The following is a 71,914-nucleotide window of genomic DNA, read 5'->3' as shown; positions in this document are numbered from 1 at the left end:
GGGCCACGGATTCTCCTTCTCGAATCATGAACATAGTGGCATCTTGCTTGGCGGACTCGTAAAGAGCTGATTGGATCAAATCGGTTCCCTCTTGGAGTACTACGATTCGATCCCACCACTCTTTAGCGGAGTCAATGTCATTGACTTGATCAAGGAGCTTGCGGTTGATGCCACTTCTAATCTTGTCACGTGCGGAGGCATTGAGTTGACGGTTGTAGAACTCGGTGGAGGTCAACCGAGCGGGATCTTGTGGCTTCCGGTATCCATCAACAATGATCTCCCATAGCTCCACACTGCAGCTGCGAATATGAGATTCCATAGAAGATTTCCAAAAAGGAAAGTGAGCTTCATCAAAATGGGAAACATTCCCACTATGGTTTATATGAGGCATGGGTGAAGTGTTTTTGGGAAAGTCATGATTGACTTGGTGGTAACCTTCCGGAGGAACCGAAATCCCACTAGAAATCCCACTAGTCAAGTTCTTAAGCATGGCAGTCATTTGTGCCATTTGGCTTTGGACTTCATCCTCCTTTTTCTTTTTCTCGGCATCATATGCCAAGAATCTGGATTTCATCTCCTTAACCAAAAGGTTAGAATCATCATCCAGACCCTCGAATAGTTTATCCATCTCACTCTTAAGGCTGTGAGGCCCTTAAAAAGAGTCCAGGCTCTGATACCAATTGAAAGTTCAGAGATGGTAAACCTAGAGGGGGGGTTGAATAGGTTTCTACATATTTTAATTCTTTCTTTGCAATATTAGGCTTTGCGGAATATAAAGGTATCCTAATGCAAACTAGGTGAGACAACCTATATGAGGATACAAGTAACTCAAGCGTGAAGGCTCTCACAGGCAGTTATAACACAAGTAAGGAGTTCGGTTAGAGATAACCGATAGCACGCGGAGACGAGGGTTTATTCCCGTGTTCCCTTCCTTTGCAAGAAGGTACGTCACGTTTGGAGGGGTGGAGGTCCCACGAAGGATTCCCCACGCCACGAAGGCTCACCCAATTCTCCGGAGCCTATCCCACGAAGGAATAGCTCACTCACTTGTGGTAGACTTTGAGGTAGCCTCCAAACCTTCACAATCTTGTCCGGAGAAAATCCACAGCCCGGATGCTTCCGGACTACTCTTGCCCACCTAGGGTTTCCAAGGAACCCTAGAGAGAAAGCTTCTTGATGAATACAAGGGAGAATGAGATTTGGCTTGGTAGAACAGTAGATCGGGTCCTCCTCTAACGTTTCCCTGGAGGGATTTGAGTTTGGGTGGAGAAGGAGGGAGATATGAGGCTTTTGGTGTTTCTTGCAATGGAGTATGAGAGAGAGAGAGCTCAAGAACAGCTTGTAGTGTAGTGCCTGCCTCTTCAGAGGTTAGAAGAAGGGGTATTTATAGTGTCACTTGAATTCTGGCCGTTGCTCACTTGCCACGTCATCATTTGCCCGAGAAACCCGGTCAACCGAGTGAGGGACCGGACCGGCCGACGCATGGCCCGGTCAGACCGGGCCAGGGACCGGACCAGCCCCAAACCGGATCTCGGCCGGGCGGGCTCTCGAAGCTTACTGGACACCTTCCGGCTGGCACTGGCATGGGGTCCGGTTGGGTGCCGGAGCTCCCGGTCCACCACCCGGTCGACCGGGCCAGTGACCGGGTCGGCCGGTTCGAAACCGGGCTGGTGACCGGACAGTTCTTTTGAGGTACTGGACTCCATCCGGCTGGCACCGGTCCTGGGGCCGGTCGGCGCCGGGCTGGTCTGACCGGGCCACAGACCGGCCAGGGCTGAAGACACCCTTGTTGATTTTTCGTCGAAGTGGAGGGTCTCCCATTGCCTTCTTGTTCCATTGATACACCATTATACCTCTTTGGCTAATACCTAGAGATCATCTTGTAGACATGTATTAGACCAAATACTCTAACACGGTGTCATAGTTACCAAAATAATGGATAAGGGTAAAATACCCTTACAGAAAGGTAAAGACTAACTATCACCATTAAGTCCATATGGAACATATTTTGGGTTTTCTTATATATGAAGATTCAGGTGGGGACTCCCCCCTCCCCGAGCATTAAAAAAACTATTACCACTCAGTAATATCACCACTTGGAAATGATGTTACGGTGTCATGACCGAGTTTTTTTACCTGCACGAAATGTGCTAAGTAGTTTTTTTCAATTATATTATGAACCACTATCTATCCATTTACATATTTGAGCCTTCCAATTGGCACTACTTAACCTTCATAGCTCGTCCTCTTATGGGGATCGGAAGCGACGTAGGTTTAATGCAACTGTTTGTTTTCTTGTATATGGAGGTCGTTGCTAATTGTTATCCAATTTTGTCTTCCTCAACTTCTTATATGTCCTCCTTGAAGATTCATAATACAACGACTGAAATCTTTTATTGATTAAGAGAATATTTTCTTTGTGAAAAAACAACTCCTTGGGTCATTCCTTAGTAGCTTTGCATTTATAGTGTCACTCTATGGACCATAGGGGTCTTGATATTGTTATTTTGAGCTATAGAATCAAGCGTTGCTTTTGAAACACCGACACAAATTCTACTACTTAGAAGATATTTCTTGAGCGTACTTAGTTTGGTCTTGTTATCATGGTGGACTGTCTCATGCTAGTTCTGGTCATGGATCATTTTGGAGGAGGGACATTATGAGTTGTGTGGATTCTTATCGGAGCATTACCACATGTTTTCGAGGAGATGAAGCCATAGTTCTTCTTTGGGGAAGATTTCAGGTCTCTACGTGAGGGCTAGGCTCTTAAGGCTAACCGTTTCCATCTATTGTTTTCTTTCTCTTTGGATCGGGATATCACAGTTAAAACTTCTTTGAACGCCAAAAAATTGCACGAGACTTTCATCTTACCATTGCATGGCTTGTCAACAAGTTCGAGAATAGTAGGACATTCAAGGTGTTAGGTATTATTTTGGAGGACCATTATATGCCTATTTTGGACTCCAGATCTTTCGAGTGGGGCAGCAAGTTGTACTCTTCAAATAAATATTGTAATTTCCTTTTATCTAGCCTTCAAAAGGTTTGTGGAACGATGTAAAAGTGTAGCCCCTCATGTTCCATAATTAGATGCTATTTTAATAATGGTTTGAAGAACTTGAATTCTTATGGTGCAAATGATCAAAAGCCATGTGCCAACGATGTAGATAATTCAATAGCTAAAATGGTGATGCAAATAGTCAAAGCCTGGAATACCAACTTATAATTACATTAATGCTCAAATGGGACCAAAACAATACTTTTACTGAGCATACTAAAACTCATGACTTTTTGACACCAAGCGGCCGTTCATAAAATATAATTACCCTTCTTTCAATATCTATAACTTGCATGACGGTGTGAAGAACATCAAAAACCAAGTCCCTAGGATCACACAGAGTTAAAATCATCATATTACCCATCATCGACGGTAAGGGAGGATATTAATTATGTTGAGTCATTAGAGATGATGGGAGTCAACCAAGCTATGGAAGAACATTATGAAGAAGAAGAGTATGAAGACATACCACTGTTTAGGTACTGACTTTGTTAGAATGCATGATACATGAGGAACCAATATCCCAAGATGACAATGACCCGATTACCAAGAGTTCATCAAAAGAGTAGCTATAAACTATGTGAATTAGAGTACGATTCCATCAAGATGATGGACAAAGTTGATTGTGGGTGTCATTTTAAATACTTTACCATGTAATCCTTTATTATTACCTTATTATTATATTTCTTTTATTTTAAAATTATAACATTACCTAAAATGTTACTCCCTTCATTCGAAAAATCAAGGCATGCAAAATTGGTCAAAAAGCAACATCTTCTAAGCTTGACCAATTTTATAGACAAAAGATAAACTGTACACGTGTAATATTAATTCAATAGGGATAGATCGACTATAAATATATTTTTGCATGGTGCATTTCTTCAATATTGTTGACGCTGATATTTTCTTGTATACAAATGATGAAACTTAGTAAGTTCGAGTTTTAACTAAATTTATGTATTAGTTTCTAGACAGGGTGTAGTAGTATGTGTTTCCTACTAAGTAGGCAATAAAAGCTCTTATAATGTTATACTAGACCATGAAAGCGCGCGTTGCCGCGCCCGTCCATATTTACAGAAAAGGCGCCTTTTGTGAAAAAATTAAAACCATATGAATGATTTGTCTACTTGGATTTAATTATTTTAGTTAAATTTTTCATATTGTTAGCTGAAGATAATGGCTTGTTATGAGTTTGGTTACCATCGAATAACTACTAATCCATTCTTGAAGTGGAAAAGAAATAAGATCGCAATGGCTATACAACTTGTATTATGTTGGTCAAATTAACAACCTAATAATACGCGTAGGCCTAACCCACCAGGACGAAGTGAGTACATACCTTTGATAAAATACAAAATCAATTTAGTAAACTTGGAAGGTGGAACTGTCCATGTTTTTGTATACAATAAGATTTGAGTATTTCTTACTGTTATGGGATTCAAGCAGCCTTTACTGTTACTCAACAATCATTACATAATCCACAAAGGGAAGAATAAAAACTGGATGATTAGCCAGCCAAAAGAAAAGATTAATAATGCACAGAAATTCAAGCAAGATTCTGAGTTACAATTTTTAGCTTCAGATCGGCAGTAAGTAATCTCTCAGGCTAGGGTGGAGAATTCTCGGTAAATCAAAGCCGCTGGTCCCAGATTTGCTTCTTCTATGCAATAAACTAATATCAATGCTGGAGTCAGAATGGATAATAAATTTCTGGCAACAAATACATCGTGCTAGCCATACACAATTGCTAGAATTTCTGAATCAGCACTTCCATGGTTCTCTTGTATGTCAAAAAGAGACTGAAGGATTCTCACTTGATAGAATCTAGGTACAAAGTTATACCACGTATTGGAGGTTTTATAGTATACCCCCTGAGGGAAAAACCAATAGAAGTTAAATAAATCATAAGCGTCAAAATGAGGCTCTGACATAAGAATGACGAATACAAGCACTGCAATCAATTCAGTAACATTTATTAAATTTCCATAGAGAAGCAATGCAAATAACTTCTACAACCTCTTGTCGTATATATTCTAACATCCATTTTCAAAAGATTTTTTCTCATTTACAGTATGCTCTCTTCAAGATTACTGTAACCACTTCATATAAAGAAACTTATTTAAGAATAATTTAAATTACTATCATTGAAAAGTTCAAGGGTAATCCTTCAGGACAGGGTATCAAAGTAGTGAATCTTTCATTGTCCTATGAAGTACCAAGAAGAATGTACAATTTCGAGCAGTCACATGTTTTCAAAAAGTTCACTTACTGATGAGGAGAAGACAGTTTGGATAACATGGAGTAAATCCCGGCATGCATGCAGCTGCAGATCAGTTGTATACCCCAAACCTTAGATAAAAGGGTTAAGTACAGAAATTTAGAAGCAGTCAAAGTATGAACTGGGAAATAGGCACTAATCAAGATGACAAAGAAATTGTTGTTTGTACACCTGCCTCACGTCCAGGACCCAGACAAAGATTAACACTTAAATGCAAGCCCTAGCTAAATGGGATTAGTGAACTAAGTGGGTTGATGTATTAATTTCCTACCAGGAATTGAGTCACTGTAGTACATAGATATGTAAACATGGAACAACACCAATAACAAAAGATATTAGATTCTAACATTAATAATAAATGAAAAAATGTGTTAACAAATATCAGTGAGATGGGTTTATAAGGCTTACATATCGAATAGAACAAGATATCGAATAGTTCTAAAAATATCACTCGACTGCATTAGCCTCAGAATATAAGTTCCCCTAGTTGTTTGTGTTATATAATCTATTGCTGATGAGTTTGGTATGGTTGCCTTACATATACTTTAATAAAGACCAGAACAAGATATCAAATAGTTCTAACTCTGGAAATATATGTTCCCCTAGTTGTTCACGTTATGTAATTTAACTGCCGATGAGTTTGGCATGGTTGCCTTACTTCAACTTTAATAAAGCGGGTTGTGTGCATTATTTTGATGTAGAGGCCGGGGATTCAACCTTCTTTTTGGGAAAAACACATAGAAAATATCAGCTAGCCCAGAATGTACCTGTGATGAATCAAATGGCATGGCGAATAGCAAGAACACATCTGCTAAGCCTAAACTCTTTGCATTCTCAGCATGTTGATAATTCATATCATTTAGTTTGTTTAGATGTCAGAGATAACTAAAATGGTAAAAAGAAAACTGTATTAAAGCAAACATTGTAAACGCAGAAATAAAGATCCACAATAAGACCATACGAAGCTAGCTTGTCAAAGTCAAACAATATTTTCTGAACCATTGCTATCAACAGGTTTATATGGGTGGTACTCTATGGAACACCTGCATACAGCGGTACTTGGATATTTGTTCGGCTGACAATTTAGAGAAAATTATTATAAGAAGCCATACAGATGTAGGAATTATAATGGCGAATTAGTACAAAAATCTTGAATGCACTGACCAATTAGAAGAGAAGGGCACGTGAATAAAACAGGATACGTAAGAACTTTCCTGCAATATAACATATATGCATAGGGTTACATCAGTTACACTTTTTTTTTTCTTTAAAGAGAACTTGACACGCAACATGTCAATAAGAAAATTTGGAATATCCCTACAGGAAATAGGTAGAGATCGAGAATCTCAAGTACCGGAAACAAACTATCACACCCATGGTGTGTAAATTCATTTGGTCTCAAATTGGGAAGACCTGACAACCAAAAACTGCATAGGAATCATATCAATAACAAGATCACATTTTGTTTATCCTACCCAGTCATTAATAATCACCGCGTAGATGTACAATTGAAAGCTCGGTTCATTGCATCCTTACTCAGCAGGACACTGTCATATGCATTATTCCAACTTGTGCAGCACCCTCGCATGAATCAGGATTCAGGAGTAGAATAAACTTTGTAATGTGTGGTATGATTCTGTTCCGTTGTGTATTAGGAACCAGATTGTACTAGATTCAGACCTGTCGTAATAAAATCGCAGCTATTCCTTCTCAAAAAAAAAAGGATTCAGGAGTAGCTCCTAAGAAAATCAATAAACCACAATGTTACTCGAAGAATCAGAGCTGGAGGCATAACTAAATCTAAATAACACCATCGAGATGCTCGATTGCCAAGCACAAAAATCTCATCGAGACTACGGCCGCAAGCACAAGAATGGGAGATCGGGAAGAACCTGACATCCGCATGCAGAAGCCGGTCGCAGTATTCACCGCGCCGGGGGCACCCTGTTCCGCTGACGTCATTACAGCCTTCTTCTCCGTCTCCATGGCAAACACGAGACCAATTGGTAAGAGCGAATAATCCGATGGGACCTGGTCGCTGCAGCGATATTAAGAGACATCCCAGCATTGGAACAAGGTAGTGCCATAGGGGAGCAGAGGAGCATTGTCACAATTCTTATTCAGGGTGTTGATCAGAAAATCACTCCGTGCAAGGAAACAAAGTAGTGAGATGGAATCAGCATTAACAAAAAAAGCATGATCTTCACCCTCTAATCCCTACAAAACCAGAATGATGCCCAGGGGAACATAAAGATAGTACAGAGTAGATCAAATTCGAATCCATGTTTTAAAATTACCAAGAAATATACCTTCATCAAGGACAAGACTCAAATCTGGAATATCCTCAATTCCTCATAGTGTACGTAGTAACAACTTAAAAAAAATGCAGAAATATAGAGAACACATCCCGTTCATGTTGAGAGTAAGGAGAAGGAAAATAGTTGGTTTCGTGGCTTGTACTTATGCAGACAACTGATAATAAAACCTCGCCTAGGTCGTGCACATAGAAGGATGTACTTAGATGGACATGTTTGATTAATTTTTGGAAAGTATGTAGTAGCAGACAGTATGAAGCTAGTTTAAAGGAGAAGGAACAAATAATCTCAAAAGAATATGTCAGCAAATGTACCTGTCCAGCAGCCATTGTGAAATAATAATAAATAAAGGTCACACTGGTGAGATGAATCCGGGAATAATAATTTGGAAAATAGGATGATGACAATCCCTGTAAATAGAAAGCAAGCAAGAATATGCTAGTTAGGTACGTAATTTTCGCTATAGTGTAACCAGATATGAAGAACATGATATCAGGAAAGAAGAAAGCCCAACCTAAGCAAGCAGCATCTCAGATTACTAATGGGACGTCCAATGTGAGATGGGTGTAGTGAGGAAAGACGTTAGCTGTGTCCACATATTTATACATGAAAGAGAAGGGAAAACTGAGAGTAACGCTCGAAATAATGGTTCCAAATTACCAGCGTCATGAATCGATCATTAAGGCGTTACCAGCGTCATGAATCCCTGATTACGGCGGCATGAGGTACAATTAACCCGTGTAAAAGGAGAACCGGTCTTCCGATCTGGATGGGCTTGGTGCCGTTTTTGCGATTCCGTTGATCGGAGCCCACTCGACGGCCTGAAGCGGGAGGCAAGGTTCGCCGGCGGTGAAGCCGGACGAGTAAAATAGTTGGTCAACGCTAATCTAAAATCCGGGTGAAATTAAACCGAAAAGTCGTTTAATTTGCGTATGAAATTAAAGCGCAAGATTGTCAATTTCGTACATACCTTCGCTCTTCAGGTAGCACGCGTCGCAGGCAGAGGAAGAACATAGGCGGAGGTGGAGGACAATTTGGGGGATGGAGAAGAAGAGGAGTACAGGAGCAGGGGAAGACTATTTTTTTTCTGCTTCAACCGGTATGTTCGAAGCCCAAATGCATAGGCCCATAAACCGTTTCGGGGCCCAAGTTTTGGGCTGGTACCTAACTAAATTTTGGGAGTAGCAGCCCCTATAACGAAAATGGGCCTCTACGACAACAGAGAGGCCTTTTTAACGGGAAGAGACGCAGGTTCGGGTACGAGAAGCTCGTTCGGATCACTCAGGACGATATGGTCCGTCAGATTCGCCGATCGGACGGCCAGCAAGCTCTAATCGCTGTGGAGGCGCCATACTGGTTCCATTATACTGTTAACTAATAAGTTACATTATAACTTGATTAAATATTTGGCTTACCTACAGGAGCGGTGTTTTGGCTCGTAGGAGCATATGCTGAAATGCATCTTAGACATATTTTGAAATGCTAAAAAAATTAAAACAAAAAAATCGCACGTACATCTTCACGTGCTATGTGCCCACAAAGTCGTTTCATGCAATATCGACTTGTCACGTGGCGTGTGTAAAAAATAAAAAATTGATGCTAAAAATAAGTCTTTTCACAAGATAAAATTTCTCTTTTTTACATAAACCACAATAAATATATTTTTTCACGAAACTTGACGAACGCATATATATTGTTAAGATGCACATGTAGAAAATTTTTCAAAAAAAAAATCGACACTTCAAAATATGTTTTTAGGTAGAGGGAGCATATACACCCAGAGCCAAATTGAATTTCCGGCTTAATTATTTACTAGCTTCTAAGATTAAGCAGTCGTTGCTTCCACATTTCAATGTGCTACCATAATCATTTACACTTTACACTATTGGTTTTTTTTTAGAACTTCCTGCATCTTTATTCATATCGAATCAAAATTTACAGGGATGTTAAGTCCATCAGGTGGAGCTAAGAACCAAACATGGCGACCTATTGAAAGGGATGTAGCAAAGTGAGCTAGCAAATGTGCATCCACATTTGATTTCCTATTCTCATGTCTAAAGGAAAATTCCCTTCTTAATCTCGCCTCATCTTTGATCTCTGCAATTACATGGCTGAAGATACCCATGTTCTGACCATATATAGCATTCACCACCTCCATACAGTCGGACGCGATACAACACTTCTGAATATTCATGTCCGAAACTAGCGCCAAACCTTCCCGGCAGGCCAGAGGTTGTAATACCATCGAAAACCGTGGTTGCCGCTCCCAGGAAAGTCCCCTGCTCTGAGCGATAGACCACTCCTACGGCGCCCTTATTTGATTGTTTAGCAACCGCGACATCGACGTTCATCTTGCAGCAGCCAGCCGGTGGGAGAATCCACCTTGCATGCGGACTGAGATCCAGTGCCCCGACTGAGGCAGGGCACGGATGAACAGTACCGTGCCCTGCTGCCTTTTCTGACCGTTGGATCGAGAATCGATGGCTGGATGAACATGAACAGGCACATGCTACAGGGGGCATCTACAGCAGTATATTCGCTACAGGCATCTTCCACAGTATCTACTACAGTACCATCCACAGTGCCTGCTACAGTGCGAAATCTGATCTATTCATTATCGATCCAACGGCCAAGGCAGCAGGGCACGGTACTGTTCATCCGTGCCCTGCCTCAGTCCGGGCACCGGATCTCAGTCCCTTGCATGCACGGCCGGACCCCTGCACTTGACCTTCGTCTCCAAAGGCTTCTTGGCGACTTCTAGGTCCCTTAAAAAAAATCAATGAACATTGTCGTCGACATCGGGCTCTGAAATATCTCCTCATGGATAGCCTTCCGTCGTGAATGCCAGATGGCCCACAACGTAACCAACATCTTCGTCAACTCCTCTTGTGGCCTCGACCTCATCATCTCAAACAAACCACTGTTTAGCTAGCCAACGTCTCCGATGACCGACTTATATGTTCGACGAACAGTGGATTCACCAAAGCCCAAACATAGCGAGCCATTGCACATTCCAAGAGAGAATGCCTCCAGGAGTCTTCTTGGCGACATAGCGAGCACACACACGACGGAGCCATCTGCCTATTGGCGGGAGATATCTATAATATCTAAATAGGAGCTACCCACTAAGTGATTTCCCTCAACATGCAAAGCATCCAACTCAGCAAGCTTGCCACATCATATTTCCAATAACAATTTTTATTCTGGTAAAAAGCTACAGTGTCGTTTGTTTGCGACCTTTACAGATCCCGTCGACCTTCAACAAATGGACTTTTTAATCTCTTCGATTCAATGTTTCCCCCAACGCTCCCACATGCCCACCCGGTGGCCATTCATTGGTTTTCCTTCATCTTCATCTTCTCCACTAATTTTAAAAGAAAACTGATGAATTTATTTCTCCCACTCTCCTTGCGTTGAGTTGTATATAACTCAGTTCTTTTCCATTCTTTACATCCATTTCCCAGACTCGCATGAAACGATCGTCCCTCTCCTCGCGGAAGTTCGGAAGTTCGCCGTCTCTGCACAGGAGACACTCGCATTGGGGCTGCGCCATCCTCGCCAGCCGCCCTTACCGCTGCCGCGAGCTATTCAGGCACCTCCAGATGCGTGGACCAACCTTGTGGCTGCCGCCTGATGCGATCTTAGACGCGAACAGAAGCACTGTTTGTGCTTACCTCCAATCGGAGCTTCCAGGAAGAAGCGTCTGAAGCAAAAGCTCCTCCGCTGCTTTGGACGGAACACGGATGAGTTTCTCCATCGTCTGAAGGCATGCAGTATTATTATTTTTCTGAAATCAAGCATGCAGTGTGTACATATCTCCAAATGTTCGATGAAATGTCTAAATCTGTCAGCATCGTTTTCAGGTTAGTTTTTTTTGTCCTAACGCTCAAGAAATTAGAGTGAAACTGAATGCATGTCTATTCCTGGGAAATTATGCATAAGGTTATTCTTATTTTTTTCTTTTTTGCAGGTTGCATGTTCTACACCATGTGTAGTGTCAGAGTCGTTTCGAAGCATGCAAATATATCTCAATCAAATAGTTCTCCCTTATTGCAGATTGTACACTACAAGACGTGAGGTGCCTCTGGTTATTCAGTTATATTTTTACACTTCGCGTACTTTGTTGCTAACTTTGCAAGTTTGTAGTTGATTTGGTTTACAAATTCTGCATATCCCTGTGTGCACCAGGCTCACTCAAGCTTCATTGACTGGCCAAAGAAGAAGAAATTGAAGACAAGCTTAGCCATTTTGCATTGTGTCTTTTGTTCTCCAGGGTTAATTTTCTAAAAGGACTGAAATACGTATGCTATATTACCATCAGGGAACACAAAGCGAAACACATTATGCTTGCTGGATTCGCCTTTCTTTTTTAATCCTACATCGAACAAGTTGAAACATGTCCTTCTGGGAGATCTCGCACACTCAACCAGCAGTACACATAGACGTCTCGCAAATTTGACCATATCCTCCTTCATTGGAATGGCGACACCATGTTCTACTCAGTTCGATCTCACACTCGAGAGTATACAAGTTGAACTCTTTCTTTCTCCAAGTGAAGTGTTATGCACCTTGGCTATATTTTAGTGTTTACTTATCATGCATTTTCTTTGAAGGGTTTCGCCAGGTTGCAGATTTTTGATTAAGCATGGATGTACCTTTCACTATTTTAGCTCTTAATTACGTTACCTGGTCTCAGAAGTAAGCAAAGGGATCCCTTAATGTCCAATGTCCATTATCACAGGAATTATATTTGATTATTTCACGAGTGTTGAATTTACCGTTGGTATCTTTTGCATACATGTGCTCAAAATTATTGTACCATGGAATTCTTAAAGGTTTCACTATTATGTTGAGCAAGTGAAAAATAGCTTAGCCATGAACAAATTAGGCAAGTGAAATTTATCCGTTGGCCCCGATAATTAGTCATTTGTACAAATAATTATATCATTTTAATACCATTGGCATATCTTTTTCTTAGAAATTCCATGTAATATGCCGCAGCAACGCGCGGGGTAGCATCTAGTTGACTAGTACATATCGGGCCTTTTAAGGCCGCTCATGGCACACAAATATTTTGAATTGTCATTGATGGAATCGTCCTATAATTCTCCATTATAGCTGCTCTTTTAAGCCCCCCCCCCCCCCCCCCCCGCCCCCATGGCAAATGGGAAGATCGGCAAACTCTATAAAACTGGAATAGGGTTTTGTGACCCATCAGTTTCGCGAGCATAGTCAGCATGAGCGGGAGGTGTATAAGAAAATGATTTTTATTTTATCTGAACGATTATAATATTTAATTTATCTGGACGATTCATTGATGAGAGCCATATGCAATCTGATTAATCTAATTTTGCTAAGAAAATATTGTTTAGTTATCGGGACGAAAGTAGCCACCCCGTAATTTACTGCTACGATTAGGATGATACTACAAAAACACACCCCGTGTCTCCGTAATTTACTGAATGTTACTTATGATACCATTTTTGTGTCCCGATGAAGCCAAGACAATAAGGTAACTAGGGATCAATTAATGGTAGAGAGAATGCGGCCATGAACTTGGAGAACAACAAATAGGAAGCATACCAAGTCAATATGAGCAACTACAATTTTTATTTCTTCATTTTGATATCCTCTTCATATAGAGTTTAGGTTCATAATGTGCTGGCACCTAGCAAGGCCTGACCAAGATGAGCGTCTTGCTTGCCCCCCTCCCCGCCTCCTTCACTTCTCTTGACATCTTCAGTTTCGTCAGTCATAGCATGCATGTATGACACACGGAGATAAAGGGAGACGTCCGAGGAGGGAAGTGCGCGGGATGCTAGTTGGCGGTTGGCAGTGAGGAGAGAGTAGGAGATGGCCTCGTGAAGAGTAAGAATGTCAATGGGCAGGGTATGGGCAGGGTAGAGCAATACCATACACATACCCGTATAGTCAATGGGTACAAACTTCTACCCATACCCATACCCATGGGTATAAAACTTTACCCATACCCATACCCGGCGGGTATCCGTACCCATTGGATACCCGGTGGGTAGGTTAAATTGTACGAAGGTCAATCACCATTTTACGTTCATCATTAACAAATTCGATTAAAAAAATTAATTATCTCAACTCAATAACATGTAGTTGAGTATATAACAATTAACATAATACAAAAATAATATTCTCATATTCTAACTCATAAGTCAACAAAAATAGATGTGTCACGTATGAATTTGATAATAAATGGGCAGGGTATGGGTATACCTGCGGATACGAGGCTATACCCATGCCCTGCTCATGACTTAACGGGCAGGGTATGGGTACTACCCATAGGCATAAAAGTGTACCCATACCCTGCCCATGCGGGTACCCGTACCCGTGGGTAAAATTGCCATCCTTAGTGAAGAGTGTCTATACGATGAAAATGAGATCTAAACTGATTGATCTGAACTCCTTTTCAGAAAGGAACCGCATATATTATGTTATGTTATGTCAATTAAAGTGATCAAGCTTTTCAGAAGGGAACTGCATATGTTATGTCATGTAAACCAAACAACCTGTATGACGGCAGGTATACTTCAAAATTCTCATGGCATGGAGATATCCATGTATATATACAAGTAAATTCATTTCCAACATGCTAGTAATTAACAGTAACTTGAAGACTTGAAGAACATGCAGCATGCCAGCATCTACAATTTTACTAGCTTTCCGGGTGTGATAGCCGTCGTTCTGGCGGGTCGAAGCACATCTTTCTACTTATGAACACATGTACCTAAATGCACATGAGCTAGCTAGCTGGCTGCACTAGCTCTCCTTCATCCTTTCTCTCTGCCACCACACCCTCCATGTGATGCCTCTGATCAGCCTGTTGTACATTTGTTCGTTCTCCCCAAGACCCATGCATCTACTACACATCCACCAATGTAAATTACCAAAGATAGGATCCACTTATGTGTTAACATGGGGGCCTTGCATGCACATATATGATACCAGCCTCAACATATGATTAGCTGTTGCTGGATCTGCCCAATTCCCCCCCCCCCCCCCCCCCCCCCAAAAAAAAAAGTGGTGATCTTTGAAAAGGTATGTTGTTAACCGAGGTTGTCAAGTTTTTTCTAACAAAGGAGCAGATGGATATTAAACATTCACCGGTTCAAATAAGATGATGCTATTAGACATTCACATGCATGCAAGATGGAACTCTAGAAGTCCTCTATCTACTATACTTCCTCCGTCCAGAAATAACTGATACGGATTATTTGTCTATATCAGAATGTATATCTAAATACTAAAACATGTGTAAATACATACAAATCTAGACAAAATCGAGTCACTTATTTGCACGGAGGGAGTAGTATTTTCCCGCCTTCAAACTCCTCACATGCATGCATTAATCAGGGACATGGAGCAATATAGTCAAACCCTAATAGACCCCCACACACCAAGTCAAAAAAGCCCACAAAAGGGGGTGTGATGAGTGAGTGAGTGTGAGGTGATGAAAAGGCACGCGTAAAAGAGCCAAACAGATGTGAGCTCATGTACCTTTTTCTGCTCATATCATCTCATAGCTTCTTAATGCCGGCTAGCCCTGTGATTCTACATGCATGAGGTAGTTAGTAGGAGTACTTGCCCTCATGCAGTCACCACTCACCATTATATAGCATGCCACTTCAAAAGCATCACTTAGCTAGCAACCTGACTGATATGCAGCTCCACTCTCCTTCTCGAGATCCCACCTTGGCCATCACCGTCAAATAATGCCTCCAGCTGAGTCCTGAGTAGCCAGTGCCCAGACTTAGACAAGTCACAAACAGTCTTTAGCCATGGATGCGAAGGGATCCGGCGTCATGGCAGGCGCCCAAGAAGGAGAGGAGACCAGGAACATCATGGCCGCCAACGCCGGCGCCATGACGCTGGTAAGGGAGTACCGGAGGGGAAACTGGACGCTCCCGGAGACGATGCTGCTGATCGAGGCCAAGAAGAGGGTGCACGACGACCGGCACCCGGCAGACCAGGGCCTGGCTCGCTGGCGGTGGGTGGAGGACTACTGCTGGCGCGCCGGTTGCCAGCGCAGCCAGAACCAGTGCAACGACCGCTGGGACAACCTCATGAGGGACTACAAGAAGGTGCGCGCGTACGAGCACGCTGGCGTGGCAGGGAGAGGCGGCGCCCCGAGCTACTGGGAGATGGCGAGGGCGGAGAGGAAGGAGAGGTGCCTCCCTTCCAACCTACTGCGCGAGATATACGAGGGCATGCGCGAGATCATCGAGAGCCGAAGGATGAGCTGCGGCGGCGCCGGCGTCCTGTTCTTGGGTGCACCGGCCACGACCAACACCAACCCGGTCGACATCCCCATGCAGGCCTCCCCGCTCGCCCAAGTCCTGCCCCGACCTTTAGGTACACCTCATTCTCTCGTTGTCACTGCGTTCTTGATCACGAGAGGTTTTGGGGAAACATTTGTCGTTCTGATGGAGACATGGTTGGTTTCTTTCTTGCCAAATCAAGACCAAGAAACGCACTGCACTTCCGAGTCGCCTGAGAGGAAGAGGCTACGACCGTCGCTGGACGGCCTGCCCGGGAGCAGCACGGCAGCAACAGCCTCAGGACACGGCGATCACCATCAAGAACCCCAGGGCGACCAGAGCTCCGACGACGAGGAGGAGGACGGCCTGAACGGGGCGATCGGCCGATGCGCGGCCATCCTGTCCGGGGCGCTGGAGAGCCGAGAGGCCGCGGAGGAGCGGCGGCACAGGGAGGTGATGGCGGTGGAGGAGCGCCGCAACCTCGCCCGGCAGACGCGGCGCGAGGCCGGCGAGCAGTGCATGGCCGGGTTGGCCGTCGCCGTGAGCCAGCTCGCCGGTTCCATGCTCGCGCTCGCCGCCAAGCGGAAGGGCCCCGCCGCGCCCAAGTGAGACAAATTACAAACCCCCATGCCAGGCCAATAATCCAGCGGGAACTCTGCACGATGATGCCGCCCCGCGCCGCGCGCGTGCAGTGATCGAGTGCGCAGCGCCATGCATGCACGGCTTGCTCGAGATCGGTGCGCGCTACGGTCGGCGAGCCCGAGACGCCTGAACCTTGCATGTGAATTGCATCTGTAGCGTACGTAGCGAGCAGCTTAGTACCAGACTACTTTGGTCATGAGCAAAGTAGTACTTAGTTTATTTGGATCTATGTATGCATGTCATGCATGATTTGCTTGTGTGATCGAGTGCTGCATGCATGAGGGATTTAACATCTGAAAATATCTGGACTGTCAATGTAAAGTGCATTCTTAATTTAGTGCAAGGATATTTGTGCTTATATCTAGCTTTCATCTAAAATATGCATCAATCGAATCGATACAGAGCTAAAGGTGATGGAAGCTTCTCTTTAAAAAATACAGTAGAAAATCATGACTACTTTGCAATGCCTGTGTTAACATTTTGAAAGGAAAATTATAACAGTAGAACGTTCAGATTTTATTCTCCTAGGGATTTTTTAGCGGATGTTAGATAGCAATTGCCATCAAAACAAGTTAAAATAATTTGACATGTGGCATTTTTTGGTTGGTCCAAAACTGTTTGCTCGGAGTCATCCGTTCAATATTGTCGTTCTTTTAAAAACTATTACCTCCATTCTAAAATATAACTCACACTTGATTTTTATTGATCAACAACTTACAACTTTGACTATTAACTGTACTTATAGTATGTCCATAAATTAGTATAAAATGTATAAAATCAAAGAAATTTGGAGACAGATCCAACCATAACATTTACTCATACTCAGTCCATATAATTTAATAATATTCGCAAATTAAACAACAACAAAAAAAAGTAGCGCCTTTTACAGTTTAATACTCATCACGCTAAGGGTCTATTCGGAACGGATGCTAGTGGGGGCACCGGTATTTAGCTCAAAGTTGAAATAAATACGGGTATACCCACTATTTTTACACTCAATCTAAGCATGGCCTAAATCTCACATTTAGGATACCTTTTTGCACTAAGTCCCGGCCATATGTTGAGTGGCGTACCGAAAGCACCATTTTCTAGAACAGGTCTAGCGACGTGTCTTACAAAGGAATGTACCCATGTTTGATTTTCATAATTTTATAGAATTTTTTACGATGGTTGTTTAATTTGTAGAGTTGATTCTCATAAGAATTTTTCCTAAGCAATCATTTACACTAGATATTATGGAAAATCTAACATCTATTCATACCTCTTTATAAAAATCATGTGCTTTTTCTGTGTTTGAATCAAATAAACTTTATTTCATATGCATTTCTATAGGATTATAGTGCGCATGCTATTGCAATTCTATTTTTTTTTCTGTCCCTACGATTTTCCCATTCTAAAAATCAAGCGGAGCTGTTGGTACCATATCACAACAAAAAGGTGCTTGCATGCATGTACGTGTTGTGCAGATCCAATCTAAAGCTGTAAGGGCATCTCCAACCAGGCTACCCAAACGGACAAACGGACATCAGATTGGTCCGTTTGGGTAAAATCTGCTCCCAACGGGCCGACCCAAAATAAAAACGGACAGCTGTGGTGTCCGGCACGACCCAAAGCCGGACCAAATTTGGAAGTAATTTGGGGCGAGCCGGACGCGTGCGGACGTCCATGGTCATCCGCGCGTGTCCTCCCAAACCCCACATGGCAGCGACACTAGTCAACACCACCCAGGCCCGCACATCATTCTCTCTCCTCTCTCCTTCTTTTTCTCTTCTGCCATGGATATGGCATCGCTCCCCACCGGAATAGGCTCGCCGGCCAACCGCCGCCGTCGAGCTCGCGTGGAGGATCCCATTGCTAAGCATGGCCCGTTTTTTTTCGTCCCTGCCGGAGGTCGCCGCGGCCGAAACGGTGATGAGCGGCGCCGCCGCGCTGTGGAGCTCCGCCGCCTGCTGCCTGCCCAGGCCGAGCCCCTCCCCGCACCGCCCGCCACGGCCGAGCCCCTCCCCGCACCGCCCGCCACGGCCGCGCCGCGCCGCCGTCGCCCGCCCACCACGGCCGCGCCCCGCGCCGCCCTCGCCCGCCCAGGCCGAGCCCCACGACGCCCGCCCAGTGCCCTGCCTCGCCGCGCGCCGCCCCGTCCCCTGCCTCGCCGCGCGCCGCCCCGGCCCCTGCAAGGCCGCCCCGCCGAGCGCCGCCCCACCACGCCCCGCGCCTCGCCTCGCGCGCCCAGGGCCGCGCCTCGCCTGGACGCCGGCCGCTGCAGCTGCAGCCTGGCGAGGCGGGGGCCGCGGGGAGGGCGAGGAGCTCGCATGCCGCACCTCGACGGCCGCGCCCGCGCCGCCATCGCCTTGTCGCCGCCCACGCCGCCCGCTCGGTCGCCGCCTCGTGCCGCACCCGCCTGTACGCTGCTCGATGTCGTGGTCCTGGAGCGCGGCGCGCGCGGTGGGTGGTGGAACAGGGCGCGCACGGTGGCCTTATCCGGCTTGGCGGTGGCGCCCATGCCCCGCTTGGCGGCGGCGGCCGCCTTATCCGGCCTTGGGGACCTTCATGGGCTCGTCCCCTTCGTCGTCGGAGGAGGAGGACACGAGCTCCGGCGGAGAGCTTGGGCTTGGGACGCGGGAAGGAGGGCGGCCGCTCACCGGCGTGGCGTGCCGAGCGCGGCCTCCGGCGTGGCGTGGCGCGGCGACCTCCGGCGTGCCGTGCCGAGCGCGGCCTCCGGCGTGGTAACTAGTACTACTAGGAAGAAGAAGCCGAAATAATTATTTGAGTCGGAGCGTTGGGCGTACTGTGCGATGCAAACGGATTCACGGACCGAAACGATGTCCGCGTGTCCGCGCGACGACCCAAACGACCTAAAACGGACGTCTGTTTGGGTCGCCCGGTTGGAGATGCCCTAAAAGCAGTGCGCGCAACCGTGATTCCAGCTTGTAGAAAATTTACCGTCGATCGAACACGGCGTGTAAACTCGAGTAAAGATCACGTACTACTGACAGCCACATCATTGTCCCATGTAAGATCTGTTGTAACTTAAGCATTTTTGTCCATGCAGGAGAAGAAAACCTCAACTGCTAATACAATTCACTAGCAGGCCTTCACATACGACTAAAGTAGTATTACATACGGTGAACTTATTTGTTACTATACAAGGTTGAGTGATGCTTCTCTAGAGTGCACACGGTTTATTAAACTATGTGTGATGCGTCTCCTATCGCACAAGTTTTGTATCCGCAAATCGTTTGCCATGTGAATATCCATCGTAAATCATCTGCGCTTTTGCTTATCGCAAATGACATGTGATATTTCGTCGTATGTGTTCTTTTCTTTTGGTACACTTTTTTTTGTTTAAACTGGCGGAATGTTATTGCTTATATAGCATACATTTTTACCTGCACAAATGATACAAGCATATGTATGCCCAACCGAACAATATATGTAAATACATTAGCAAATATCCATTATATTTGCCTGGACATCTGATAAATCATATGTATGCATACATTTACGACATAGCTTCAGTTTGGATCTATGCAAAGAAGAAAGATATACAAAAGAAGAGAATCTGTAGTTTACGTGGTTACGTCTTTGTCTTCGATATGATACTAAGTTCCTTCATTTTTCCTTAAGAAGACACGAAGCGAAATAAATCATGTCTTGGACAGGATCCAGTCATGCCTTCGCGAGGTTCTATTGAACCAAGTACTATGCATAATAAGGATTGCTTGTGCAAAGCACAATGTTCCATAGAATCCGTGTGGCACTAATATGGTGCACAAAGTTGGATAAAATAATCCTTTTGTGTTGTTGAATTTAATCATTGGCCACATACACCAAATCACACACTTATATCAACAGAGCATTCTTAAGGACGTAGCAACCGAATAGAGTATAACACGGATCTAGCTCACTGTATAATCCAATTTTACCACCAAAAGCACCGGTCCATAGAGTAGATCCTAGCTATAGATAGAAGGTAAACATGCAAAATCAGCATTCTTTGCTACTCCTACTGAATTTTGTCATTGGCTTCGTACACCAAATCACACACTTGTACTACCACATCATTCTAAAGGATGTAGCAACCGAATAGAGTAAAATATGACGAACTCACTATATTATCCAATCTTGCCACCAAAAACACCGGTGCTTAGAGTAGATCCGGAGTATAAATAGAAGGTAAACATGCAAAAGCTAACAATGTAAACATGTGGGAGGGAAGGCGTGCAGTCTCATGCCGTCGTGGCGACGGTGGAGGTCAAGGATGAGCTGGCTTGACCGGGGGTATCAGCGGCAAATCTGGCCTCCAAACGCGTGGATCGGCGCGAATCCGCGGCTAACATGGCGCATGGAAGTACATAGGCATTCCAGCTAGGAAGATCTTCGCCAGAAGCTTGCTTCTCCTCGCCGGTTAGGTGCTTTTTCGGGGACTAGGTCATCCTAGTGGTTCTAAAGAAGGGAGCGGTTCACGGTTGTGGTCTGGAGTGGAGTGATACTGGATATGGACAATTTTAGTCCTAATTTATGCAAGATAGTGGCAATGGCAGCTGTCTGACAAGATGGGCCTACATAACACATACATTTAGGCAGAACTGACTGTTTGCGTTGTAGGATGATTGCACACGGAAAAAGAAACAAAAATCATGGACGAAATACCTTACAGTATAATTCTTTGTACCTAGCTCTGTTTAGCTTATTTCTAGTTTTTATCCAACATTATGGTGTGTAAATTTATGCTACCTTCACGTACATAAATATGAAAAAGTGCTGAAGAAAATGATGCATATCAAACACGGTTATAAAATGGATAACAATGTGCAATGTACAATTTTGTGCTCACATTATGTATTACATAGCACTTAGCACACGATTTTTTTGTAAGAAAATCATGTGCGATGTAGAACGTAGTGCTTACCTTCTATATGACATAACACACAGTTATGTTGTGAGATGTACAATTTTGAGTTCTACATTACAACAAAGTAAAATATGCATACATTTAAAATGTAAAAACAATATTAATAATTCAGTTAAAATATATAACTTTATTACATTCAAGAATCGATGGTCCATTACATCATCTATACATTGAAGATTGGAAGGTACCCATATCTCTATTTCAATTTGTTGATTGATGGTTTAAGGAATCTTGCCGACCAATAATGCTATTGTAGCCTACTATCACAGCAAAGGGGGCCGAGGCTAGGGTTGGCATAACAAAACCTGGCTATCAATCGTCACGAACTTGGGGGGTTTGTTATGAAGTCAATTTTCTTAAGATTCTGCATGTGTTTGCGAGCCACAACATTTTCTATGGATGCAAAACGTTGACAAAATCAACCAGGCATTCATTCCGCGGTCCAATCTGCATTGCAACAGAAATGAAGAATATGCAGAAGACAGTCAATCGGCCAAACATCAATCAGATAAGCCTGCTGCCATGAATCATAAAATGAATTAAGGTAACCAGAGCCTCGAAAGAAGATATACAGTAAAACAGCTCGATCGATCATCTCGAAGCACCCCTGCCAAGGGGAAGCGACCAAAAGACCGGAGCCATCACTCGTCAGAGCGTCGTCAGGACAGGAGCACTATCAAGTTTTTTTGTCCAAGTTCGTTGGCCAGAAGCCGGAGGAAATTGTTGCTCCTACTACCGCTTTTACCAGCCAGTGGCAACAGGAGAAACCCCAGGGAGTGGCAGCGGCAGCATCGAGAAAATGTGAAGGGGAAAAGTTACCACACACACATGCTGCACAATGTGGTGCAGGGTGGTGGCATTGGCATCCATGCTGGGGAACCAGAAGCAGCTGCAGAGCAGGGAGAGAAAGAGATGCGGTGGTAGGAGTGAGCTGTTGATGACGATGATGCAATGCGAGAAGAGGACAGAGGAGTACTTGGGCTATGGCAGGCAGGCAGCCAAGGGAAGAGAGCCAGGCAGATGAAGACTGGAGAGTGGTCAAAGGAATCTGGCTCTGATCCCTACCTAGCTAGCTACGCTCTGGCTCAGCAGCAATGGCAAATGGCACGTCAAGCAGAGCGAGCTAGAGCTCGTCGTACGTCAAAGGCTGGTGCGCTAGCTGTGCTGCGCTCCCGTCCAAGCCCGCCCTACGTCCTCCTCCTCCTCTCTCTGTCTCTCTCTCTCGTCGAGAAAGTTTTGAACAGTTCAGGGGCGATCGAGTCCTAGCTTGACGTCGGCGGCAGCTTAGCGTTGGATGAACGGTGGCTCTCCGCCGCTGCGGTGGCCGGCGTGCCGTGGGCATCGGCGAGAACAGAGTCAAGGGCCTCACGGCGGCTCGAATCTTTGGCTTTTTTTTTTTCTGTTAACGTTGCCTGTGTAGCCGCGCATACCCGACCGACGATACCCAGCATGGAGTATTTGACGTGAAGTTTCACCATGGGTAATAATTGGTCGCACTAAAATTATGCTACCCGTACGGAACTGCAGCAGTAGTACCATAGCAGCAGTGTCCGTGATTGAGAACAAGCAAGTGCGTATATGGTTGGCCTATCTCAGAGCGCTCCACGATACATCCCTGGCGCGAGCAGGCTACGCAAGAAAATAAAGAAACGGGTAAAAGAAAAAAGAAAAACGCAACCTCCTCCTCAATAGGTCACGCACGCAACCGCCTCCTACCCAGCAGTTCCCCCAAATCTCGTTCCGAATAGGCAGGGCGCAGGTGGCGGCGATGGGGGTCGAAGCCTCGGAGGAGAAGGGAGATGCTGGCGGTGGAGGTCAAAGGAGAAGGGATCTGGGCGGCGCTCGCGAACGGAGGTTGGGGCAGGCACTGGTCGAGGTCGGAAAGATGGGAGATGGGGGAAGGCAGTGGTTGAGGTCGTAGATGGGTGGATGTGGGGGCATGCAGCGGTGGAGGTCGGAGGAGATATGAGGAGGGTGGCGCGGGATCGAGGAAGCTGTGGAGGAGGGCGGCAACAACGACGAGGAGGTGGGAAGAGAGCGGCGACGGCGGAGGTGAGTGGAGTAGACGAGTGGGAAAAATTTCTGCGGCTCCACCACTTTCTTTCCCCCGTTCATCACAGCGAGCAGAGGCGATGACTACAAGATTGGTCCGTCCTTTCACCTGCCATCGATCTACCATAATTTCTCAAGAATTTAAGGTACATGTTTCAATGTCTTCCAGTTCCAGTCCGTATCAAGGATGCTCTCTCCGTTTTGTTTTCCATGGAAATTTCGTAAGAATCTGTAGCATCTGGATATGCATAAACAACTGTATTGTACCTGGTTAATTATTTCTGTGTGTTGGTTTTGTTAGTGGATGGTTTATGGGGTTATGCAGTCAATTGAATCTTAGTAGAGCGAGCAGGCTAAGTTGCTTGACTTTGGAAGGATAGTGAGAGCACCTTCCAGTCATCACATGGAAACATGGTTGGGCACTTTGACTCAATAGCCATGACAATGGATGTGCAGCTTCAAGGCATGATATCTTTGTTTGCCCTCCATGTGCTTACTGTTTTTTCCTTCCGGCTGTTTGTTTAAGGTTCAGAAATGAAGGATGACATGTTCTTTTAAATCTTAGGCTAAGGACATGATCATAATGACAAAGAAGTCATGAAATTCATTTATTTCAGCGGTAAGAGAAGGATTCACGTGAGGAGACAAATAGTGGGTGTCGAGACCAGCAACCTTGCTGTCTCCACACCATCTCCAGGTATAGTGGTTCCTTACCAAAACGTTTTTGCTCTACTATTGTGGTGTATTATAAATAAATATTGTGAGTTAGGATGCACACTGATATATATTGTGATCCCTAATTTTTTTAATTTTGCTTTTACTGATTTGTTTTTATGGTTTAGGGTGCGCACCCACAACTCACCTTGGATTATTAAGGCGAGTTTCCCTCTCTGATGCATTTCCACTTTATGCTTTATGTTATTTCATAATGAATTTTGGGTTCATGCTTACGTTATAGCAATGGCACACCATTTTATCATGCAAATGAACAGGTTATACTATCCTATAGTATTACTGCCCCGTGATGATTAATTACGAGAACAACGATAAATATGATGCACCTGTTTTTTCTAATAATGATGGCTGTATATAGTTTCATGTTTTTTTTTGAAAGGAATACGGTAGGGGAAGCTCCTACAGTGTTTTTTTTAATAATAAGAACCCAATTCCGCGTCAGTGGAGACTTGAACCTGGGTGGCTGGGTTGTACATCCACTTCCCTAACCAAATGAGCTAGGCTCACTTCTTTTTCATGTTTTTTCTTGCTATGGTAAATTCTGGGCTGTGATTTCTTTGTCGCATGAAGACATTAGAAAATTCTGAAGCGCCTTTCCCTTTTGTCTTTGCAATAGTTTGTTGGACGCTCATGAGCGACAATGCTAGCGAGGCTGCTCAAGGAACATATTTGGTTGCTACGATTCATAAAATTTGATGGGTATATTAGGTTACACTTAGATTTGGATGTACTAATTTATCTTTTTTTGTTTATCTTTATTTACACTGGCTCATACAACTTTATGGATATGAAACTATTTACTCTTGTGTTACCTGATCTGAAAATCTTCCCTTGATATGCGGGTTTACTACTATTTTACATTCTGGGTTCATTCTGATCCAACCTAACTGACCAAATGGATTTGACGTGTTATTCATGTCAGGTTAGTGTGTGTCTTCATTTGTGGCAAACCACAAATAACCGAATTGTATAAATAGAGTCCTACCTGATAGCCTTATTTCTCATGTCGCTCAAGCTGCTGTTATTTTATTTTGGCTGCAGTAAAGTGTTCGTAATTTCCCCCACTATTATTTTTTTGCATTATCTACTAATAAATTTTCTTGTAGGATATTATTAAAAATAATCAATTTACAAATTGATTAGTGGTTTACTGCAAGGCAATAATCCCTAAACTGAAATCACCTTGGCTGCAAAGTTTAATAACTTTTCTTGTTATCTTCTTCACTAACAGGTGCTATAGGAGATAAGGAGTTTCTTATTTACTATTCTGGCATTCTGAGAAGTTGTTCCATGGGAAGAAGGAGCTCCAGTTTCATGATGCATACGAAGAGATTATCCACCAGGTATATTTCACTTGCGCGAGGAGCTCCATTTGATGAAACAGGTTAAGGCATCATCCACCATGTATATTTTGCTTCTGCATAAGCTTCAACCAGTTTTATCTACAATTGTCTTTATTTTTGTCTCCAATATATCTTATTTGCTGGCTACGAAGTACCAGTTGATATATCACTTGTATTACTTTCCGGATTGTCCGGCTGCCAAATCCACATTTCTCGCTCTACGGACATGCCAAGGCATCATCCGCCATGTATATTTTGCTTCTGCATAAGCTTCCATCAGTTTAATCTACATTGGTCTTCATTTTCTCACAAGATATTTTTCTCCCAACGTACACATTTCCTCTCCAATTTAGTTTATCTGTTGGTTACGAAGTACCAGCTGATATATCACTTGTATTATTACTTTCCAGATCATCTGACAGGCTGCCAAATCTACGCTTTTTTTTTTCTCTAGGGCGTCTGTTCAGCCACAATGGACTTTGATTGTTGAATACTCAAAAACTTCTTGCATTCATCAGAGCCAGCTCCAAAAAAGAGAGGTAATCACACATATCATACCTTGTCGATATCATTATTTTATGAAAACACATGAAAGTTAGTGGCATGGTTATTGAGTTGCTGTATAGTCGCGGTATAGTCGCTGTATAGTCACCGAGTCGTTTTCCAAAAATGGTGGCGACTCGCGACTATACATGTTTTTTGGTCGATTATACATGAGTCGCAGGGTTTGGCGACTCACTTTTGAGTCGCGACTCAAAAACCATGGTTAGTGGTAATGCTTGATGTGTGAGTGCATTTCCTAATACTTTTCATTGAATTAATCATTCTTTGATGTGCTTTATGCTATTTGGTTGTTCTTTCTCCAAACAAAATAGATAAAAAATGTCTATCTTGGAGGCACAGAGTTATTTGAGAATGTCTTTTTGGGAGCACCTATTTGGTGAAAAAGGTTTGTGGTTTGTTTCTCCACTCTTATATACAGTTTAATTCATCCTCCAAATAATTCGTCATGGCTCATTTGTACACACTACCATACTACTTTTAGTTTCTGAAAAAATACTCTCTTGTTGTTTAAATGCTTTAGTGATCATCTTAATATCAATTACTGCTGATAAGCTGCTGTGCAAATAATCAATAACTTCACCTGTTATGGTAAGTTCGCTGGTCCCAGATATTCCTAAAATGCTAAATCATTTGTTTGGTTGATGTAGATTTTAGTTTTTGTTTATTGTCCGTATTGATAATAGTAATAGAATTGTTGAACTTTCTTCCAAAACTAAATTATTATCTCTTCTGAAGTTCAAGGTTTACCGACGATGTCTCTTTTTGAAGTTACACCCGTGCATCTGGAGGTCTGCTCTTTCAGTATAATTGCTCAAGCTCTTCGCCAAGCATGTCTTGCTTTTGTAGCTATTTTCAATTTATGTTGCAAAATGCTGCAAAATGTAAACATGTACATATTCTTTTGTAATACGTTCTGGTTGCTTCGCGCTCCATAATTTCATGATATGTCTGTTCCAGAGATTATTTTGAGTTTTCTGTGAACCTAAGCACAGCGAGGGTTCGCAATTCAGCAATGGCCGGTAGTAAGATAAACATGAATACAAGCTGAGCAATTGATCCATATTTGCCACTAGGAAGCTAATCCATACTTGTCAATACGCGTTGTGATTGGATTGCACAACACCGGTGAGGAGGCGCCCCATGGGGCGCCCCAACCACTAGTAAGATGAAAAGTCGCGCTGTGTATACATTCACGGTACGTTTATGTGCACTAGTAAAAAATGAGAGTTCACTCGGTTTCCAAAATACCTAGAATAATTCTTTTGAGTCTATGTACTTCATTTTTAGAAGAGTTTGCCAAATTGGATCCTCAATTAGTAGCTTGAAAACGCATTTACCAACTAGGGCTATATGTTTAACCTCAAGGTCATGAATTTCCATCCCTCCATGATCTTTTGCTCTACAATCCACATTTCATTTGCTAGCCAACATTTCTTTTTTTCACTTTCTCATTGTTGAAAAATTTCTTGATCGAAAATAATTCAACCTATATAGACTTCTTTAGGTAGTTGGAAGAAAGAAGCCACATATACGTACCATATTACTTAGTACCGAATTTATTAAAACTATCTTCCACCAAGAGATAGTAACTTTCCTTTCCAACCACTAAATCTTTTTTACAGTTGGTAATCTACTTGTTTCCATTCAGTATTTGTAAGTCACATATAATTTATAGGAAATACCTAATAGAAAAATCGGCCTTTCCCGCAACCAAATAGTTTGTTATACATAGCGGCCTCGTCCCACGCCTCCCCGAAACAAGACAATTCACTCGTGTGGAACTTTATTTTGAGCCCCAAAAGCTGCCCGAAACCATCATGAAGTAGCCATCCAAGTTCGAACTAGAATTGACATTTTTCGTGAGGTAACACCGACCCTGTGGTTAGAAGGATAGGATCATGGTCTAAAAAGCCTGACAATGTGTTCAATGGCGTGTACAACGAACATCAAAATTTAGAGTTCCCAATAGATGTCCATACGTACGCTATCCAACTTCTCTTAAATTCAAGTTGTCGTTGATAATATTGAGTAAGAAAGACCAATGATTATCAAACCTACCCTTACTTTTGCAAACCTCACCAACTCACGAAGAAAGTCGGTTTTATGCTTTACTTGGGCCGCTCCATACACAACAACCAAAGTCCACATGAAGTTATCAACCTTGTTACAAATATGAAACTTGAATATGAAACTCACCAAACGAATAGGCTAATACATCCATGGATTCTGATTTGACCCCAAGTAGAGTGCCTCCCTGACCTTCCACGCGACAGGGATAGTGCCACTTGAAATCCACACCATTGGAGCAAATCATGCCTATCCGTTTCCCAACATTGGCATAAAATTTAAACTGTGACCCCAAACACAATAAGCAATGTGTAAATGTTTAGCCAAATCGACTGCAGCTGCACCACATTCGCCTGTGGACGAGGCGGGGGAGATCGGGACGCAGGCCTTGTTGGCGACAACATGGTTGGACTTGACGGCCAGCCGGACCCGCTGCAGAAGCATGCGCCGGCGATCCAGCATCAGAGCCGACGAGCGGCCCAGCAGCCCCCGCGCGCAGGCCAGACAAGCCGTGCCCTGCCGCGGACTGAGGCCTGGAGACGGGATCGGGCCCAGCAGCTGACGGGCTGGAATCCTCAAACAAATTTTCGTTTTTTTTTTGTTGCACCGGCGCTGACTCGACGATGAACTCTCCACTGAAACACCCGGTGGATCGAGGCAAACAAGTCACCGAGTTCACATGTACATAAGAGTCAATTGCCTGCGACATAGATACATCCCGCTTGAGACGTTTGACCACCTGTTTTGTTCCGAAAAATCGACAATACCATTCTTATCATCAATGGGTGTGTCTATGTCTCAGTTGACTGAGATTTTCTTAAGTCTCAGTCAACTCAGAAAAGTGCAACTGCAGTTCAAAGAAAAGTGCAACTCAGTCCAGTTGCACATTTCTGGCAGAAAAGTGCAATTGCACATTTTTAACAGAAAAGTGCAACTCAAGTACTTTCTTGCAAGTGACTTAGACTTAAGAAATTCTCAGTTGACTGAGACATAGCAAAACCGATCATCAATTGGTGGCACGAAGTAATCATCTTCTCAGAAATCCAGTGGTTTAGACTCTCCTACAAACATTTTGTTACAAAATAGCAAATATGTATTTTTTTTCCGAAATGGAGTAAACCCCGGCCTCAATATATGTAAATGAAAACTTCAGAAAATAGTGTGAAGTGCAATTTGTATGTCTAATATCTGAAATTCTTAACTAAAGTTACAGTGGAGGAATACACTCTCATATGAGTTTCTTATTATAGGCGAGGGGTCTTTGACGAAAGAAGATGACTACTTTTGAGGTTTTTCATTTTATTTCCATTGAGGCTATAGTTGGCAAGAGAATAGATGTTGGCCAATGGTCTATCATGGGGTAGGGATGCACGGTGATGTAAAGTAATATATGGAGCAGCGAGAGTGGCAAATGGAGGCCAGAATTCTAAAAAGAACTCTTATTTAAAAGAAAATCAGAATCCATATTTACAAATTTTTCAAAAATCTCATATTTTTTTAGATGTAGTCAATGATGTATCGGACAAACATGCAATATCTAGATGCAAAATCGTCCGTATTGTGGGTTACACAGAAATTGATAAAATCTACCAAATTTAAAGTTTTGAAATGAGTACTATTCACTAAACTTAGATGCAAACTTTTATCATTTTTGTGTAGCATAAAATATAAAATATTCCGCGTTAATATTTTGCACGCTAGTGGTGCAAATAAAGTCCTAGATATAGTCAATGACCTATACGGTCACGTGAATTGCCGTGCTACAACTATCTTATTTTCTTAAATCGCCTTACAGTCGCCCCATGCCTACCATGTTTTCTACAAACAAATACTCCATTATTCGCCGTCTCATAAATTCGGAAATAAACCACATGTTTACCGTGTTGTAGAAAAAATAGTTTATTATTCGCCGCCTCTTTTATCATGCTGATCACCCCATGATTGGGAAAAAAACCTCTATTATTCGTGGCTTATTTTATTTGGGAGAAATATTTACCTTTTTTCCGTTGCCTTTTGATCGTCACGTGGCATCAGAAAAAATGCTCCACTATTCGTCGCATCCTTTATTCGTGAAAAATCCCATGTCTACCGTGACCTCATAAAAATGCTCCATTATTCATCACATATCTTATTCGCTAAAATATTATTATCTTCTTTTGTTGATTGCCTCACTATCGGGGCTACAGTGCTTCGATGCAGTGGTTTCGAACCACAGTACTTTGAAGCGGCGTTTCTTCAATATTTCGATCTGGAAAAAATGTTGAACCATTTGCCAATGGTGGCTTTTGTAGTACTTTAGAAATAAATTGCTAGATCGTTCATCCCATCTTTTACCCAATAAAAATAATACTACCTACTTTGTGAATTAGTTTACCATTTTTTGCCTCTTTTATTTGTGAAAAATATTGATACATTATTTTATTGATCACCTAACGATAGCCCTACGGTCGTGGCGTGTCGCTGCGCTACGCCTTCCTAGTGTTTAATAAACACAGATATGTGTGTCTTTTTATCAATTCCCATTGTTCGTTTTTTTGTAAAGGTTACTAAAATATGACCATATGCTTCCTACGAGGAAAAAAGACTAGTCAACACGAGATGTACAATGATATTGTAATGTTAAAATTGCACGAATTATCTTTCTTACAACGTGGGCGGGTTCATAATGACACAAAATCTTAGGATATACCTGTCCGCTAAAAAATGCAAGGCACACTTTTTCAAAATTTTGCTATGGTCAACGATGTATCTAATGTGCAATGGTTGATAAGACCGTATTATCTTAATTCTGTCACGTAATTTAGATATAACAATAAAATATGATGTATAATGGATTCTTTTTAGTCTTATCTTTAATAATGAGACATTCTAAATATGTGGTGAGAGAGATTATGCTAAGAGATGATCTCTTAGCTAAGAGAAGGCAAAAAAATTCATCTTTCTTTTTTCCTTCACCTTAGCGTTTATCATACGTAACACTGCTATGATATCACCATTGTGCGTACCCTAACTAGTATATGTGAGTTATGAGATACTAAATTGATACCACACTTTTCTCGTAAAAAGAAATTGATACCACTTGAAAGCACTTTCATTACAAATCAATTTTGTATAACAAAATCGACAATTTCACATGTTGTTGAACAAAAATAAATTTTGGAAAGCGATAGCGTGAATACTTCTGGACAGACACAAACATGGAAACAATGTACTATTGTTTTTGAACTGCCGGCCGTTTCCAGTGTTATAAAAATCTTTGCCGACATAGGCGGCCGTTTGCTTAGAGGGTAAGTTGTCTAATTATACAGCTCCACAAGGGTTTGAGTGAAAAACGGTTTCGATAAGCCCAAAAATAAAGAGAAACATATTTCACAACGCGGAAGCTACCAACCAATTCCCCAATTCGCTTCTTTGCGTGCGGTTTGATCTCGTCCACGGTTCCGCGAAAAATCGGTCGTCGAATCTGATGGCGGCTACCTCCGGGAACAAGATCCGCAACGCCAAACTGGTGCGAATTCCGATCCCGAGTATTCAACTGCAGTTATTGATCGAATCGTCGGGACTGGATCTTGATCGCTAGTATTTGGCTGATTTGGGCTATCTCGTGGGAGTGGTCCCGAACTCCCGATCGTGTATTTTTCTTGAATCTTCTTGATGGTTGAGTGAATTATGATGCGAGCAGTCGATGACGGCGCTCTTGTCATGACCGCTACTGATATTTGCTGGGGAATTCTTCATTATATGTTCTGCGCCAGTTCTTTTAATGTCTATGCTAGCGGCGAGGTGTTAGTGTCTTACTCCGTCCGCGAACAAGTGTACATCTAGGAAATATGAGACAACTTAGTTCTTTCTCATCTTTTATGAGTCTCCACTATTAATTAAAGGAGAGGAATGATGATTGGTTATTGAGGTGGAGGAGAAGAATGAGGATTGGGGGATGGAGTTGGGAGTGATTACTAGGAGCTAATTACATTAATTAACTGCATTGGTTGTATAGATGTACACTTTTTTTTGGACAAATTTTGAACCTAGAAGTGCACTTATTTAAGGACGGAGGGAGTAAATACTAACTCCCGTCTTCGGATGTTCGAATACTATTTTTCGTGGACTTAAACATTTCACAACGATGATGATTTTGAGCTCGTAAATAGTTCCTAGTCCATATCTAAAATTCCATTTGATGACCAGTTTTACGGTGAACTCCTAATTTATGTCGTAAGTACTATGAAATTCAGTGTGAGCCATATTAATTTTGCGTTGTTAGAGTAGTATCTGCTTCGCAATTAATTATGGAATTCAGCAGAACCTCTGCTAATGTTTGATTGTGATTGGATTGGCAGGTTCTTCTTGGTGATGTGGGTGCTGGAAAATCCAGCTTGGTGCTTCGGTTTGTAAAAGGACAATTTGTTGAATTCCAAGCAAGTGTTCTTACTTACTCCTTTTGTGAAATTTATATATCTGCAAGTCACGTTCTGAAAATGGTAATTATATCGGTCTATCTATCTGCAGGAATCGACAATTGGAGCGGCTTTCTTCTCACAAACCTTGGCGGTTAATGACGAGACTGTGAAGTTCGAAATTTGGGATACTGCTGGGCAGGAGAGGTATCATAGCTTGGCTCCCATGTACTACAGGGGTGCTGCCGCCGCCATAGTTGTCTATGATATCTCGAATCAGGTTAGTGAAATGGAATTGGTTTGTATGTGCCTGTGATGAAATAACAGGTCCTGATGATATTTTCCCTAGTTCATGGCCTGCATGTTCTCTATTTTCGCCAATGAACAATGTTTATGACTCATAACATAGTATGCTACTAAGTTGTGAATTCAATTGCAGAAATAAGAGGGAACCAAGAGTAACTGTACTGAACCTAATAAAGTTGAGTTGGGAAAATAGTTTTCAGTTGACGTGATTTTGCTCTCAGTTCCCCTTCTAAATTTTGTGGGATGAGGAGATATAGGAAAAATCTGCCAACTTGGTTTCTTCAGTTGCTAAACTGTTTTGAAAGAAAGCGAGATCGTGGAGTCATGGAAGAGAGCGAGGAGGCATTCCTTAAGTAGACCTGCACCTCCTTACCGTTTAATGCAAAAGAGTGGTAGCCACTTACAAACTGCAGGGTAGCGTAATTTGCTATGATTTTGGATGAATGCCACCATAAATGCAGTTAGCAAAACTTGGTGATGGCTAAATTCTTTGTGTACTTGCACAGCAATGTAACACTGGCTCTGGCTTCCTTCCATTCTCTGGAAAGTGTCGAGCTCTTAACACACTTAGTGCTAGCGATGTAACTCATTACTAGTGATGCCTTGGATGGTATATTTCTTTTATGGCACATGAGATCCATAATACATAATTGACAGATATTGATAATATTTAGTGCACAACTAATATACACATTCCTCCAGATAGTTCTGCACTATGGATGCATGTTTATGTCTAGCTTGTTTGCTATAGTACTGTTTCAACCATTTCTGTTAATTGACATGGCTCTTATGTCCACATATGCACTGTGTTTACTGCTCATGCGTACATGTCCTAATGCCATTATGTTGTTGAAATAGGGCTACCTTTCCAAGTAGTATAGCTATCATTAAGTGCAACTACGATAGGGGGATGCCCCAATTAGGATTTCCTGTAACTTCATCATTTCTACCTTCAGGCATCCTTCACCCGTGCAAAGAAATGGGTTCAAGAACTTCAAGCCCAAGGTACTCCCCTTTATGATTGAAGACATGCCATCTATGTCTGATGGTTAATCATGTCCGTTCTGCTTTCTTTCATTATATGACTAATTAGCTCCTCAAACAGTTGGCTTGTATGAAATCCATCTTTTAGTTTTTTTTATGGGACGAATAAAATATTCTGAATCAGTTTAGGTTTACGTGCCATTGTTATTCATTTATTCAGTTAAGCTATGCCTTGTTTAATCGTCAATGCATTGTTTTGTTTATACTTCTATTTTGCCTATGAAGATCTCTTTTCTTAAATTGTTGTAATTTTCCATTTATTCCCGCATTTGACTTACTTACTCATTTCACATTTGTTCTTCTAGATCTTTTTGGAAATATTTTTGATCATGAATTGGATTAATTGTTATGTAAATATTAATAATTAAAAAATTGATCTACTTGAAGGTTATGTAGCTTGTTGATATAGGTGTAGCTAATTTATCCTTTATCTTGATGCAGGAAACCAGAATACAGTAGTGGCTCTTGCTGGCAACAAAGCGGATTTGGTAGAGACTAGGCAGGTGCAGATAGAGGTATGAAATTCATCTTCTCCTGATTGTTGTCTACCATCCCCCTTCAGTATTGTTTGCATGCATTTCTATTTATTATGTCTATGATGCGCTGTTCCACTTTATCAAGGTATAATTTGTTGCCTTCCAAAACTGATATGGTGTAGTGAACTAGTCATTCAAGTCCTCTGCCTTTTGAGACTATAGTAGTACTATCAGCATTACACCGTACCATTCTTGTTGCTATTTATCTGGGGTGCAAAAGACAGCAAATCACTCAGTGAGCAGATTAAACACACCTTGTATTTTAATCTGTTTAATTGGTAACTTCTACAAGGAACCAATGTGTAAAAAATACTTAAATGATATCAACATTCACTTTGTATTTAGTTTAAAGACTTCCTAGTGTGGAACATCCTGCTGAACCTGTCTGCTTTCTTTGATGAAGATGGTATTACCATCAGTCTTTTATGCTTTGCCATTGCTTTAGTTATGAGGAATCTTACACATTAGCCAATATCATCAGAAGTAATGGATTTATTTTTGCTGCAGCATCTGTTTATATAGTTTCAGAAATTGCAGATGATAAGATAATATTTACTACTGTCAGCAGATTCATGATATCTGTATTCCTGTGGCTTCACGGAAATATTATGGTCGTAAATTTGGTGGCTGTCCTGCCATTTCAAACTTGACATACAATTCGCCAACTCTTTTTACAATACAAGGCACACACATGTGAATTTATTCATGTTCCTTTTTTCCCTTTATCACATCTCTTGCATGTGTAAGCAACACTCTCATTGACTATCCCAAGGTATATATAGCAAGGGTAGCCTGGTTATTTTCTCTTTTTTTCTTCCATGATCTGTATAGCCTTCTTAATTCATGCACTCAGAGAATGCACTGCTTTTATGGGTGTTTTTATCAGCTGAGGTATTTGTAACCCTTTGCAAAATATCTATGCCTGACATGAGGTTCGTTTTCTGCAGGAAGCCAAGACATATGCGCAGGAGAACGGCCTCTTCTTCATGGAAACATCTGCTAAAACTGCAACCAATGTGAATGACATATTTTATGAGATTGGTGAGTTGACTTTCATCCTGTTTGTTGGGCGGATTGTTTCTGGAAATATGTGCACAACTCATTGGTTTGCTGCACCCTCTAAGCTGTAGTACAATCCACAATTGCTTTGCTGCACCATTTCTCCATAGACACTATCTTTTTTTCCCCTTGTCACTGAAGCTATGATAGATGCTAACATCGTATCCATCCAATTGCAGCAAAGAGATTGCTTCAAGGGCAGGCGGCTCAGAACCCGCAGGCAGGGATGATTCTCTCCCAGAGACCCAACGAGAGAGTGGTTAGCGCGTCTTCATGCTGCTCCTGAAGAATAGTCGTGGCTACCTCCAGTATGAGATCCTAGGAGAAGAATTCGACAAACTATCCTGAAAGCGCGTCTCGATCGCTTTCATTCTCGCATTTGTCATGTAAATGCCCATACTAGAATACCATTGCAGACTTGCAAATGAAATAGTTGTCCAAGTGTTGATTGAATGGTTGTGCCCCCAGCAATTGATGGTCTCCAAGTTTGAGTTTTCAGATGCGCGTGCTCACAGAGTGCGTAACATGTTAGTGAACATAGCAAACATAGCAATTAGCTACGTCATGCGTGCAGGAATTCCACAGCAAGCAGTTTAAATCTCGTCGGAAACTGAAATTTGGCACACTTGTCGCTACTGCAGCTGAAATTATTTACATATGATGTTTTGTTACTTCCTCTGTTCCAAACCCAAAATTAAGGCGGCTAGTCAGAAGTTAAACCATATTAAGTTTGACCAAATATAAAGGAAAAGGACGTACCCAGTGCTGAAAGCTCCCTCATTAGGGAAGGTGTTAGTGGCAAGCCTTACCTTCACGAAGTGCAATGTGAGGAGACCGCGACTCGAACCTGGGACCTCTCGGTCACAGGCGGTGAGGCTCTATCTAAGTTTGACCAAATATATTTAGGAAAAATATCAACATCCACATTATTAGATAGACATATTGAGAAAATATATTTTATGAAGAATATATTGATATAGATTTAGTATTCTAGATGTTCATTTTTTTATCATGAATCTATTGATATAAATTTAGTATTTTAGATGTTCATTATTTTTTATAAACCTGGTCAAATTTAGAAGATGTTGACTTTGGACTGAACTTATATGCCTTGCATTTTGGGACAAAAGGAGTAGTTCTCAAACCTTAGCGAAAGCCAACATTATAATTACAGAAAAAAACTGCCATAACCGTCCATGTCTGATAAGCTATTTAAAAACTAACCAAACTTTAGGCCAAATGCCAAATATAACCAAATTCGGCCAGTAACCAGCAGTGTAATTTTAAGTGAAATGCTATCACAATGGGTACACAGGACCCATGTTTACATGTCTCAGGAATAACAACAGCTAACGTGAAAGTTAGATAGTCGAAATGTCGAATTAGCATTGGAAGTCGTACTATTGGATAAGAGAGATGCAATAAGATTTTCTTCTGCTATACACACTGCATCTGCAGGACAGGAAAAGGAACAGCGTGCTGGAACTTCAGTACATGCCAAACTGGCCAGCAAATTCCTGCCCACTAAAAAATAGTATGATTTGGCCTAATCTAACTTGATTGCTACTAGTAGTATTTTACATATTCACTTCCCTACTTAGGCTGATATATATATTCATAACTTTACACCTCAAGGTCATACGCAGCGCTGCAGGAACACCAAGGTCCGTCAAGAGTTATATCCAGAGCATAATTGCTCATGACCATTTCGACAGTGTTTTCTTCACCCCTTTCAAAATCTTCGAAAACCACACGGCGTTCATGACAAAAAGCACCGATGGCACAGTCAATACCAGGTAATAACCGAACAAATGCATCTGCACTACCTGTGACGAAATTGAAAAGGAAGGACAGTAAAATCGTGTCAGATACCATATTCATGTGCACTAAGGAGAAGAGAAATGATGTATTTACAATGTCGATATAAGTACCTGACTGTAGTGAAGATAGATGTGGTAAAAGACATATAGGAACAAAAATATCCTTGCCACCTGAAGGAAGAAATAGACCAATGATATGATCAAAAGGGATGCTTTCTACCAAACAGCATAGTCGACTAAATAATGCTTTAGAAAGAGCAGCATCCCACTAGTATGGCAACCAAGTGGATGAAGTCACTTTACTAGACTTCCTTTATCAATCAATACTGCATATAATTAATTTAACTTACCAGCCATACAACAAATATCATAATACCATTAACCAGGTAGGCGCTCGACTTCTTAAGTCCAGCAGTGTCAAGGAACCTTAAAATAAAGCAGAACAATACATTCTAATCAATTATAAAGGAGACCATGAAATAACCTCATAATTGTTTTTTATTCAACTGCTTACCATCTCATGTTGATTTCAGGGGTGGTTGATTCTGAAATAAGAATCATGTATGTGTAAAACTGCCCCTCCCCTGACAACATTGTGTAAGCTATTGCAACTAGAGAAATGGTATGGTGGAGTACCTGAAATGGCAACACACAACCATAAGCAAATGCAAGCCACTCACCAGTTGGCAACTTTCTAGACTGTTGCCAAATTATGGCGTTTGAACTTATTAAACCAAATTAGAATGAAATTAAATATAGTTCACTAGCAATTTTCTCTTCACATATATGCAGAAGTTGGGCACCTACATATTCCATTCCACCAAGGGAAGGATAAGCCCAGAAGATCATAGCAAGATCAGTGATGAAATAACCCACAGAGACCTGTAAAAAAAAAAACTGTCAATTATACGGCCAGAACACACATGTGAGCTGAACAATGAAACAGAAGTCCAGCACGAAAAGAAGACATTTTAGTCACTGATTGTAATAATGTTGTAGAGTTATGCAGTACCCCTAATGCAGAAGTGGAGATGATCGAACTACGGAATGTAATAGGACCCTTGATGCGGTCAGAGAAAAGATCTGTAGTCACGACAAGATATAATGATATAGCCGTGATAAAGATCGCATGTGCACTGGACATACCCCTGAAAACAGGTATAATTGGTTGTCAGTTTGCCACTATGAAATTTATGAAAAGAGAAAAACAATGAGTGGAGCAATATAGATACACAAGCTAGCTCAAAGAGTGACCTGTTGTTCCATTCAATACGCTGTATCTTTGTCAAAGAAGAATAGCCCTTGAAGTAAAATGAGCTCAGTACCCTTGTGAGATCATAAGTCTACAGGATAAAACCACACAGTTTATCAGGACAAAACTAGAAATATGCTCATGGATAATGACGAACTGGTCGTCAAAAGTGGTTGATGCTTGTACAAATTGATAGACAGAAGCCAGCAAATACTGATGCAAAATCGTGCCATGTTAAGAAGTTTTGAGAAGATTGTTTAGATGGAAATCTGGTTGAAGGCTGAAGTCATAACTCATAACTCAAACGCCGAATTTGTCTTGTTCGGTTTCCTTAAAACTAACACAGGGAACACAAGCTCATTCAACTTGAGATCAATCATTGTTTGAGACAAAACTGTTTTGTATTTAATGGTGTCCAACTTCAGGAGACTTGCTTAAACAGACACTTGAAAAAACTTTTCCCAATTGTAAAACTGCACTGATATCTATATATGTCTATACATTCAACCGTACATTAACCAAACCATGGCACTCTAAAAAAAGGAAGTAGTAAGAATTAATTCTTGTATGCACGGCTAATCTGTGTTTCTGTTAACATATAGATACCTAGTCCCCCTATTTATGGATGTTCGCCATAAGTAGTGGATGTTCTAGTAGTGTTATCCATTCCTTGGGGGTGTAGTGTAGAAACTAGTAACATAAAACAGTCCTCATGAATCAGAAATGCAGATCACCGGTGTGCGATCATCCATCCATCCTAACATAGGGATGAAAAGTGGGGATAAAATTACCATCTTGCACAAGACAACGCCAATGAGCACCGAGGTGTAGGGGACGAGCGGATCGGCCAGCAGGTAGTCCCTCATCATGGCCTGAGCCTGGTACGTGTAGGCCGTCATCGTCATCCTTGCCGACCAGGAAGAATGCCTGCAGTAGAGAACAACTGGTGAGATGAAGCTACTACTACATTGAAAGAACATCCCAAGAAACACAAAGGGATCTCGAATGCAGGGGGTCAAGCATGCAAAATGGCTCTGCTATGATCATCGCACAAAGCAAGATATCCCCGTTGGTGCTTCCGCTGAGCCACACTAGAAGTATCGGCCAATCTGATTCAACATAGTCCTAAGAAATCGACGGTGATCGCAGCAAATGATAACTAATCAAGAGCACACGGTTTGTCTCCCCTCTGCGAGGGGGCGCATTGACAAGCTGAATACTAGTAGCACGATAAATCAACGGGGCGGGGCGGCGCGGGGCGGGGCGGCATAACCGGATCTCCATTAGCGGGAGCAGTCAAGCGAAGTAAGACTACAAGATTGGCTGCACGGAGATAATGTAGCTGCGCGCTGGCAGATGGCCAAAAAAGGTACCTGCCGCATCAATCAAAGGAAGAACAAAAAAGGAAACAAAAGCGGCACCTTGGAGACCCCCACCCCAAGAACGAGAAATCCCGGACCCAAAGCAGCCGGCGGAAACCAAATCGCGTCGCACCAGCCCGCCCCGGTCCGAGGGAGGCGGCGGAGCCACGAGATCCGGGCGACGCGAGCAGAGTCAATCCCAAACATAGGAAGCAAGTAATGATCCGCACGCACCTCGAGGAGCTAGCTAGCTAGGCCGAGCAGCCGCCGCCGCCGCCGCAGGAGGTAGGGGAGGGAGGGGGAGCGCTACAGGGGGACGGGGAGCTTGCCCGCCGGCTCCATTGCTTTGTTTACTTTCTTTTGTGGTGCGTAGTTGCGGTGGCGCTGTTGTGGGCTGGCGGTGAGCACCAAGGCAGGCAGCGACTAGTAGCGCAGCAGTTGGAATGGGGGAGAATCGTTGAAGAAGGAAAAGCTGGGTGGCACCACCATACCGCGTCGTGCTGCGGTTGCCACATTTGTAACAACCGCATTCAATTCAGTACTGGGTTGGAGCGACAAGCCATCGTGTCGTCCAGTAGTTTAGCGGGCGAGCCGAGATTAAGCTGGCTTGTGTGGGGTAAGTAAGATTAGGAAAATATCTGCCTAATCATTGCGTGTGTGTGACACGCCGGAAAGTCTGGTTGTCATTGGGAGGGGTACAAGGGTCATTTTGCGTGACGGTGGGTAGCAGCTGTGAGAAGTGTTTCAGCCAGCTGATTTTGCACTGGTTGTGGTTGACCGGACTTCGATGCTGGTGGCGTGGTTAGTAAGAGAATCTCGTGTCCTGTAAACTCACTAAAACCGTTAAACTCCCCCCAAAAAAATACTGTCTAAAAACGTGCTCTCGCCAGTGGCGGACCCCAGAAAATGTATGAGTGGGAGCAAATCAAATGAGTAGGGCATTTCTTGTATAAATTTTAAATATCAGCAGAAATTTCAGTCAAATAGGAACAAAAATTATAGGAATTCGAAATTTTGAGTGGGGGCGCATGGCTGCATCTGGGTCCACCCCTGGCTCTCGCGGAGTCACGTTACTCCGTATTTCAAACCAACATAGTTCAAAACCCAGGTTTGACACATGCGTGTTGCATGAAGACGAAATATTCTTCCGTGGGAGGCACCGTTCCCATCAACAGCGAGAGGCATATGGTCAATCTCAAGACCCAATCCGCTAGCTCAATCTCTCGGAGGTGCTCATAGAGGTATGCCATTGACAACATGATCAACATATGTCATTGACAATGCTATTTGGTGGGCATGTGGTAAATAATGGATGTTCAGAGAAAAGCATGGCAAATGATAAATTATCCACACCGCCCTTGTACGTCTCCTGGAAAAGGAGCAGTCGGGTTGGACCAGCCAGACCCTACCCCGGTCGTGAAGCCTCCCGGGAACGGCCACACAACCTCCCCGCCCCCATCGCCGCCGTCTATGTCCTCGTCTCCTCCATCCAGCAATCGTCCTAGTCCTCAGCCGCCACCCTCTCCCTGTCCTTCCCACTAGGGGCGAAGCTATTCAATGCTACCCCTGATGCACATGCATCAGGGTCAAAATAGTTTTTTTACTAGTGATTAGATAATGTATATGACATATTGTGGTGACCCGGCATACCACTGCATGGTGTAGTATGCAAGTCTGATATAACACCAATGAAACACCGTTCCACTAGTATTATATCGCTCAGAGTGGTACAACAGAAACATATGCGGGTCCAAGGCATGTCTATAGAATAACACACAGACTCTGTTACATAAGATCATCACAGCCTCCTACTTTACAATGAGGTAAAACTGCAAATAAACTCCAGAAGAACGACTCATAGTCTAATCCTATCACGAACTCTATTTGTAGAGTATTTATCTAGCTACATAGGCTATGAGAAGATTCTAGCTAAATAGGAGCTAGGTGTAGGAAGATAGTTCCTTTCTATTGCTAATCTAGGTTTTCTCCTTGTTGGATGTGGTATCGGACTCTTCTGACAGGTCATGTCCCGTGAAGTAGTTGTTGACTCCTCGGCCTTCGAGTTGCACTGTAGATCCTCCTTTGGTGCCTCCATATCTAAGCAGGGGATTTAAGAGTGGAATGAGTACGAGCGTACTCAACAAGTTCATTATAGGAAAGAGGTGTTTAATGCACTAGCTACGGCATTAGACCAGAAAGTCTAATACCAATGCAGGTTTTCATAATCATTTCTTCAAAAGGTTGCTTTTATTCAGAAGAACTATGTCCGTCAGCCTTCACCGGTTGACTAGAACTTCATGGAGTTCCTTTCCGGCTGCGTTCGCAGTTCCATATCCCGGAACAGGGAGTGACTGGTCACGATTCATTACACTCTGCAGAGGTGTGTTGCTTTACCCATAAGAGATCTTAACCTTGGTGCCAACCGCACAATTGTTCCCGTCCACACTTCCTTTGGTCTGAGGCCCGGTATAAGGTCCTAGTCAATCATGTTCCTCCGCTACCTCGAACACCCACCCTTTGTTGCATACCCTGACCCTGGGTCCTCGTCGGTCCCATTATTCCCACTCACGGGTGGACCCCGACCACGACAACAGTTTGGGATCGAACCAAACTCCTTCGCCGGTAGCTGCAACCCATCATAGACCGCAATAACCGTGGGGAACTTAAGGCTTCCCCAGCCCACCGCTTGCTCCTCGGGCGACAAGTGTCTACGGACAATGCCGTGGGGACTTAAGGCTTCCCCAGCCCACCGCTTGCCCCCGACAGATAACAAGTGTCTACGGTAAAGCGCGTCCGTTGATGAACGAGAGGTGGAAACACTTTTGACTACTCCGTCCCACTCCAGATCTTATGGTTAACACGGGTATTACGGCACAAGAATCACTGGACGATATTTGTTGTTTAATCCTAGATGGATATAAACCCTTGCAATGGAACCTCCACCATATCAACACAATCCATGGTTCCATTGCCCACCACTAAGTCATATTCATAGTTATGAAAATAGTGGTTTTGCTTTTTATGCAATAGTGATAAACATAGTACTTTGCAAGTAATTTGATAAAAATACTCAAATGCCATGAGCAAGCGATGAACTTGCCTTTCTTGACTGCAAGATTATGCAGACAAGGTCTTCGATACGCAATAACTCCAAATTCTGAAATAGTATCATCGTCCGGTAAGGACGATGTTTAAAAGATTGGCAAGAATGCAATAATGCATAAGTATGAGATGCAATCGCTCTAAGCGTGACCTAACCCCGAAGATTTAGGATTAGTGAGTTGTAATTATTAGTTTCGAGTGTGTTGCACTTTTAGAGTGATTCACAAACAAGGTTCTTATTCAGGTGTGATTACTTGGTATCATAAACAGGTGATATAATACAACATAATAATCAATTGAGCACACAAGGAATTATAATTGGCATAATGTTTATATGTAAAGAACAGTTGTCAGTTTTAGTACTATATGGCATGGTTAATGATTACTTGTTATATTCTTCAAAAGAATAACTTTTGAAGAACATGTTATTTTAATAAAGAACAAGTATGACAATTGGGTTGGTGGGTTTCTAGAGTTTATTATGGTTCTAAATAGTTTCGGGAGTAAGTATTAGATGGATCACAACAGAGTTGGATTCATCAGCTACTAGGGATTATATGGTTTTAGTGAAGCACATCGAAGCAATTTATTATACATAGGTGTTATCAAGGTTGGTATACCTTGTTGGTGATAGCTGGCTAGGGTTTATAGGTCATATTAGGTAGGGTTGATGAGCACTCTCTATTTATTTCAAAAGAATAACTTTTGAGGAATATACTTCTTAAATAATAAGAAGTACATCAATTAGGGTTGAGGTGGTCTAGGTTTTATTGTTGGTTCTATTAAGTAAGGAATAATTGGCTCCTAAATAGGATGGTTGATAAGTATCCAACACTGGTAGGGTTTAGTGGAATATGGTTAGGTAATGCTCAAGATTTGGCATAGTTGTTCCTGAGGTTCATCACATTTGTGTGATGCTAAGCATGGATAACTAAGTTTGGTGTTTCCGAAGATAGGAACCAGGGTTGGTCTTATTTGATTAGCTAATCATGAGCACATATAATACCAATGTATTAGAGATGGGTCTCTATTATTTTATGAAGACTTGGCAATTGTTTAGTTGCTACTATGGAGCTATGAATGAAATCAAGTATCATGATCACATGTTCTAACCTAGGTTTTAGGTTTAGAAGCAATTTAGGGTTTACATGTAATAATGGAGCTAGGGTTCCTAATGATATTAGGGTTTTAGGAATCACATGAAATGATGAGGTTATCACTTTATTTATAATGGAACTAGGGTTTCCTAATTACCCTATAATTCTTTGATTAATAACTTCATTAATAAAGTTGAAGTTATAATAACTTTGAAATTTAATAATATTGGATTTGGTATTGTATTATTTTTAAAGAATTAGTAATTAAGGTAATTATTATTTAGGGTTTAAATCCTTCTAATAAGGATTTAACAAATTAACAAGTAAAGAAAATTAGTTTTAATGTTTTCTTTATTTACTCAATAGTTTTTTATTTAATTTGGAGAATTTTTCCTCATTATTGAATTTTAATTCAATTAAGAATATAAGGAAATGCTTAAATAACAATTATTAAACAATTAATTTTTTATTAAAAATAAAAATTTCATATTATATTTTTATTGGATAGAGTTTATTTTTATAAGAATTTTGATATCTCATTTATATTTTTCTGAGTTATAATGAATTTTATATAAATCTGTAAAGTTGCAGTAATTGTTGAATTTGAATTAATATTGAAACTACTAAACGCACCGGGCTAGATCTACCCGCAGAGACACTGACCAGTGGGCCAGAGGTCCACGTCAGACGCCACATATGCGTGGACTGGGTCAAAATTGCCAACGTGGCCAGGAGAGCTGCCGGTCGGCGGCCAGTTGCCCACGATGGCGGCGTTACAGGGTTCCCGCGGGGTCACGCAGGTGCGCACTGGAACAAGCACTCCGAGGCAAGCGTAATGGTGGCGGCGCCGCTCCGGTATGGTCACCGGAGCGTGACCGGCGGCGAGGCACCGCGGCGGCGGGGACAGGGTCACGGTGCGGCGGCGCTACGGTGGGCTAGGGAGCAAGGCGAGCATGCCAGGGGGTTCAGCAGCTCACCAGGAGGACGTAGGGCAAGACGGCGAGGTCGATGGTGGCTTGTACCGCCGGATTTGATGACGCCGGTGTCGGAGAAGACGAGGTCGTCGGCGACGATTCTGAGCGCGGCTGCTCGATTCCTTTTGCAGGATGAACAAGTCCATGTCGGTGGTCACGATGGCGTCCACGGCGAGGCTGGGGATGGTCTCTATCGACGGCGAGGATGAACGGCCGGTGACTAGGGTTTCGGTATCGGGAAGAAAATCAAGCAGAGAGGAAAAGGATTCGGGCCAGTGTTCGTCGTGTTTCTTTTTATACGGCGTTGGAGCATGCCTCGTCACGCCGTCGAGCCAGGGGAGGCCGCCAGTGAGAGGGGAAAAGGGAGCACGCCGTCATGCTGTCCAGCATGCGTGCTGGAGAGGATGAGGACGACCTCCTCATCGATATTTTGGACAAAAGGGTACGGGCTGGCACTGGGCTGCGGTTTGGGCCGAGTTGGTGGACTCTGTTTGGGCCGATTCTTTGAGCTCTTCTGCGAGTAAGGTCCGGTAAGCCTCTCCTCCTTTTCTCCTTTCTGTTTTTATTTTCTGTTTTCAATTTCCTTTATTGAATTCTGTTTTGAATCTAATTTGATTTCAAAATTATCTTGCAGGTTTCTTACTATGTCGATTCAATTAAAAGGTAGTGTGATGTATTACACCACATTCCAATATGAAGCAAGTATTTTATATTTGATTACATTTCATGCTTGTTGGCTTATACAAAATAAATAGGCATGAGTTTATATTCTCATTTTTTTAATTTTCTTTTTCCTTGTGAATCAATTATTTGGATTATTATAGTTGATACTTTCAACTCAAAGTATTTTAAAGGTTGTATTAAGACTTGGTTTCAATTTAGGGAATTGGTCACTTGCGCATGATTTTATGTGAGCACCAATGTATTAGGGTTTTATAGCATCTGTGATAAACCCCTTGTTAAGGTTAATACTTATCATTATCTTTGAAAGTATTTATGTAGGTATTGTTTCAATCATGGTTGATCTTGGTTACAAAGATAAATGATTGATTACTACACATATGTTTTTTTTAATTATGGAATGTAGCACAAAGTTTTTCTTATGTTCAAGAATTGAAGCATAAGATTTGATTAATGTGCAATACTCGGGTTCTATTGCCATTTACCTAATGGCATATGGTTTGGAATCTCAATTATAGCCTGGTTTATATTATGATCACCATAGTGATACATAAACTAGGGTTGAGGTTTAATTCTAGGTTGTGATATGAGATGACACCATATTGTATTTGCTAGGGTTTAATCTCCTCTAACCAAAATAAGATGGTTACTTACTTTAATTATTATTGTTCTCATTTAGTTGTTAAGGATCTAAGAATTGATTCTATCTTATTCCTATGGATTTCTTTTATTTCCTTAATCTATTATTAAAGTAACTAAAGTAGCTATGGTTCTTTTTATAGTTAACTTTGGTTAAAATGATGAATGGTTTCTCACTATATAAAGTATGGAGTTTGACTCTAAAGTTTTCTTAGGTTCTTTAATTGATGAATGAATGAAATATAGATGTGCTAGGATTCTACTTATGATCACCAAATGGTTCACAAGTTAGGGTTGGGATAGAAGCCTAGGGTTGCTTACCAGTTACCTCCCTATGATTTCATGTGATGAATAATATCTACTTATCCTTTTAGGGTTTAACTTATCCTCACATATCACCAAAGCATGATCCTGGATTAGGCATGATCAACTTGTTCTTAATATCTCTACCTCAAGTTCTTAGGGTTTATGATCATCACTCAATTTATAATGATCAAGGTTTGGCTTCCTAAGGTATCTCTCATTAAATGGGTTTCTCACTTCCATGATCTAGCATTGTCTTGATGAACTAAGGTATAGCACTTCTATTTTATTTGCTAGGATGGGCTATTATGGTGGCCTCTATAGTTTATATCCCAGGAGAATGTCTGAGATATTACTTAGAGTTCTTTCCAAGGTATGATGATATAATCCTCTGGATATATGGATAGTTCTCTCCCTCCAATTTCAAGTGTTGCCTCAATTAACTTGAGTGTAGCACCAAAGCTTGAGCTCTCTTTCATAGGAATAGTTATTCTAGGTTTTATGGTGTACTCACAAGATCTCTTTAGGTATCTAGGCTAAAACTCCACTTGGCTATCTTGGTTGAATTAATCTCCTCCTTACTTTATCAATTCATGGATATTGTTTGATTCCATGCGATATTAGGTTATCTCACCACTCCAAGGGGAAATGGTTTACAACCTAATACTTTAGTTCAAAGGTTGTCCTTTATTCTTAAATAGGTAAAGCTTGGATTAGTATGAATGGTCTCTCTCATTTGGGATGGACTTGAATAATATCCTGGGTTTCTTCTTTAAAGATGATTCTTTAAATGCATGGATGTATATCCAAGGTTTAGCTCAAGGTTTGTTCTTGCTTCTCTAATAATTATTATAGAACTCTCACCTCTCTAGGTTTGATGTATAAAAATATGGAATAGGGAAGGATATACATTTCTAGAGTTGATCTCCTTGTTATGTTTCCAAGAATGGAGTAAAATGAATACCATGAGGTTCATGGTAGGATCAAGGATTAGTTTAAGACGTGGAGAAGATAAGTCTAGCATGGTTTCTTCATTTTATTGTTACTTGATTTACCATTGAATATATGTTCATATGTTATGGCAAATAATACCATGTTATGATCTTTAATAAGATCAAGTAATGGATCCTTGATGAATATGTAATTGTGTTGATTTTAATTCCATTTGATCTAACCCTTTAGATCAAATCATCTCTACTCAAAACAAGGTTTTAGCAAAGTCACATTGAGGTTTATAGCACTTGACTTGATGATCTACTTCATTTCCACCAAGGTCAAGTGAAACTTCAGTTACTGTGACTGTTTTACTTTAAAGCGCGAAAATTCCCCAGATTTTCTATGCATGAATGCAATGCACACATCTGTTTCCTCCATTTTTGTAACCCCAATACCTGGGATATTACAGTCTCTACCCCTTAAACTAAACTTCATCCTCGAAGTTTGATCTCTCTCACGTTTCAGATTGTGGATCTGACTTGTGCAGACTATATCTTTTCTCGAACTCTGTATGATCTCTCTTGATATAATTGTATATATCCCTTGTCCAGATTCTTCCTGGAATCCATGAGTGTCTATCTCTGAACCATGGCTTTTTACGTCAATTCCATGATTTCTTTCAATACTATAATCTTGTTCCTTTCTCATTGAAGATGCAATGATTGAGACTCCTTCTGGTACTGACAGTCCTAACTGAAGACTAATTGGATAACATACCCTTAATTGGTAACTGATGGCGTGTAACTCACACGTTCGTTGGGAACCCCAAGAGGAAGGTATGATCCGCACAGCAGCAAGATTTCCCTCAGAAAGAAACCATGGTTTATCGAACCAGGAGGAGCCAAGAAGCACGTTGAAGGTTGATGGCGGCGGGATGTAGTGCGGCGCAACACCAGGGATTCCGGCGCCAACGTGGAACCTGCACAACACAACCAAAGTACTTTGCCCCAACGAAACAGTGAGGTTGTCAATCTCACCGGCTTGCTGTAACAAAGGATTAACCGTATTGTGTGGAAGATGATTGTTTGCAGAAAACAGTAGAACCGTATTGCAGTAGATTGTATTTCAGTAAAGAGAATTGGACCGGGGTCCACAGTTCACTAGAGGTGTCTCTCGAAGGTTTTCCGTATCGTGGCTCTCGGTACTGGGGGTTTCGTCACGGAGGCTTTAAGTAGGCGGAAGGGCAAGTCAGGAGGGGGCACAGGGGCCCCACACCATAGGCCGGCGCGGCCAGTGGGGGGCCGCCCCGCCCTAGGGTTGGGGCACCCTGTGGCCCCACTTCGTTTCGTCTTCGGACTTCTGGAAGCTTCGTGGAAAAATAGGCCCCGGGCGTTGATTTCGTCCAATTCCGAGAATATTTCCTTACTAGGATTTCTGAAACCAAAAACAATGAGAAAACAGCAAGCGGCACTTCGGCATCTTGTTAATAGGTTAGTTCCAGAAAATGCACGAATATGACATAAAGTGTGCATAAAACATGTAGATAACATCAATAATGTGGCATGGAACATAAGAAATTATCGATACGTTGGAGACGTATCAGCATCCCCAAGCTTAGTTCTGCTCGTCCCGAGCAGGTAAAACGATAACACAGATAATTTCTGGAGTGACATGCCATCATAATCTTGATCATACTATTTGTAAAGCATATGTAGTGAATGCAGCGATCAAAACAATGTATATGACATGAGTAAACAAGTGAATCATAAAGCAAAGACTTTTCATGAATAGCACTTCAAGACAAGCATCAATAAGTCTTGCATAAGAGTTAACTCATAAAGCAATAATTCAAAGTAAAGGCATTGAAGCAACACAAAAGAAGATTAAGTTTCAGCGGTTGCTTTCAACTTGTAACATGTATATCTCATGGATATTGTCAACATAGAGTAATATAATAAGTGCAATAAGCAAGTATGTAGGAATCAATGCACAGTTCACAGAAGTGTTTGCTTCTTGAGGTGGAGAGAAATAGGTGAACTGACTCAACATTGAAAGTAAAAGAATGGTCCTCCATAGAGGAAAAGCATCGATTGCTATATTTGTGCTAGAGCTTTGATTTTGAAAACATGAAACAATTTTGTCAACGGTAGTAATAAAGCATATGTATCATGTAAATTATATCTTATAAGTTGCAAGCCTCATGCATAGTGTACTAATAGTGCCCGCACCTTGTCCTAATTAGCTTGGACTACCGGATCATCACAATGCACATGTTTTAACCAAGTGTCACAAAGGGGTACCTCTATGCCGCCTGTACAAAGGTCTAAGGAGAAAGCTCGCATTGGATTTATCGCTATTGATTATTCTTCAACTTAGACATCCATACCGGGACAACATAGACAACAGATAATGGACTCCTCTTTTATGCATAAGCATGTAACAACAATTAATAATTTTCTCATTTGAGATTGAGGATATATGTCCAAAACTGAAACTTCCACCATGGATCATGGCTTTAGTTAGCGGCCCAATGTTCTTCTCTAACAATATGCATGCTTAACCATAAGGTGGTAGATCGCTCTTACTTCAGACAAGACGGACATGCATAGCAACTCACATGAAATTCAACAATGAATAATTGATGGCGTCCCCAGTAAACATGGTTATCGCACAACAAGCAACTTATTAAGAGATAAAGTGCATAATTACATATTCGATACCACAATAGTTTTTAAGCTATTTGTCCCATGAGCTATATATTGCAAAGGTGAATGATGGAATTTTAAAGGTAGCACTCAAGCAATTTACTTTGGAATGGCGGAAACTACCATGTAGTAGGTAGGTATGGTGGACACAAATGGCATAGTGGTTGGCTCAAGTATTTTGGATGCATGAGAAGTATTCCCTCTCGATACAAGGTTTAGGCTAGCAAGGCTTATTTGAAACAAACACAAGGATGAACCGGTGCAGCAAAACTCACATAAAAGACATATTGAAAACATTATAAGACTCTACACCGTCTTCCTTGTTGTTCAAACTCAATACTAGAAATTATCTAGACCTTAGAGAAACCAAATATGCAAACCAAATTATAGCATGCTCTATGTATTTCTTCATTAATGGGTGCAAAGCATATGATGCAAGAGCTTAATCATGAGCACAACAATTGCCAAGTATCACATTACCCAAGACATTTATAGCAATTACTACATGTATCATTTTCCAATTCCAACCATATAACAATTTAACGAAGGAGAAACTTCGCCATGAATACTATGAGTAGAAACTAAGGACATACTTGTCCATATGCTACAGCGGAGCGTGTCTCTCTCCCATAAAGTGAATGCTAGGATCCATTTTATTCAAACAAAACAAAAAACAAAAAAAACCGACGCTCCAAGCAAAGCACATAAGATGTGATGGAATAAAAATATAGTTTCAGGGGAGGAACCTGATAATGTTGTCGATGAAGAAGGGGATGCCTTGGGCATCCCCAAGCTTAGACGCTTGAGTCTTCTTGATATATGCAGGGGTGAACCACCGGGGCATCCCCAAGCTTAGAGCTTTCACTCTTCTTGATCATGTTGCATCATACTCCTCTCTTGATCCTTGAAAACTTCCTCCACACCAAACTCGAAACAACTCATTAGAGGGTTAGTGCACAATAAAAATTAACATATTCAGAGGTGACACAATCATTCTTAACACTTCTGGACATTGCATAAAGCTACTGGACATTAATGGATCAAAGAAATTCATCCAACATAGCAAAAGAGGCAATGCGAAATAAAAGGCAGAATCTGTCAAAACAGAACAGTTCGTATTGACGAATTTTAAAATGGCACCAGACTTGCTCAAATGAAAATGCTCAAATTGAATGAAAGTTGCGTACATATCTGAGGATCATGCACGTAAATTGGCTTAATTTTCTGAGCTACCTACAGGGAGGTGGACCCAGATTCGTGACAGCAAAGAAATCTGGAACTGCGCAGTAATCCAAATCTAGTACTTACTTTACTATCAAAGACTTTACTTGGCACAACAAAACACAAAACTAAGATAAGGAGAGGTTGCTACAGTAATAAACAACTTCCAAGACACAAAATAAAAACAAAGTACTGTAGGTAAAAACATGGGTTGTCTCCCATAAGCGCTTTTCTTTAACGCCTTTCAGTTAGGCGCAGAAAGTGTGCATCAAGTATTATCGAGAGACGAAGTGTCAACATCATAATTTGTTCTCATAATAGAATCAAAAGGTAACTTCATTCTCTTTCTAGGGAAGTGTTCCATACCTTTCTTGAGAGGAAATTGATATTTTATATTACCTTCCTTCATATCAATGATAGCACCAACAGTTCGAAGAAAAGGTCTTCCCAATATAATGGGACAAGATGCATTGCATTCAATATCCAAGACAACAAAATCAACGGGGACAAGGTTATTGTTAACGGTAATGCGAACATTATCAACTTTCCCCAAAGGTTTCTTTGTAGAATGATCAGCAAGATTAACATCCAAATAACAATTTTTCAGCGGTGGCAAGTCAAGCATATTATAAATTTTCTTAGGCATAACGGAAATACTTGCACCAAGATCACATAAAGCATTACAATCAAAATCTTTAACCTTCATCTTAATGATGGGCTCCCAACCATCCTCTAGCTTTTTAGGAATAGAGGCTTCGCGCTCTAGTTTCTCTTCTCTAGCTTTTATGAGAGCATTTGTAATATGATGTGTGAAAGCCAAATTTATAGCACTAGCATTAGGACTTTTAGCAAGTTTTTGCAAGAACTTTATAACTTCAGAGATGTGGCAATCATCAAAATTCAAACCATTATAATCTAAAGCAATGGGATCATCATCCCCAATGTTGGAAAAAATTTCAGCGACTTTATCACAAGCAGTTTAATGATTTTAGCGATTTCGAGGCAGTTTCTCGCGCTTTGCATTAGAAGTGGAAACATTGCTAATACCAATTCTTTTATTATTATTAGTAGGAGGTGCAGCAACATGTGTAGCATTAGCATTACAAGTGGTGGTAATAGTCCAAACTTTAGCTATATTCTTCTCTTTAGCTAGTTTTTCATTTTCTTCTCTATCCCACCTAGCACGCAGTTCAGCCATTAATCTTATATTCTCATTAATTCTAACTTTGATGGCATTTGCTGTAGTAGTAATTTTGTCATCTAAATCCTCAGGTTTAGCAGCCATTTTATTAATTAAAGAAGATTGTGATGCGAACATGTATGAGATTCGGGTTTGACATTAGCAAGTTTAGTTTGCAACCCCGAGATCTCCCTATTCAGATTTTCAAGTTGATTCCCTATATTCTTCAACAAGGTAGATTGCTCATTCATAGTTTTAGTAAACAATTTATTTTGCTCATATTGTGATTGCATAAAGCTCTTGGCGGATCTTTCAATTTCTAGCATCTTTTCTTCATTAGGTGAAGCATATCTACCATAAGAGTTACCATTAGCAGGGTATGGCCTAGAATCATTGTGATTGTTATTTTTAATGAAATTCACATCAACATATTCTTTTTGAGCAACTAATGACGCTAACGGAACATTATTAGAATTAACATTAGGCCTACCATTCACAAGCATAGACATAATAGCATCAATCTTATCACTCAAGGAAGAGGTTTCTTCGACAGAATTTACCTTCTTACCTTGTGGAGCTCTTTCCGTGTGCCATTCAGAGTAGTTGATCATCATATTATCAAGAAGCTTTGTTGCTTCACCAAGAGTGATGGACATAAAGGTACCTCCAGCAGCTGAATCCAATAAATTCCGCGAAGAAAAATTTAGTCCTGCATAGAAGGTTTGGATGATCATCCAAGTAGTCAGTCCATGGGTTGGGCAATTTTTAACCAGAGATTTCATTCTTTCCCAAGCTTGAGCAACATGTTCAGTATCTAATTGTTTAAAATTCATTATGCTACTCCTCAAAGATATAATTTTAGCAGGGGGATAATATCTACCAATAAAAGCATCCTTGCATTTAGTCCATGAATTAATACTATTCTTAGGCAGAGATAGCAACCAATCTTTAGCTCTTCCTCTTAATGAGAAGGGGAACAATTTTAGTTTAATAATATCACCATCTACATCTTTATATTTTTGCATTTCACATAGTTCAACAAAATTATTAAGATGGGCAGCAGCATCATCAGAACTAACACCAGAAAATTGCTCTCGCATAACAAGATTTAATAAAGCAGGTTTAATTTCAAAGAATTCTGCTGTAGTAGCAGGTGGAGCAATAGGTGTGCATAAGAAATCATTATTATTTGTGGTTGTGAAGTCACACAACTTAGTATTTTCAGGGTTGGCCATTTTAGCAACAGTAAATAAAACAAACTAGATAAAGTAAATGCAAGTAAACTAATTTTTTTTGTGTTTTTGATATAGCAAACAAGATAGCAAATAAAGTAAAACTAGCAACTAATTTTTTTTGTATTTTGATTTAGTGCAGCGAACAAAGTAGTAAATAAAACTAAGCAAGACAAAAACAAAGTAAAGAGATTGAGAAGTGGAGATTCCCCTTGCAGCGTGTCTTGATCTCCCCGGCAACGGCGCCAGAAATTTAGCTTGATGGCGTGTAACTCACACGTTCTTTGGGAACCCCAAGAGGAAGGTATGATGCGCACAGCAGCAAGATTTCCCTCAGAAAGAAACCAAGGTTTATCGAACCAGGAGGAGCCAAGAAGCACGTTGAAGGTTGATGGCGGCGGGATGTAGTGCGGCGCAACACCAGGGATTCCGGCGCCAACGTGGAACCTGCACAACACAACCAAAGTACTTTGCCCCAACGAAACAGTGAGGTTGTCAATCTCACCGGCTTGCTGTAACAAAGGATTAACCGTATTGTGTGGAAGATGATTGTTTGCAGAAAACAGTAAAACAGTATTGCAGTAGATTGTATTTCAGTAAAGAGAATTGGACCGGGGTCCACAGTTCACTAGAGGTGTCTCTCGAAGGTTTTCCGTATCGTGGCTCTCGGTACTGGGGGTTTCGTCACGGAGGCTTTAAGTAGGCGGAAGGGCAAGTCAGGAGGGGGCACAGGGGCCCCACACCATAGGCCGGCGCGGCCAGGGGGTGGGCCGCGCCGCCCTAGGGTTTGGGCACCCTGTGGCCCCACTTCGTTTCGTCTTCGGACTTCTGGAAGCTTCGTGGAAAAATAGGCCCCTGGGCGTTGATTTCGTCCAATTCCAAGAATATTTCCTTACTAGGATTTCTGAAACCAAAAACAGCAAAAAACAGCAACTGGCACTTCGGCATCTTGTTAATAGGTTAGTTCCAGAAAATGCACGAATATGACATAAAGTGTGCATAAAACATGTAGATAACATCAATAATGTGGCATGGAACATAAGAAATTATCGATACGTTGGAGACGTATCAGTAACATAGGTCTTTGTTTTCCCTTACTACCATAACTGCAATAATGGTACTTAGTAAGGTACTTACCATGGAAATGGTTTTGATGATTTATTTTCCTAAGAATGGATTAGACTCATTTAGTCCATCCAATCATGGTTTATAGTTGATACCTATAACTATTTTGGGTTCTTTAGGTTCCATGAAAGGAATCATTTTAGTCTTTGATATTGGTATGTTCAATCTTCTTCATTCTTTGACCAACTTGGCCTTTATTGGTCTACGGTATTTCTTTCGTCCAACTTCATTAAACTTAGCTTACTTGAGCTTTCGTACTTATGAGTAAATACTACTCACTTTCTCAAGTTATAGTCCAATTCTTACTCCCTTGAGGTATAAACCTCGGCTTCTGGTCTGACATCCTTCTGAAAGTAGTGTTCAATAATCTTATGAAAATAAGATCGAACTTCCTCTCAGTTCAGACCTTCTTCTTCTATTTTACTCAAAGTATTGAGTCATTGTACATCCAACTCAATCTTTACTCTACCCCTTAGAGTTTTCTTATGGTCTTCAACTCCTTTTCTTCCAACCATTTAATTGATGGTTAGAATATTGGTCTAGGTGTAGCTTATGGTTTATATTCTTCTAAGGTCTTGTGAAGAGTCCTTGTGGTATATCCACTCAATTGTGGACATCCAATGTGAATCCTTCGACTGAATGTTTATAGTTCATAGTTATCTGGCTGACAAAATTTTATTTGTTCTCAACTTCTTGGTATGAAGAATCCAATTATGGACTAGTTGATAACAATTGTGGCTATTTGATGTCTAAAAATGGATTCTATTATAGGTTCTGATTAACTGGACGAGACATCTTCTACTTTATCTCGCATTATTGATCCTATATCAACTATGGTCTTCTGATATCAACTATGGTCTTCTTATATCTGCTATGATTTCATAAGTCATCTTCCTTTTTCGAGGATTTATTTTTGCAAGAAAACCACTAGCTGACACGATGAATATCGTATCCTAAGTGATTTCCAATGCATTCCCCCTTCTATAATGACTATGGTTCTACTTCTACTTCTCCATAATCACTATATTTCTCATCTTCATGTTCTCCTGTACTAAAGTACTCCTCTGTCGATGACAAGGTATTAACTTGTCAATGCCTACGGATTGTAGACTAGGGTTTAGTTAGACGTAGAGGGCAAGTAGATCTCGAAGGTTTCAGCCGAAAAGTACTCGACGAATATGAAACTAGGGTTGTGTTGACAGTAGATTCGATTCTTTCTTTGTCCCTTGACTCCCCCTTATATAGGAGGTGGAGCCGAGGGTTTCGTAATACACAAGTTTACAGAGTCCGGGAGGGTTTCTAACCCGTCCCACAAGTTTACAAGTATCCTTTCCTAATACAACTCTAGTTTTCCTTATCAGTATTCTGGGCTTCCGAATCTTCTTATCCTTCGGGTCGTGGGCCTTCAGTAAACCCCGGGTACCACCTTCGGCAGGCCCATTGGGGATGCCTATGTCAGTAGCCCCCGAGATTTTTCTTGAATCGTAGAGTCAGGGAAAATCTCCAACATTATATTCATTCAATACATTTGCCAAACTTTATCACATATCTTTTAAATATGCAATTCTATATTGTACAGGGATAATGGTAGTTGGGGCTAGTTCATCTGACGGATCAGGTACTAGTTAACTGCTCTAGTGGCAATCCGCAAAAACCTACTTCAAGATCACGTCCCTGGACATGATCTCGGGATACTGGTGTAAACTTCGACAGGTGCCGCTTAAGGTCTTACCATTCTGTCGAGTCCCAGTCATATTTTATCGGGTACCTAACGCGTCCGTTAGGATTTTTCTTCGTATCTGTTGATACGGAAAAAAGTAGCAAACCGACGTCAGAGACGGCGCTACGCCGCGCAGAACGGATCTGGGGTCTTACCTTCGCAATGTTTTGCGGCATTCAGAGATTATTCGCTACTTTGGCGCTCTGAGAATATATTGTCGAGTGCTTTTTCGGCTGTGGAACAACACATTTTATCGAGTCAATGTATGACTTATTTTGCCTTCCCGATGGGAGTATATGTAGAGTTATTTGTATAACTCGAAGTATGCTCACTTCTTCTTTTTTCTTCTTTCTTTCTTTCTCTTTTTGATAATTTCATCGGGCACACGAACAGCGTTCCCGATGGGAGTAGCCCCCGAGGCTACAACCAAGAACTTGTGCTTGGTTGTAGGCTCAACACTTTATTGCCTTATGTCAATATATTTTCATTCTTTCTCGAACTTTTTATATTTATCGGGTGCGCGACCAGCGCTCCCGATGGGAGTAGCCCCCGAGGCTATGAACAAATGTTTGGATTTGGTCATAGGCTCTCAACATTTCTATTTTGTCATACTTGAATTTTTCTTTTTTCCAAAGTAGCTCCCGAGCATTTGGGCAAAAACTTGTATTTGTACAAAAGCTCTCGAAGCAATATTCTGCTGCCGCCATTCTTACGAACTGTCATATCCGAGATTTTCTCTTATCAAAGTGACATCATTGCTGACGATAGCCACGATTACTGTATCGGGAGAACGCGAGAACCTCTCTCCCTCTGTCTTGTGGACCCAAATTTCGTATCAATTTGACACGTCGCGCAAGTGGGGGACACACGTCCTCCGCTTTTCCTGGCGCACGTACTGTAGCTGCTGCACTTTCTCGTCTATATGAAATTACTTTTTTACCCCTTGTCCACGTGTACACCATCTATCCCACAATCTCTTAATCGAACGGCGCGTCGGTTCGCCGCACCTCTATATAAAGGCATCCTCTTCCTCCTCTAGTCTTTTCCCTCGCGCCGCATCTCTGCTTCTCCGCTGCAGAATCCTCCATTGCTGCCACTGCTTCAAGCGCTCAAACACACTCGCACCCTTCGCCGCCAAGCTCGTTGATGCCGCCTCGCATCCGTTTGACTAGGCACAACACGCCAGAGTCGAAGATGGCGACAACGGATCTGGGAAGCGCCGAGTGGGAGAGATCCAAGATCTCTGCCCAAGACATTAACATGCTGAAGAAGATGGGATTCAGCAAGAAGGAGAACTCGCTCCAGTTCCCCAAGGAGGAGAGCTACGCAAGGCCTCCAATCAACTATCGGGTCAGTTTTGTTGACCACCTCATTCGAGGTCTTTCTCCCCCAATCCACGAGTTTCTCCGTGGTCTCCTTTTTGTCTATGGGCTTCAGCTGCATCAGCTGACGCCCAATTCCATCCTCCACGTGTCGATTTTTATCACACTGTGTGAGTGCTTCCTCGGGGTCCAACCTAATTGGGCTCTGTGGAAGCGTATCTTCTGCCTCCGCCGTAATGGCTCCCACAACGTCGCCTACAATATTGGCGGCGTTGTTATCTGTGTTCGGTCTGATGTTGAATATTTCGACGTCAAATTCCCCGACTCCATCTAAGGTTGGCGGAAGAAGTGGTTGTATATCCATGAAGAAAGCACCAATCCAGCAGAGGAAAACATCGCCCCATTTGACGGAGAAGCCAAAATTCTTCGCCGCCATTCCTGGGATGCTGAAGCTACTGAGGACGAGAAATTGGCGACATAAGCGCTGATGACTCGCATCCACGAGCTTCAGAACACTCGCGGCAAAGAGCTTTCGGGTATTGAGATTACTGCCTACTTCCTTAGGACTAGAGTGCAGCCTCTCCAAGCTCGCAAAAATCCTTTCTGGAAGTACGCTGGTGAAAAAGATGTCGACAGGCTCTCAAAAGATCTTCCTTTGAAGGATTTTGAGAAACTTATCCGCAAAATCTCATCGCTCAACAAGAAGGATCCAGTTCCATCCTCTTGCCGCATTGCACCATACAGTAGCACCAACCCTCTTCCCGAGGTAATTTTCCTTTGTAATTGCTATATTGTCTCCTCGAGTTTTATTATTTGTCGACTACTGCCTTGCTAACGCCTTTTTGTCGACACTCTTTCTTTATCTCAGAACCACCCCGTCCTTGCTTCTCTTCCTCCTCTTCCTGAAGGAGGAGAAATTGAAGATCGTACTGTTATCGACGATGACAACCAGGGCCCCTCGCGCCCTGCTAGTGAAGTCGTGGGTTCTCACAAATCCGCAGCTTCTGCTGAATCTGAAGCCACTGCTTCAACACACTCTCCTCCTCCTGTTTCCCCGAAGAACAAGAGGAAAAGGAGTGAAGTCAAAGATTCCGGCACCTCCAAAGCCGAAGAAACCGATCCCTTCAGATAGGAAGGCGGCTTTCAATCCATACACCGATGCCCTCGTCAGCTCGTAAGTTACTCCTTACTCATTACTTTTTGCTCCTTGATGTTTTTCATCTTTTTTGCTTCTTATACTGCCGCCATTTTTATTGTAGTGATGACGAGGAAGAGGAACAACCTATTGACGCGGCTGCTCGAACGAGTACGTCGTGTACTTTAGTTGTGTCCGAAACTCAGTGTGATGGAGAGGAAACTTTGTCTCCTCCACAAAACGTCGAGCATTCGACTCCACCTGCAAGCCCCTGTGCCTCTTCGCCAAAGAGGGCAAGGGTCGAACCATCCAAGGAACCCATCCTGTTCCCTGGTAACTCGTCGACACCTTCATTAGATGATGTAAGTATTTCGATCTTCTCTTTTCTGTTCATGTGCCGAGCCTTTCAGTGTTTTTATCTCTACTTTGTTTCTTACGATGTGCTGTCGACTCCAGACTCGCTATATTGACTTATTTTTCTTTTGGTCCTCCCTTCAGCCTTTAATGAAGGAATTTATCCGTCTCGGTACCCAATTCGTCGGGTATCGTGATCATAGCACGAAACTGGAAGGTACTATCTTCACCCGTCTCCTTTGTTGCATTCACTCCACTATTTTTGTCATAATATTTAATTGTCGCGTATTTTTGTCAGGACAACTTGCGGAAGCCAATAAGCGTGCTAACGCTCTTGCTGCTAAGTTAGAGCAGAGCGAAAAGGCTCGCAAAAAAGCCGAAGCAGATGCTGCCGCCGTCGAAGATCTTCATAAGAGACTTCATGACGCAGAAACTTCTTTGAGTGAAAATATATCCCAGCAATCTGTTCGAGAGACAGAGATCCTCAGTCGCCTGGAATCGCAGTGTCGACGTTTTGTTAGTAAGTGCCAGAATCCTTGTATATTTCCTCGGGTTACTTCACATTTTCCCCGCGTTCTTTATTTATAGGCTACTCTTTGCTTGTTTTTAGGGAAAACTCATCAGGAATACGAAGTTGAGGGTCCTGAAGGCGACGAGCTTCTTGATGCGCTGACCCTTCTTGAGATTCATGGGGATGAAGCACGCGACGGCATTGAAAATGCTTAGTCAGGTCTGTCGAAGCTTTTCCCCTACTTCTTCCCGAAGAAAGAGGTCCCCATTACTTTTGTTGATCTCGCCAAAACCTTCAATGGGCCGGAAGATCTTGGACTGAAGCTTCGCCAAGAGGGTCTGAAGATTGGCGTTGAGGGCACCATGGCGCTGATTGCGGATAGCCAACAAAACATCGACTGGACCAAAGTTGGCGACATAAGGGAGATGGAGACGAAAAAGTGGCAATCTCTGATTAAAGCTGCCAAGCCTCCCTCCAAACCAATTCTATCTTTCCTTGGTGTTAAACCAACTCCTGCTCCAAGCACGTCCAAGCCGGAGGTCAAGTAGACCGCCCTTTCTTTTCTCTTTCCTTTTCCTTCTGATGCTGTCGCCTTAGTAGTTTTAATGACAGTTGCTTCTATAGTCCATTAGGGACCCTTCTTTTGTAATAGCAATGTATATACTTTGAGAATCAATGAAAATCTATCTTTGCTTGATGATTGATGTCGAGCCTTTTCTTTCAGTTGATTTTTGACAACTATTCTGCAACTCCTCATCCTTCTGATGTGTTACCTGCGTCGTCCCGTTTGAAGAAGGTACCTATTGCTGTCGAATGTTTTGAAGATTCATCGAATAAAAATTCGGCAGAAGATTTGGAAGAACTTCGCCAACAGCTCCAGTCTCTGGAGAAACAATCACTGATGATAATGGAGCAATCTCGAAAATCATCCGAGAGAGAGAAAATTGCACTTCAGCAGGCTCAAGATGCCATAGCTGCTAAGGAAACCGCTGTTTCTGAAGCTGAAAAAGCGACCGCCCGAGAAAATTTTATGCTTGATTTGATGAATGAAGCCAGTGCGGATATGTCAGGTATGCTGTTTGCACATCAATACTCCTTCTGCTTCCTTGTTATTTCTTTTTTGCGATTCTTATGCTGTCGCCAAATAGGTTCCTTTCTCGACGCTGCTGCCGAAGATGAAAAGGTAAACACAAGGACCAATCTCCTTGTTAACCTTTCTCTTGACCACGGTTCTCTTTTTTGGGCCACTCCAGAACGTACCCGACATATTGTCAGGTTTCAAGACCGCGCCTGTCAGGTTCACGACTTCCTTGGTTTCTGTACCAGGACCTTGTCCTTGGTTTATAAGACAATGTTTCCTCGGAACGAGGCACCCGACACTCTTCTTGGTTTGATGGAAAAATTTCGGGATGCCCCTCGTATCCATAACTTTGTACGCACTCAATTGTCCGCGGGAGCAAGATTCGCCATGATTATGATATAGATCTGCTACCGAAAATTAGACTTGACGACCATTGTTTCCAAGTGCTTGGCCAAGCAGTCGAAGCGAAAAAGGAACATCGACAAAATCAATGATATTGTTACTCCTGTAGCCGAGGAAATGATGGATGAACTTCTTCGGATGGACTCTGAATTTTTTATCAAAGGTAGCTATGCTGATCATACGACAACTGCTGCAAATAACAAAGGACTATCCATAGATAGTATATTAGGCAGGAATTGATATATTTTTTCTTGTAGCTTGTCGAATCTTCTTCAGAATTGTATCTTGTATGTTGTAAACATATTCTATATTGTAAAGCCAACAAATGTATTAATTTTCCTTCATCAATCCCCCGAGTGTTTTGATGGCGGATATCTTTATTATGTATGCGAGGTTTTCAGACCAAGGCAACCGAATTCTTACTGAATATACTATATTTGCGGGTACTAGCCCCCGAGTGTTTTTGTTCTGATTTGATTGCTATTTTGTATCATCTTTTTATCTTCGTAAGTTAAATTCATCTATATTGTATATATATTGTCACTTCAAGGCGAAAGCCCCCGAGCATGTCGACGGAAAAGATATATATCTCCACTATCTTTATTATATTGCAGCACCGCGAGCCCGCCTCATTAAAAAACTTCTCCGGTCCCACTCGGTGCCCCGAAAAAGGAAAAGAGTGCGTCTGAAAACTCGCGGGCGTTTCAGTACAATGTAGCTTTACAAAGGAGGACTATATTTCGACACTAAGCGTAGAAACGCCTTAGCTGTGCCACGTTCCAGGGATTTTTCTCGGGATTCCCTGTCTTCTTATCCTTGATCCTGTATGCTCCTCCTTCAATGACTTCTGTGACGACGTAAGGGCCAAGCCACGGCGACTCGAGTTTTTCAGTACGCTCTTGATTGAGTCGCAAAACTAGGTCTCCAACCTGAAATGATCTTGGTCGCAAACGTCGACTGTGGTAGTTCTTCAGGTCCTGCTGATATTTAGTTACCCTTGACAATACTTCGTCTCGAGCTTCGTCGAGTGCGTCAACGTCGTCTTCCAATGCTCTCCTGGAAACTTCTTCATTATACTCCGTGACTCTGGGAGAGTCGTGCTCTATTTCTATCGGCAGTGCTGCCTCTGCTCCATGGACCAGGAAGAACGGAGTCTCCTGTGTCGCTGTATTTGGTGTTGTTCGGATGCTCCATAACACACTCGGCAACTCCTCTGGCCAAGTATGTCGAGCTTTTTCCAATGGCCCTAACAAGCGTTTCTTGATACCATTGCAGATGATACCGTTGGCTTTCTCGACTTGGCCATTGGTTTGAGGATGCGCAACTGACGCGAAGTGCAATTTGATGCCTACCTTTGCACAGTACGCCTTGAATTCCTTGGATGTGAAGTTACTGCCGTTATCCGTGACGATGCTATGAGGTACTCCAAACCGAAAAACAATGCTCTTCACGAATTTTATTGCTGACGCTGCATCTGGTGAATTTATCGGTTTCACCTCTATCCACTTGTTAAATTTGTCGACCGCAACGAGCATATACTCGTATCCTCCTGGCGAAGCCTTGTGTAACTTTCCTACCATATCGAGACCCCACTGAGCAAAGGGCCAAGATAAGGGTATGGGCATTAATTCCGCTGCCGGAGAGTGAGGTTTAGCGGCAAATCTCTGGCACGCGTCGCAAGTGCGCACTATCTCTTTCGCGTCCTCAATTGCTGTCGACCAGTAAAATCCAGCTCGAAAAACTTTGGCTGCAATAGCTCGACTGCTTGCGTGATGACCACATACTCCTTCGTGCACGTCCTTCAGAATTATCCTTCCTTCTTCGGGTGTGACGCACCTTTGTAACACACCCGAAATACTTCGTTTGTATAACTCCCCTTTAACCACCGTGAAAGCTTTGGATCGTCTGATAACTCGCCTTGCTTCAACTGGATCATCGGGTATTGTTTTCCTTAGGATATATGATATGTACGCCTGCATCCATGGGATTTGCACCATCATTACTAGATCCTGTTCCTCTTCTTCTTCTTCCGATGTTTCTTTCGCAGCCCCCGAGGGTTTATCGTTCTTCTCCTTCTTTGTTGGTTTCCTCGGCTTTATGGATCTCTCTGTTATCTCCTCCCAGAACACGCCTGGAGGGATTGCGAGGCACTGTGACCCGATGTTTGCAAGAACGTCGGCTTCATCGTTGCTCAACCTGCTGATGTGGTTTACTTCGCATCCATCAAACAGCTTCTCCAGCTCATTATATACTTCCTTGGACGCCACCATGCTATCATTGACTGCATCACATTGGTTCATGACTTGCTGAGCCACCAATTGTGAGTCGCCAAATATTTTTAGTCGAGTTGCGCCGCAGGCTTTCGCCATCTTCATCCCATGTATAAGAGCTTCGTATTCTGCCTCATTGTTAGATGCGTTTGGGAACGTCATCCGTAAGACATATTTTAATTTGTCGCCTTCGGGTGATATGAGTATCACGCCTGCTCCAGCTCCTTCTAACCTTTTGGACCCATCGAAGTTCATAGTCCAGGTTCTCGATAAATCCGGTGGTCCTGTGTTTTGCAACTCCATCCACTCTGCTATGAAGTCTGGTAGAATTTGCGACTTTATTGCCTTTCTTTTTTCATATGTGATGTCTCGAGGAGAAAGTTCTATTCCCCAAAGGGAGACACGGCCCGTAGCTTCTGGATTGTTGAGTATATTGGATAAAGGCGCCTCGTTGACCACTATTATCGGATGTGTTGAAAAATAGTGCCGCAATTTTCTTGCGGTTGTGAATACTCCATATGCTAGTTTTTGATACTGCGGGTACCTCTGTTTTGAAGGCGATAATACTTCACTAATGAAATATACTGGCCTCTGCACTCCATGGAGTTTTCCTTCTTCTTCTCTTTCGACCACTAGCGCCGTGCTGACCACCTGGGGTGTAGCCGCAATGTATAGCAGGAGGGGTTCCTTCTCTTTTGGCGCCACCAAGATCGGTGGTGTCGAGATTGCACGTTTAAGATCCTCGAAAGCTCTATCTGCTTCTTCGTTCCACTGGAACTTATCTCCTTGTTTGATTAGGGCGTAGAACGGTAACGCCTTTTCTCCCAGCCTGGCGACGAATCTGCTTAAAGCTGCGACTCGCCCAATTAGCTGCTGTATTTCTTTCAACTTTGTTGGCTTCCTCATTGTTACAATAGCTTGGATTTTTTCGGGATTAGCTTCGATCCCTCTTGCTGATACTAGGAACCCGAGAAGTTCTCCTGCAGGGACGCCGAAAGAACATTTCGTCGGATTCAGCTTGAGACAAAATTTGTCGAGGTTGTCGAAAGTTTCCTTCAGGTCCTCGATTAATGTTGCCCCCTTTTTTGATGTGATGACGACGTCGTCGATGTACACTTGTACATTTTTTCCAATCTGTGTTGCTAAGCACTTCTGCATCATCCGTTGATATGTTGCTCCCGCGTTTTTCAACCCGAAAGGCATTGTTCTGTAACAAAATACACCATACGGTGTGATGAACGCTGTTTTGGCTTCATCATCTTCTTTTAATCTGATCTGGTTGTAACCAAAATATGCGTCCAAGAAGGAAAGATGTTCACATCCTGCCGTGGAGTCGATGATTTGATCGATCCTTGGGAGGGGAAAGTGATCCTTTGGACAATGTTTATTGAGGCACGTAAAGTCGACACACATGCGAAGGACTTTCGTGTTTTTCTTCGGCACCATCACTGGGTTAGATACCCAAGTGGCTTATGTAGATATTTCTTTGATGAAACTAGCTTCTCTGAGTCGATCAATTTCTGACAGCATAGCTTTGCGGTTTGGTTCCGAAAAACGCCGCAAAGGTTGTTTGATTGGTCTCGCTATTGGGTCCAAGTTTAGGTGGTGCTCGGCAAGTTCCCTGGGTACTCCTGGCATGTCAGCTGGACACCATGCGAAGATTTTCCAGTGCTCACGGAGGAACTCGACGAGCGTGCTTTCCTATGCGAGGTCCATGTTTGTTGCGATGGACGTGGTTTTCTTCGGATCTGTCGGGTGGATCTGCACTTCCTTAGAATCTTTTGCGGTATTGAAAGTTGACTCCTTGTTGGGTCTCCCTACATCTGGCAGCACATCATAATCAGTCATGAGCCTTGACGCTGCATACTCCGCTTGCATCCCGAAAGTTTCTGTTATTCGATGAAAATCCTTGTCACATTTATCGGCTAGCGCGAAGCTTCCTTTGACTGTGATTGGCCCCTTGGGCCCGGGCAACCTCCAAAGCAGGTATGTGTAGTGTGGCACCGCCATAAACCTGGCATACGCTGGGCGTCCCAACAAAGCGTGATACTGCGACGGGAAATCGACAACTTCGAATTCCAACCTTTCTATCCTGTAATTTTCTCGGGTCCCAAACTGAACGTCGAGATTGATCCTCCCCAATGGGTAACTTGGCTTCTCTGGTGTGATGCCGTGGAAACGTGTGTCGGTTGGTTTCAAATTTGCTAAGGAGATGTTCATCTTCCTTAGCGTATCTGCGTACATGAGGTTTAGGCTGCTGCCTCCATCTATAAATACTCGAGATACGTCGAATCCTGCAATTACTGCTGGTAAGATAAGTGCTGATTGCCCTGGTCGAGGAACTTGCTGCGGGTGATCCGCTATTGTGAAGCCAATGTCTTGCCATGACCAATTTAGGTACTCAACCGTTGGTGGAGGCATCTTCTCTGCCATAAACACTTGCCGCGAGATTACTTTCTGAGCCCTGTTAGATGGCCTAGCTTTTTGAATCATCGAGACCGCGCCATTGTTGTTAGGATCAACATATGGGGGTGGTTGCGGTGCTGCCGCTATTCTAAGCTGATGTAGGTGTCCTGAAAATTGCGACAGTCTTTCTGCAGGTGTCCTGACTGCCTTTTCCCATTGCTATCGAGATAAAAATGCATCTGGCACGGCCCGTTCATCATATCTTCGGGAGTTACGAAAGATCTCTGAAATCTTGACCCGCTATTTTGCCTGTTATCTCTATTGTCGCCTTGCTGTGCACTACTTCTTTGGTAGTCATCTCTATTGTTTCCTCAATTGTTTCCCTGAAAACCAGCCGATATTTGGCCGGGTGCATCGTAACTCGAGAATTGTCGGGGAAATCGGCATCTATTTTGAAAATTTCGACTGCGGTCTTCCTCTGGGGACCTATGTCGTTTGTTATGTACCGCATCTTCACCATCTGCCAATCTGTTTGCTATTTCCATTAATGCTGATACTGTCCTTGGGTTTGTCCTTCCCAAGTCCTCCACGAAATCTCCTCGCCGAACTCCTGCTACAAACGCATCTATCGCTCTCTCGTCAGATATATTTTCTGCCGAGTTTTTGATGATGTTCCACCTTTGGATGTATTTCCTCATTGATTCATCATGCTTTTGTCAACATGACCTCAGCTCCTCTAGTGTCGCAGGTTTCTTGCAGGTTGATCGGAAATTCTTGATAAACACATCCTCAAAACTTTCCCAGCTATCGATGGAGCCTGGGGGAAGCTTCTTTATCCACGATCTGGCGGCTCCGCTCAGATGTATTTGAATGCTCTGCATGGCTGTTGCTCTTGTTCCGCCTATCAATTTTACTGTCTCAAGGTAATCGACTAGCCAATCCTCGGGATCTTGCAGGCCATCAAATTTCTTGAAACTATCGGGTAGCTTGAATCCTGATGGAACTCGAGTTTTTCGGACCCGTCGTGTAAAACACAGGAGTCCACACATATCTTCTTCAGCAAGTTCTGGTGAATGCCGACGTTCCCTTCTTTCTTGTCGCGCTCTATCCATTCTGGCTTGAGTCGTTGTATCTCTGGTTCCACTTGCTCTCGGTGGATCTTGCACTGCTGCGGTAGGTCTTGGACTATTTTGCCTTGCAGTTCCTTCGGGAGGTGTAGCTGCGAACGCTGCTCCCATGGCGCCACATCCTGCCATGGCCATGTTATACAATGCTTCTCTTGGATCTCCGGGAGGTGGTCTGGACGCCAAGATGTAAGCTTGTGTCGCCATGTACCCTGCTTCCGGTGTTTTTGGGATAATATTCCCCCTCGTGTCGATTGACATGAAGGACATGTCGAGGTTTTGGATTAGAGTTTCTCTTTCGGCCTCCGGTATATTTTGCAGTCGAGATCTTGCTCTCCTCCGAGCTTCTCTATGACTATCTCCCGAAGTTCCTGATTGTCGACTTAACTCCGCTCTTCGCCTGCTTGACGCTGAGGCTGCCTCCTTTCTTCTATTCAGAGCAGCTGTCTCTTTTTCCAGTTCTCTTCCAGCTCGAGCAAGCCTATATTGGTAGGCCTGCAATTCTTCGACCGTAGCAGTTGTCTCCATAGGTTCAGAGCCATCCATAGCTCTTGCTGCTCTATCCCATGCTGCTTGTGGAAGTTGGACTCTGACACGTGGTGTGGGCCTGACATATTTAGTGCCCAAACCTCTCCTTAGATCTGAGGGATCGACGTAGGGATTTCCCAAATCGTTGAAAGCCTCCGATGTTTCCTCTTGATCGCGACTTGCTTCTACAATGGCATAAACTTGATGGTATTTTGGAGTTTTCACTTTGCTTGGTTTGGTGACACCATCATAGAGATTGGTGAAGACCTTTCCAATAGAGATGGATTTGTCGATGAAGTCGAAGCTGTCGGTGTCGCTCGAATCATCGCTTATATAAGAGTCCGCAGATGACTCGAAGGACATGTCGCTGAAGATCTTGGCGAGTTTTTCGCTTGCCCTGCTGCTGATGAAGCGTGGCGACGAAATCTCCTCGTCGCTTGACTCGATGGATGATACTGAGTTTGAGAAGTTAGGATCAACCACCGATAATCCCGACGAGATCGGAACTTCGAGACGATACGCTCCTTCTTTCTCGACGCGGAAGTGGAACTTTCCAAACGTCATCTTCATGGGCTCCTCCAGATACGCATATGCATCCAAACGGGAGGGCGGGTGAGGTATAAAATCAACTAGACCAGTTTCGATCTGTTTACCTCTGTCCATGATGTTGCTTGCTACCGACGAAGTCGACGATCTTGAACGTGCCATCGAGATCAGCTCCTTGTCGCCTCTAGATCCCACAGACGGCGCCAATTGAAAAGGTATTAACTTGTCAATGCCTACGGATTGTAGACTAGGGTTTAGTTAGACGTAGAGGGCAAGTAGATCTCGAAGGTTTCAGCCGAAAAGTACTCGACGAATATGAAACTAGGGTTGTGTTGACAGTAGATTCGATTCTTTCTTTGTCCCTTGACTCCCCCTTATATAGGAGGTGGAGCCGAGGGTTTCGTAATACACAAGTTTACAGAGTCCGGGAGGGTTTCTAACCCGTCCCGCAAGTTTACAAGTATCCTTTCCTAATACAACTCTAGTTTTCCTTATCAGTATTCTGGGCTTCCGAATCTTCTTATCCTTCGGGTCGTGGGCCTTCAGTAAACCCCGGGTACCACCTTCGGCAGGCCCATTGGGGATGCCTATGTCAGTCGAGGCTAAGCATGAGTCTTGATTGATACTTCCTTCAGAGTATTGTGGTTACTTCCCACAACTTTACTTTCTTTTTCTGATGAACCTTCATCTTGTCTTCAGAATCTTCAGAATTCGTCACTTCCTCACACGTTTACCATCACCCTCTAGATCTATAGCATCAAGTAAGAACTTGATATTGCAACATGCATTTGCATATCAAAGTCCAACTTCATGTATGGATCTAGTCAAACAATGAAAATCCAATAAAATCCAAGAAGATTCAGCTTTGTGCTAATAATACACACCATCATAATCCTGAATAGAATGGTTGAGTAAGACATCTCTAAACATTAGGCTCTGATGTGTAGTATATAACACCACATAAGATAGGTTTATATCGTGATACTTAGCACGAATACGTGAATTTCTACTCTTTGTCTCAACATTTACCTTCATTGCACATTTGCACTGATATAAACTTGAAACAAAGTGGTCTAGAATAGTTAAGGTTAACCTAATTTTCTTTGGAAGTACTACTTAACTTCCATTTTGTTGAGGACTATTTCACATGATATGTCTAGGTTCTAACATTGCTACTCTAAGCACATAACTATGGAAATATAGCTCTTATACCTCCAAGTGTTTATACTATCATAAGACTATGGACATGATGTGCTTGGCACACTTCCCATGGTTTTGAAACACAATCTTACACTATTGTTTAGCACTTGACTTCTTATTGTACTTCTCCTAAATATTTATGATGTTCTAATCCATCACATAATGATTCTCAGGTGAATCATATATGATTTCTATTTCTACCATGTAAGTAGGCATATTTTATTCCTATCTCTCTTCCTTACCTCCCATGATTGACTCATCATGGTCTATACTACCTCATATAACTCATAGTTATCACTTACTATCAACTGTTTCACAAGTTTGGATAGATTTTACTTACCCATTACTTGTATTGGTTTACACCTTCTAATAGGATACCATGCTTATCTTTGTCACTTAATATTACTCCTATTACAGGTCTGAATATTTCGTACTTAACTATAACATGTGTTGGTACACATCTTCCAATAGGATATCTACCTTATGGCTGTATCCTCTCTTTGGACTACCATGTATTGTATACCAACTGGGGTCTACTCATCTATAGTTTTAAGTACTTAATGGTGTTCTACATGTTTGGGTTTAGCTAACTAACTTCACTTAGGAAGAATAGGTAAGAAGGGTTGACTCAAGTGTGTCAGGATTATTCTCAAGTGAATATCCATCTCAAGTCGTAAGAAGTATTTGGTTTAGCATAGTTGACTTAGCTAATACAACTTCCTATAGACACTACCAATCCTATAGGTCTCCTCTAAAGGGTTTTAATCCTAGGGTCAAAGCATTTGCTCTGATACCAACTGTGGTGACCCGGCATACCACTGCATGGTGTAGTATGCAAGTCTGATATAACACCAATGAAACACCATTCCACTAGTATTATATCGCTCAGAGTGGTACAACAGAAACATATGCGGGTCCAAGGCATGTCTATAGAATAACACACAGACTCTGTTACATAAGATCATCACAGCCTCCTACTTTACAATGAGGTAAAACTGCAAATAAACTCCAGAAGAACGACTCGTAGTCTAATCCTATCACGAACTCTATTTGTAGAGTATTTATCTAGCTACAGAGGCTATGAGAAGATTCTAGCTAAATAGGAGCTAGGTGTAGGAAGATAGTTCCTTTCTATTGCTAATCTAGGTTTTCTCCTTGTTGGATGTGGTATCGGACTCTTCTGACAGGTCATGTCCCGTGAAGTAGTTGTTGACTCCTCGGCCTTCGAGTTGCACTGTAGATCCTCCTTTGGTGCCTCCATATCTAAGCAGGGGATTTAAGAGTGGGATGAGTACGAGCGTACTCAACAAGTTCATTATAGGAAAGAGGTGTTTAATGCACTAGGTACGGCATTAGACCAGAAAGTCTAATACCAATGTAGGTTTTCATAATCATTTCTTCAAAAGGTTGCTTTTATTCAGAAGAACTATGTCCGTCAGCCTTCACCGGTTGACTAGAACTTCATGGAGTTCCTTTCCGGCTGCGTTCACAGTTTCATATCCCGGAACAGGGAGTGACTGGTCACGATTCATTACACTCTGCAGAGGTGTGTTGCTTTACCCATAAGAGATCTTAACCTTGGTGCCAACCGGGCAATTGTTCCTGTCCACACTTCCTTTGGTGTGAGGCCCGGTATAAGGTCCTAGTCAATCATGTTCCTCCGCTACCTCGAACACCCACCCTTTGTTGCATACCCCGACCCTGGGTCCTCGTCGGTCCCATTATTCCCACTCATGGGTGGACCCCGACCACGACAACAGTTTGGGATCGAACCAAACTCCTTCGCCGGTAGCTGCAACCCATCATAGACCGCAATAACCGTGGGGAACTTAAGGCTTCCCCAGCCCACCGCTTGCTCCTCGGGCGACAAGTGTCTACGGACAATGCCGTGGGGACTTAAGGCTTCCCCAGCCCACCGCTTGCCCCCGACAGATAACAAGTGTCTACGGTAAAGCGCGTCCGTTGATGAACGAGAGGTGGAAACACTTTTGACTACTCCGTCCCACTCCAGATCTTATGGTTAACACGGGTATTACGGCACAAGAATCACTGGACGACATTTGTTGTTTAATCCTAGATGGATATAAACCCTTG

General features: G+C 42.4%; 3 protein-coding genes and 2 long non-coding RNA genes across 11 annotated transcripts; 3 read left to right on the top strand and 2 right to left on the bottom strand.

Annotated features, from left to right (window-relative positions):
- Window positions 1–4,466: 4,466 nt before the first annotated feature.
- LOC127293547 (uncharacterized) lies at window positions 4,467–8,749 on the bottom strand. Of its 3 annotated transcripts, none has more exons than XR_007845940.1 (7): window positions 8,619–8,749; window positions 8,309–8,469; window positions 8,163–8,186; window positions 7,226–8,058; window positions 6,809–7,072; window positions 5,325–6,547; window positions 4,467–4,926 (listed from the first exon to the last, which is right to left on the bottom strand). It is a non-coding gene; the product is annotated as an uncharacterized lncRNA (long non-coding RNA). The 3 variants fall into 3 exon arrangements; XR_011742736.1 differs by lacking the exon at window positions 4,467–4,926 and having other exon boundaries at window positions 4,937–5,404; window positions 5,992–6,547; XR_011742737.1 differs by lacking the exon at window positions 4,467–4,926 and having other exon boundaries at window positions 4,937–6,100; window positions 6,498–6,547.
- Window positions 8,750–15,286: 6,537 nt separating this feature from the next.
- LOC127293546 (trihelix transcription factor ASR3) lies at window positions 15,287–16,915 on the top strand. Its single transcript, XM_051323190.2, has 2 exons — window positions 15,287–16,030; window positions 16,139–16,915. The coding sequence occupies exons 1-2, from the start codon at window positions 15,457–15,459 to the stop codon at window positions 16,543–16,545; spliced, it is 981 nt and encodes a 326-aa protein (XP_051179150.1). The 5' UTR covers window positions 15,287–15,456; the 3' UTR covers window positions 16,546–16,915.
- A 6,136-nt stretch (window positions 16,916–23,051) lies between these two features.
- LOC127293545 (uncharacterized) lies at window positions 23,052–27,127 on the top strand. 5 transcript variants are annotated; one of them, XR_011742734.1, is made up of 3 exons: window positions 23,052–24,239; window positions 24,385–25,661; window positions 26,075–27,127. It is a non-coding gene; the product is annotated as an uncharacterized lncRNA (long non-coding RNA). The 5 variants fall into 5 exon arrangements; XR_011742735.1 differs by having other exon boundaries at window positions 23,053–24,239; window positions 24,385–25,620; XR_011742732.1 differs by having other exon boundaries at window positions 23,057–24,239; window positions 24,385–25,949.
- A 4,477-nt stretch (window positions 27,128–31,604) lies between these two features.
- Window positions 31,605–36,046, top strand: LOC127293544 (ras-related protein Rab5A). The gene is made up of 7 exons (XM_051323189.2): window positions 31,605–31,759; window positions 32,592–32,669; window positions 32,761–32,928; window positions 33,911–33,959; window positions 34,440–34,513; window positions 35,482–35,575; window positions 35,773–36,046. The coding sequence occupies exons 1-7, from the start codon at window positions 31,718–31,720 to the stop codon at window positions 35,877–35,879; spliced, it is 612 nt and encodes a 203-aa protein (XP_051179149.1). The 5' UTR covers window positions 31,605–31,717; the 3' UTR covers window positions 35,880–36,046.
- A 929-nt stretch (window positions 36,047–36,975) lies between these two features.
- Window positions 36,976–40,487, bottom strand: LOC127293543 (uncharacterized). The gene is made up of 9 exons (XM_051323188.2): window positions 40,261–40,487; window positions 39,457–39,592; window positions 38,668–38,756; window positions 38,426–38,561; window positions 38,221–38,295; window positions 37,928–38,049; window positions 37,764–37,839; window positions 37,525–37,584; window positions 36,976–37,419 (listed from the first exon to the last, which is right to left on the bottom strand). Exons 2-9 carry the CDS (start codon window positions 39,568–39,570, stop codon window positions 37,291–37,293), a joined length of 801 nt encoding a protein of 266 aa, XP_051179148.1. The 5' UTR covers window positions 39,571–39,592; window positions 40,261–40,487; the 3' UTR covers window positions 36,976–37,290.
- Window positions 40,488–71,914: the final 31,427 nt, after the last annotated feature.

Source organism: Lolium perenne, chromosome 4 (assembly GCF_019359855.2).
Source record: "Lolium perenne isolate Kyuss_39 chromosome 4, Kyuss_2.0, whole genome shotgun sequence".
In the NCBI taxonomy this organism is placed as follows: Eukaryota; Viridiplantae; Streptophyta; class Magnoliopsida; order Poales; family Poaceae; genus Lolium; species Lolium perenne.
This window is presented reverse-complemented; position numbering and strand designations above follow the sequence as displayed.

Coding starts and splice junctions, on each gene's coding strand:
- LOC127293543 (XM_051323188.2), bottom strand. CDS start 39,570: ATGACGATGACGGCCTACACGTACCAGGCTCAGGCCATGATGAGGGAC. Junction 38,562..38,667: donor CGTATTGAATGGAACAACAG/GTCACTCTTTGA, acceptor ACCTGTTTTCAG/GGGTATGTCCAGTGCACATG. Junction 38,050..38,220: donor CCCTTGGTGGAATGGAATAT/GTAGGTGCCCAA, acceptor TTGCCATTTCAG/GTACTCCACCATACCATTTC.
- LOC127293546 (XM_051323190.2), top strand. CDS start 15,457: ATGGATGCGAAGGGATCCGGCGTCATGGCAGGCGCCCAAGAAGGAGAG. Junction 16,031..16,138: donor AGTCCTGCCCCGACCTTTAG/GTACACCTCATT, acceptor TGCCAAATCAAG/ACCAAGAAACGCACTGCACT.
- LOC127293544 (XM_051323189.2), top strand. CDS start 31,718: ATGGCGGCTACCTCCGGGAACAAGATCCGCAACGCCAAACTG. Junction 32,670..32,760: donor GACAATTTGTTGAATTCCAA/GCAAGTGTTCTT, acceptor ATCTATCTGCAG/GAATCGACAATTGGAGCGGC. Junction 33,960..34,439: donor TCAAGAACTTCAAGCCCAAG/GTACTCCCCTTT, acceptor ATCTTGATGCAG/GAAACCAGAATACAGTAGTG.